Source organism: Eptesicus fuscus, chromosome 8 (genome assembly GCF_027574615.1).
Source record: "Eptesicus fuscus isolate TK198812 chromosome 8, DD_ASM_mEF_20220401, whole genome shotgun sequence".
Lineage (NCBI taxonomy): Eukaryota > Metazoa > Chordata > Mammalia > Chiroptera > Vespertilionidae > Eptesicus > Eptesicus fuscus.
The window spans coordinates 41,861,713-41,933,801 of record NC_072480.1 but is presented as its reverse complement, the minus strand read 5'-3'; the positions used below and the strand labels follow the sequence as shown (position 1 = coordinate 41,933,801).

The 72,089-nt window shown below is 43.1% G+C and overlaps 1 pseudogene; it reads left to right on the top strand.

Moving 5' to 3' along the window:
- The first annotated feature begins 53,863 nt into the window (after window positions 1-53,863).
- Window positions 53,864-71,787, top strand: LOC103288397 (elongation factor 1-alpha 1-like; annotated as a pseudogene).
- The last annotated feature ends 302 nt before the right edge of the window (window positions 71,788-72,089 follow it).

Below are 72,089 nucleotides of genomic sequence, written 5' to 3'. Positions count from 1 at the left end.
GTGCAAAATTGAGAGCATCCTTTAAGTGTCTTATCAGGAAGAGGTCACCTCCCAAGAATGTTATTTACATCTAGTCAAGTTGTTCTTCAATCAAAACTCTTTGATAATCCTTAATACATATATGTCTGCCTATGTGTTATATAGAAATGCATGTACCTATGTCTATATGTCACATAGAAATACATGTATGTCATGTAGATAACCAACTCAATTCCTCTCAATTTTGAAATTCCATGTATAGTATTCTCTATCATTGTTCATCATAGAACTGCCATTGATTGGGTAATTTGTATTAAAGAAATCCCAGGGAAGTGCTGCTGGCTGTCCTATGGTAACAGAGAATTTATCAAGCCCTTTCTAGTCCAGTCACCATAACATTCTTTGCATCCATATGGACAGAAGTCACACAGAAATCTTTACAGTCACAGAGTTCATAATGAAAGTTAAGCATTCAGACTCTGGAGTTAGGTTGCCGGGGTTTGAATCTCGGCTCTACTATTTCCTAACTGTGTAGTTTTGGGCAAGTGCCTCAATTTCTCTAAGACTCAATTTTGTCTTCTGCCTACCTCATAGGACTGTTGTATAAATAAAATGAGATAATGCACATAAAAATGCATAAGACAGTTCGGGCTCTTGATAAGCCCTTAGTACACATAAGCTATTTTTGCTATCCTGAAGGAGCAAGAAAGAGGGCTAGTGCTTAGGTAGTGTTCTTAACTGAGAGGAGTGGGGAGAAAAGCCATCACAGAAACAGGTGCATTGTGGAAATGAACATATGTCTCTTCAAGTAGTATCCAGCAGAACACTTAAAATTCCTTAGTGATGGTATGATCTTTAAGGATAAAGGCCTCTTGAGCAAAGATGGTCTCCATCTCAAGGAGAAAAGGAAGATTGTCTCACATGGAGGCTGGCTAAACTTAGGGAAGAAAGTACTTACCTAGACTTACTTGGGACTGATTCACAAGTTATATAGTTGGTATATAAAATGCCTTACTAGTTTTTCTTTTTAAATATATTTCTATTGATTTCAGAGAGGGAGAGAGAGATAGAAACATCAGTGATGAGAGAGAATCATTGTCCGGCTGCCACCTGCATGCCCTCTACTGGGGATCAAGCCCAAAACCTGGGCATGTGCCCTGACCAGGAATCGAACCATGACCTCCTGGTTCACAGGTCAATGCTCAACCGCTGAGCCACACCAGCCAGGCGCCTTACTTCTTTTAATCCTACGAAATAGTGTGCATTGCCAACCAATCCCAAGAAGTTTTGGGATTTTTATGCTTCCCTGGTGAGCCAAGAAGGTTATGTCAGTTTCTGTGCCACGTCAGTGTTTCTTGCAGTGGATTGATCCATGAGAGATTAGGTCGGATTTATGACCCATTCAACAAAATAATAGATTTGCATGAAAATTCGTCTCTTTCAAGGCAACAATCACCCAGTTCTGGACCTTGGTACTAACTACAAACTCCTCATTATTGTCATTGTGTTCACACTTATTTTTTTCCCACAGGCATACTTACCCTTCTTTTATAGGTCCCTCCCAAGGCCCTGGAGAGTACCCAGCAATGGGTTTGCATGTTTCAGTAAAATCTGCAAGTATTTTAACTGCAATTGGGAAAGACTATTGTCACCTTCCCACTGAAACTTCTGCTTTGACAAGGTCCTCTCTTGTAGTGTCGGAATGGCCATGGTGCATTTGGGGGAATCTGTCCAAGGCAGTATTTCTCAATGGCAAGGCTGGTTGTTATCACTGGCTGCATAGTTTTGGCATCGAGGGAAATAGGGGCAGGCATGTTGCTGAACATCCTACAATGCACAGGACAGGCACCGACCTCAAAGAATTCCCTAGTCCAAAAAGTCAGCCGTGCCGTGGCAGAGAAACTCTGGGCTAAGGGGAGATTGAATAGAGCATATACTATTTAGTTTGATTTGGTGCATATATTTATTTGGTTTGCAGTCACTTCCCTTCTTGTGTAAAAATAATGCTCCTAAAATTCACTGCACATATTCACCCTGTGTTGTGACACAAAGGGGCAAAACAATGAGAAAGGTTGTTTTGCTGTACAAAAGTGGGACTGTGTCTGAAAATGTTCTAAGTTTGTGGGTAGTAGAGAAGGAGCAAAGTTTAGAATAAACCAAAGCGAGCCTGTGAAATTCCTCTGGTCACCAGACACCTAAAATTATAAATGGAGGATTTGATTCTTATTCACATTGAGTGCAAAAGGGACAGCTCTTTCCAGAGTATGCTCAAAAAAGGAGCAAGTATAACTATGCACTTGCCATACATTTTTCTTTGTTCTTGGAAATTGAACAAAAGAACTTAGAATTCCTGTGTTTGTAGGGGATAGTTTTGTAGCAGTAATGTTGGGGATTTTATGCATCCCATCAATAAAACAACAAAAAACACATTTTGATGAACCATGCTAGAGGAAAGACTGATTTATTTTTTCAGGCTCTCCACAGATAATAATATTACAAAAATATTGTTATATGTAGAGGTAATAAAAATACGAAGCAAAAAATGTAGTAACGAAAGCATTCTAGAAGTGTGTCAGACAGTTGGTGAATAAAAATGATGTCATATTTCTAAATTTTGTGATGTTTGTGATATTTGTCAAATTTAAAACATTTTTTCTCATTCACAATACTCACTTTTGCAACTGATTTTCCTTTTCCTAAAAAAGAATCCAAAGTTGCATGAGCTTTAGACTCTACAAAACCATTTTGGGCTCTATAGTTTATATTTCAAAAACTTCATGTTTGTGAGCATATCGTGTGTGTGTGTGTATGTGTGTGTTTGTGTGAAATATGTATCTAACGTTTTCCACCAAGCTCACCGAGACCAAGTCCTCATCGACTCTCAGACTCTTATAATTAGCCTCGGCTGGCCTTCCTGATCCCAGACCCTACAACCTCATGTCTAGTCCATCCTGCAATCTCAGTCACTGACCTTTCGGAAAGTGCTACTGTGAACATACCACACACCCCTGAACATAGAGAAAGAGCTGGAGACTTGGGATGCTTCCTTGGCAGCCTGTACTGCCCTCTATTTTAGCCTCACCGCATGGCCTTGCAATCGTCCTCCCTTCTAGTCTGAATCCTAGAATGACAGAAGATTGATTTTTATCTTAAGTACCTAGTACAGTGCCTGTCCCAAAGCTCTGGCAACAGTCGGGTATATCTACTTCATGCATTCTACAGACATGGAAAATCATCAATGCATATATATTTTTTTAAACCAGGTGTGGAAAACATCTGGCACATGGGCCACATAAGGCCCACAAAATCATTTTGTCTGGCCCTGCCAAGGCATTAGGGGTGAGTTAATTAAATGTTTGACCAAATATAGCAGGCTAATTTTTTAAAAATATATTTGTATTGGTTTGAGAGAGAAAGGGAGAGGAAGGGAAAGATAGAAACATCAATGATGAGAGATAATCATTGATCAGCTGCCTCCTACATGCCCCACACTGGGGATCAAGCCACATCCCAGGTATGTGCCCTGACCAGGAATTGAAACATGACCTCCTGGTTCATAGGTTGACGCTCAACCACTGACAGGCACAGGTTAATTTTTTTTTTATAATAAAAGCATAATATGCTAATTAGACTGGACAGCCAAACGACCTTCTGGATGTCATTCCAGACGTCCTTCTGGATGAAGCCACAGCAGCGGGGGCCAAGGCAGAGGTGGTTAGGGGCAATCAGGCAGGCAGACAAGCAGTTAGAGGTAATCAGGCAGGCAGGAAGAGGGGTTAGGGGCAATCAGGCAGGCAGGCAAGTGGTTAGGGGCAATCAGGCAGGCAGGCAGAGCGGTTAGAGGCAATCAGGCAGACAGGCAGATGAGTGGTTAGGAGCCAGCAGTCCGGGATTGCAAGAGGGATGTCTGACTGCTGGTTTAGGCCCAATCCCATAGGAATCCCTGCAGGATTTGGCCTAAACCGGCAGTTGGTCATCCCCTGAGGGGTCCCAGATTGCAAGAGGGTGCAGGCTGGACTGAGGGACCCCCCTCCCTCGCCACCGTGAATGAATTTTGTGCACCAGGCCTCTAGTGATGTTATAAATATCCAAATGGCCCTTGGCAGAAAAATGGTTCCCCACCCCTGTAAACAATCCACATTGCTATCCACAGTGTCCTGCAACTTCATGGCTACTCTTTGAAGAGTCTGCTGCATTTTGCAATTTAGCCTTTTATAGGTACAGCTGGCTTAAGTATCTGATCAAAAAGAAGGGAAACACAGGGTCTCCTTGCTGGCTGGCTGGCAGGGGCAATTGCTTCTCGGTCACCAACAGGACATCCCTAAAGCAGTTCTGTCCTCCCTGCTAGTAATGATCCCCCCACCACCACCACTGATCATTGAGCAAACTGTCTGGCCCCTTGATTCTTACCCAGACTCAGCCCTTGTCAGGATGTGCAGGGACTTGCTTGGAAGAGACCAGCTCCCATGTGGGCAGATGGGCAATGTGGGCAAATGCTTGAATGTTCAGGGTCGAGTCAGACAGAAGAGGAGGAAATGACTAAGAAGGAATAAGGAAAAGGGCTTTTCAAATAACAGTGGGAAAAGGACTGTGCCTATGCAAATATTGTAGGTAAAGTAAAACTGTTAACACATCATTCTTTTCCAGAACTACTGAAAAGGCTGAATTCCCCATAGAGGTAATAACTTTGCATGTGTGTGTGTGTGCACTTGTGCATGCCACACTCACAGTTCTCTTGCTGGGAAAGAGAAACTTTGCTGGGGGCCAAATTTGAGCTAACAACTGGAACATGAAGAAGCAATTAGTATATTCATGAATTCTTATATTTACCTTTTAATTCCAAGGGCTGCTTATTTGTTTTGCTAATAGATTCAGGCCTTGATTACAGCTTATTGATGGCCATTAATTGATACCTGGAGTTTACAAGTATGTTTAAGTTTCACAAGTCTTGAGAAAGAAATTCAGGCAGCCAAGGCCCAAGGCTTTACTTCGATTAACCAACAGCAATTAACAATTATAATCAAGGGTAAACAGAAAGTGAGTTCATTAATTTGTTAATTGTGTAGCTAAACTATGCATATTACCTTTTCAAACAAACCTTTAACAGGTATATTATTTTAAATGTTTGGAAATCATCAAACAAAAATCTGTGAGAAAACACAAGCCCAGCTTTTTCTTTTTCTTTTTTTCTTTCTTTCTTTTTTTTTTCAGGAATAGCCAGCTCTTGACCTTGCCAGCAAAATCCTCTTTTTAGTGATACATTTATTCCTAAAATTGATTCTCTTAAAATCTTCTTGAGTTTCTGAAACTTACAGTCACGTGCATTTATTATCCTGAATCAATGAAACTGATAAAAATTGCAATAACTTGGAGAGAGTATAGTTCACTCTCTTTGTACTTTATTGTTGCTTGACTTGACCCTCTTTCAATTTGACATTTTAACAACTTGGAGAAATATAGATTATAGGGGCTTGGCCGAAACAGCAAATGTTTTCTCAACTAATCCCCTAAGAATTCAGCCATTTAATTTTAGTGTACAGAAAAAGTAATAAATTACTTGGGATTATACCTCAAAGGTGAAAACTCTATGCAGATGGGTTGCAAAATGATTGTGAGAGAGTAAATCTGAACTGCAAATATGAAAGACTATTTGGACATTGACCTTCCCTTACAGGTTAGGAAAGCCATGTATGCCTCAATGCCCATTTCAAACCTTTAGTTGGAAGTCATGCATCAATTCACGTCAAAGCAGGATGAAATCTGATTTTTAAAATCAAATTATTCCAGTGACTTGGTCAAAGGTTATTGGTTAGATACGTTGAATAGCTATGTTAAATATTATTCATCTCATGATAGGAACAACTTTAATCTCTTTTTATTATGTATGAACTATTGTAGCCAAGGACCAAAGGTATAAAAATCCCAAGGCCAAAAGCACCTCTAGGGAACAGGAATGGTAAGTTATTTCTTTGATAGATGCAGTAGCAAATACAATAAAACTTGACTATCCGTTTGTATTCGACTTACTCCGTGCAGCTCTCAGGAGCCGCAGGGAAATTCTATGGATAGAACAAACATCCAGTGTTTTGTAATCCCTGACAAAGTGTACACCACACAGTATTGCCTTTAGTAAACCCACTTCAAAGCACAACTTTATATCATCTCATTATTTCAATATATAGTTTGTTTGTTAAAAAGATACCCATATAATTTCAACTGTGCTCAGAGTTTGAAGACAGGCTCTGAAATTTCACTCATGTGGACAGTCACGTCTCAAAAGCACAAGTCTTCTCCTGTGTGTACTATTTCATCAGCTCTGCCATCTCTAGTGCCAACCTGGCCCATAACATTTGTTGTTTCTTTAAAAGATTATTCTTACAGAATATAAAATGCAATTCACTTTAAGTTAATTATCTGCATAATCAAAATCATTTGTATCTCTAAGAACACTCTCTCCTGTTTTAAAAATGCTGAGTAGTTTGATTGAAGGTTTAACATTCACAGAATGTGGCAGAAAGCTCCAAACTTTCCTTTTTATCTCCTTTATAACACACCGTCTGATAAATTTTTGAATTCGTTGAGCCACTCTATTCCTTTCATTTTCCCACAATTAAGTTGTAAAATAATTGCCATGATCATTAAGGGTCCATATAATACTTTATACATTCAAAGTGTTTTGCAATTATTTATTTTACAAAGTACATTGTTCTGTAAGTCAAGTTTTATCATGTCTTATGTTAATCTAAGAACCATGTTCAACATGACCAGATTAACAGGTGGGATATCAATTCTAGAGGCAAAGGTTGCTCTTTATTCAGTATGCACACCCGTTATTTATTTGTGTCCCTTTGACCTTTGTGCAGCCTAAACAAGTCTTTGCTTTCTCAAGAGCCAGAAGAATCGTAGAGTAGACCAAGAGAAGTAGAAGTGTCTTGGGTGCCACAGAGACAGCTTGTGAAGTACCCTTAATGGGGTCTGAGAACTATTGCCATTCAGGGCACCCAACTTTCAGTATTTGCCCCCCCTAGTTCCGCTCTATTAGAAACTGGTCAATTGTTATAAAATCATGAAAGAAACCCAAGTGACTCTAAATGTTCTCTGTGCAGAACAAGTATCTACAGGGAAGATGTTGGCATTTCCAGGTAACATATATCTCTCTATATAAAAAGCCAGACCGGAACACCATAATGACCAGAACAACCTGTCACTATGATGCCAACTGCAGCCAGCAAACTGGCCCGATGAGGGGAGTTGGGGAGGGCCGGCCAGCAAACCTCCCGTGGCCCCTCCCCCCAGACAGCCCCGCCCCTGATCACCCCCCCCCACCCCAATAGGGGGCAGGGCCAGCCAACCAACCTCCTTCAGCCCCTCCCCCTGGCCGGTCCCACCCCCGATGGTTTCCCACCACCCCAATCTGCCTGCGGCCCCTCCCCCCAACCAACTCCACCCCTAATCAGCCCCCCCATGCCAATCAGGGGTGGGCTGGTCAGCCAACCTCCCACAGCCCCTCCCTCACCCGCTGACTCCCAATCCGTCCCCCCACCCCATTTGGGGCAGGGCTGCCCGGCCCACTGCCCACAGCCCACCCCACGGCCAGCCCCACACCCAATCGGCCTCCCACCCCAATCAGGGGCAGAGCCCACCAGCCAATTCCCCTTGGCCCCTCCCCACAGCCAGCCCAGCCTTGATCAGGCCCCAATCAGGGCAGGCGGCTGGCCAACCTCCTGCCATCTCCTCCTCCTGACAGGCCCAGCCCTGATCTGCCCTGATTAGGGCTAGGCCGACCGGACCCCACCCATGCACAAATTTGTGCACTGGGCCTCTAGTTTATATATATAAATGTCAGACCTCTCTTTTTTTGGCCCAAAGGTAGTATGTCTCACATTCTTTTTTAGCAGAAAATGGGTGCAGATCTACGAATTTATTTTTATTCTCATACTTAGAGGGCCTTTTTTGCCATTGCTGCCACATTGGTCCTTAAACTTTCTTCCTTTAGTACTGACATCCATTCCCCATCAGATCCCTCCTCCCAGTAGAATGAAGGCCGATATGTCCCTTCCCTTTTCCAGACCCTGACTTGCCAGGTAAGATTGTAGTTATTGCAGGGTCAGGGCCATCTTGAAATCATAGTATGAGGAACAAAGCAAGAATGTTATCTAATGTCATTGTTCCAATATAACACAACAGAAAGTCCTGACTGCCTTAGATGTCTGCAACAAGAGTGCCCCCTGAAAAGGCTCTCTTTTTCATGGCTGGTCTCTTCAGATGCCCCCACCCCCCCCACACCCCCCACCCCTGCCACACACACACACACACACACACACACACACACACACTCAATTGTGGCTTTTTTCTTCAATCTGTCAGTCCTGTTCCCTCATCCCAACCCCTCCCTTAAGAAATGCAACACTCCCTTTTTCCAACAAGAAGAGATTCTACTCCTAAGTCCTTCCTGCATCCAGCCAAGTCAAGCAACACCTCCAGGCCTGGCTAACACGTCAGGTATGTCTCTTTTGTAGATGGGGGGTTGGGGTGGGAATGAATCCTCCTATTCTGAGCAAAAGTGAACATATAGGCTCTAAGTCCAGTTCAATCTTGCTACCAGAGACAGCTGCAACTGATTCCTTTACTAGAAATGTCAACTAAGAATAGGTAAGCACACCTCACCAAGGAGAACAATAATATTTTTCTTGGACAAAGCACAGTCTAATGTCACATTGAGTTAAAAATAGTTCTCCTGCAGGTTTAACCTGGCTTTAGTCTTGCCCTTTTCAGTAAAATTAGCCTGCATTATTAAGTAAACAAATATAAAGTACTTCCCTACCTCCATCATCCCCCTACTACTTTATTATGCCAAATAAACAAATAGGTTGGTAAGTAGGTGGACTGGAGTAGACAGACAAACATCTTTTTTTTTCTGCCTCTTTGTCTGTGGGGTAACATTCTTTTCCTATTTTCAATTCAGGGTTTTGTTGGTTAGTCCAATTAGATTAATCTTTCTTGAACACAGAGATTGATCCCATGGTTTATTTTCTATCTATATCTATATCTATATCTATATCTATATCTCCTCTACTAAAATTTCAGGCACAAAGGATTATGTAAGCCTGAACTCCAGGGTCCAATCTTCCAGAATAAGCAAAAATTTTGCCTGAGAATAAAGCCAGCAAGATAAAAGCACAATGAAAGATGGAGCGAGAGGTATAGACATATATACAGTTGATAATTGTTCAAATCTCTGAGAAGCCACAACTTCCCTTTCTGCTATGCCTAATCTGAGTTTGAGTCTAACACTTGAGAGATTTTTGACTGGGAAAGATCATACCCAGATGCTAACAGTGGCACCCATGAAGTTTGTGTTTTCTGCTTTATCTGTATTTCCTTCTCTTTTTTTTTCTTTTTTCTTTCCTTTTTTACAATGACTTTCTCTTACCTGTGTGATAAAATCAACTCATATATAAATAGAATATATTATATATAAAATTGAGTAGAGGTGGGGAGTGTATAGAAATAGGTGATCCAGAGGAACACCCCATTTTTTGAATCCCTATTCTCATGATGGAAAGGCAGCAACCTCCTGTGCCAGATTCCTCCACAGCACCTCTCCAGTTTGATTCTAGCAGCTGTGTACTTACCTGCTTATCTCTGGACAGCTGGTCCCTAGGGCAGCGGCCAGGTCTTATTAATGTTGCAATCCTAAAACCCATACCTAACACAAGTCATCACTCGTTATGGTTTTGTTGACACTCTGACAAGAAGCCACTCAAAATATTTATAATCTAACAAGAAGCACATGGAGAAGGGCATGTGCACCTTTCAAAGAATCTTTGCCAAAGTTGACCATTTCAGTACTTACAAGAAATAGAGTGAATGAGACAATCTAGTGAGGAGAAATACTCCCATTCCTTTCCAGTGCTATGTCTAAAGCAATGCCATCCAATTGAAATATAATTTGAGCTACATATGTATTTTCAAATGTTCCAGTAGCCATATTTTTAAAATAGTTAAAATTTAATAGTATATTTTATGTAACCCAATATATCCAAAAATATAATTCTGACATATATTGATGAGACATAGCTATTTTACATTATTTATTTGTACTCAGTCTTTGAAATTGTGATGTGTATTTTATACTCACAGAGCATCACAGTTCAGACTAGCCCCATTTTTTAAAAAAACATATTTTTATTGATTTCAGAGAAGAAGGGAGAGGAGAGAGAGATAGAAACATCAATGAGAGAGAATCATTGATCGGCTGCCTCCTGCATGCCCCCCACTGGGGATCAAGCCCACAATATGGACATGTGCCCATGGGAATCATCCCAGGACCCTTCACTCCATAGGCTGCTGCCTTATCCACTGAGCCATACCAGCTAAGGCAATCTAGCCCCATTTAAGTGCTCAGTAGTCACATGGGATTAGTGACTCCATACTGCAGAGCAGCATTTTATACAATTAAAATTCCCACACTATGTGTAGTCGAGTAATCTGTCCTTCCATGACCCAATATTACAGTCTCTGAGCAGTTTATTGCAATCTGGAGGCCTACCTCCAAAGGCAGCAATGCCTTTTCCCCGGTGGAGACCTGGAGTGAAAAGGTAAGCAGTGATGCCATCTCCAGCTTCCAACAACCCAGATTGAAGGCTCAAGACAATTCAGTTCAATGTTGAACCACTATTCTCTTTTCTTTCCCAAAGAACCCAGACTCATCAAACCACCACCAGTTCTCCAGCCTTTACTATCATTTTTTTTTCCCAAAAGGAAATTCTAGGACATATAAGCAAATGTGGAATCTCTGAAGCCCACGTGAAATGAGAAATCAAAAATAGAAAGATGCACCTTCAATGGTCCTTGAACATCTCATTCCAGAGCGTTCTAAAAATTAGACTTTGGAGGCAAAGTTTCTTTCAAATAGAGAAATGTGATTTCACTGTCAAATGGAAGAATGAAGTTTTCTTGTCAGAAATCCCTATATTTTCTCTATGTGTGAAAGGTTCAGAGCAAGAAGTGGGAAAAGTTTTCCTGGCCTCCATTTATGATTGCTGACATATAGGGCTACCTCTGAGGACAACCAGAGAAATCTTAGATGCCTTAAGGAAATCTTCATGCCTAGGTTAGAGTCCCTATTTGTAAGATTTCCAGAAAACCATGTAGCTGAAGACATTCACGTCATTAACCGCCTCAATGTTTTCCAGGCCAGGTGAGGGGGCAGCCCCACCATTCGATTTCCTCCTAAGTGCACAGTCATCAGAGCAGCAGAAAGACAGACCTGCCAGCCTCAGATAAGGACTGGACCTTGTTCGGGTGAATAATCCCAAATCCAGATATCTCTTTTAGGTAAGAGGAGGTTTTCATGAAGACACCTCATGCATAATGCTACCATTAATTTATGGCTCTCAGGTGGGTTTAAGTATTTTCTCACTAAGAGGTGGGAGAAGAGAGAGAATGAAAGAGTGAGAAGTTCAAGCTGGTCTTTTCCATCACAGTTCTGGAAGGAATCTGGACAGCTCAGCCACTCTCTGCCTCTGGCACACTCAATACCATATTTAAATCATTTCAAATTGATGAGAATATGTTATTTTTTGTAAAGACCTCTAGAGGAGATAACATTCCCTCAGTAAATTATCCTCCGATCCAACAGCCCTCAAGAAACATTTCCTTCACTCAGTGTGACTTAAATACCAACCACTGCTATGAACAGCCTCTCTGTGCCTTTAACACACAGTCACTGGGTTCCTATTAAGTGCAAGGCCCACGCTGAGGGGATCTGAAGGGGAAGGAGGCAAGAGCTGGGCTCCACACACCAGCAGTTCAGTAAGGAAGATAAAGCCTCCTACATAAATAATCACAATCCAAGGTAGAAAGTGCTAAGTGCAATAAGATAACGTGCTGGAACAGATCAGAGGACAGAACTCTTTGTCCCCGGGAAGAATGGAGAACAGCTGGCCTCCATTCTTCTTGTTTGTCCTGGGTAATCTCTCTTCCTCACTTTTTATTTGCTCTTTTACATCATCTCCTAAGGCGGTCAGTATTTTGAGACATATGGAAGACACTGTACAAGTTGGGAACATATCCTATCTGATAGTAGAATGTTCTCTCTGGGGATGAGTGTGGCTACTAGACACTGGCCAGCTGCCCACATGGCCACTCCACCTGTCCCAGAATTTTCCTTTCTCTCGCCAATTTTGTGACCCACCTGCTATATTAAACCTGAGATGATAGATCACAATTACTAAACAGTGTCTTTTTTAGCTAATTTGATGTTACATAACATCTCTTTTCTCTCCCACTATCTTGTGTCTTTCTCTGATCCCGTAGGAGCACCAAGGAGGGTATTCGTCACAGAGGACACCGATGTTCTCACATTACTTGGTGTGCTTGTCTTGCCTCCCTCGTGGGGTATAGTCTTGAAAATAGAGAGACTTCATTGTTTATCCTTTTCTGTTTTTCTTTCTGCTAAACTCTGTGGCTCTTAATGAAAATATCTGTTTTTGTCAGAAGAAATCAGAACTACGGCTCTGAGAATTTAAGAGACTTATTCATATTCATACGACTACTAGTGATGACGTGGGGATTTGAACTCAGATTTTCCATATCTGTTCTTTCCATCATGTAATGCTTTCTCTGCACTATCAGATCTCCCCACGATGCTGTGTGCTCCTGCAGAATACAGACCATGACCAATTTAGCACAGGAAATAAGAAAAGTTATACCTGCTAAGTGGTGTTTTCTCTGCCCTGATACAGATTCCTGGAGACTAGTCTTTATATTATTTGATTTACCCCACAATGTGCTTTCCCCTCTGGTTGAGTGTGGGAATGTGTGTGCCTATGTGTATGCTTTAAACTACATGAAGAACAAAATCAAGCCGATATGGGAGGTGGTGAAGAGAAAAACAGAAAGGTAAGTACAAACACCTCTCCAAGGTACAAACCCAGAACTATTAGATGTCCTGAACACATGAATGTTACTTTCTATTTCTCCTGATATAATACTATAGAACCAGAGTTTCATCAAGAAACAGCACAGGTGAGGGGAGTGTTAGCACCTCAAACAGCCAGCGGAGGAGAAGCCCACCAGGTCTGCAATCCACCCAGATCCTGACTCAGACCCTGCAGATCAGAACAGGCTGTACACAAGGACAGGCCACAAAAGTTCATGGAACAAATTCAGGACCTGCTTACGAGGTGTACCAGTTAATAATGCAGATTTTTTTCAATAGATGGAGTTACACATATGTTGATATATGTGCGATTTGATATGTATGCTATTTTGTTGTATTCTGATCGATGGCACACGCACTTTCTGAGCAGCACTTCAAAACATACGAAGAAGTGGAAAATTGGGTCTCTGAATGGTCTGCCTCAAAACAAGCAAAGTTCTATTGGGACGGTATCCACAAATTACCTGAAAGATGGGGAAATGTGTAGCTAGCGATGGACATTACTTTGAGCAAAGCACTTTTGATGTTTCTCTTGAAATTATCATGTTTTCTTTGATTACAAAATCCACATTATTATGGTTAATAATGTGGATTAACTGTTAACTGGTTAATAATGTGGGTTAATTATTAACCCATTAATAGTGCTAACCAGCTAAAAATGTGGATTAATTATTAACCGGTTAATAGTGTGGATTAAATATTAACCGGTTAATAATGCGGATTAACTGTTAAACAGTTAAAATTCGGATTAACTGTTCACTGGTTAATAATACAGATTTTGTAATCCAAAGAAAACACGATAATTTCAAGAGAAACATCAAAAGTGCTTTATTCAAAGTAATGTCCATCACTAGCTACACATTTCCCCCATCTTTCAGGTAATTTGTGGATACAGTCCCAATAGAAATTTTCTTGTTTTAAGGCAGACCATTCAGAGACCAAATTTTCCACTTCTTTGTATGTTTTGAAGTGCTGCTCAGAAAGTGCGTGTGCCATCCCTCGGAACAAGTGGTAATCTGAAGGATCAAGGTCTGGTGAATACAGCGGGTGAGTTAATACTTCCCAGGCAAGATCTTTTAACGTGTCTTTAACTGGTTTTGAAGTGTGTGATGGTGCGTTATCATGAAGCAAAATTACTTTGCCTTGTCTTCTGGCACAGTCTGGTCATTTTACGATCAAAGCATGGTTCAAATTGATTATTTGTTGTCAGTAGCGATCAGTATTAACGGTTTCACCTGGTTTTAGAAGCTCATAATACACCACACCTTCCTGATCCCACCAAACACAGAGCATTGTCTTCTTTCCAAGGCGATTTGGCCTTGCAGTCCATGTTGATGGTTGACCTGGATCAACCCATGATTTTGTGCATTTGGGATTCTCAAAATAAATCCACTTTTCATCGCCAGTCACAATTCGATGCAAAAAAGACTTTCTTTCATGCCATTGAAGCAACATTTTACTGATACTTTTCGGTTTTCCATTTGTCTTTTGTTCAGTTGATGTGGCACCCATTTTCCTTCCTTTAAAATCGTTCTCATTGCTTGTAAATGATCAGAAATTGCTTGCTGAGCAATGTTTAATCTTTCTGCAGGTTGTTTTTGAGTTTGACATGCATCTTCATCCAATAATGCTTGTAATTGTTGGTCTTCAAACTTTTTCAGTTTACCTGGACATTCTTTGTCTTTCACATCAAAATCATCACTTTTAAAGCATTTAAACCAGCGTTAAAAAGTATCTTGAGATGGAGCATGTTCACCATAAGCTTCCCGAAGTATACGATAACTTTCAGCAGCATTTTTCTTCAAAATAAAGTAACGAATTAAAACTTCCCACAAATGCTCTTTTTTTAGCATGAAATTCAACATTTTTAAGCATAAAAATATCTATGATGTTAACACCTTCAGAAAATTTGACATGAAGTTTTGAAGTTTGTTATCAATACAACAAAATAGCATACATGTCAAATCACATATATATCAACATATGTGTAACTCCATCTATTGAAAAAAATCTGCATTATTAACTGGTACACCTAGTAAGCTTCAGAACCAGGGTCAAAGTTCATGAGGAGTAGGGAAGATTTGATCTCATTCATGGTTTTTAATTTTCAAGGGCAGGGCTGGCCAAAGCAAGGGAAGCTGCCTGCCCTGCTGTGCTTTAAGTGCCCAAGGCTGACAAAAACTGGAGGGGTTTTTCTTTTTAAAATAAAGAATTCAAGAAAAGGAAAAGATATCTCATAACAAAAGAATAGTGACCAATAGAGTTGGTAAAATTTACAGTTAAGGCTAAACAACTGTTGTTAATGAAATGGTGACACTTGACACATTTGTTTGAAAAGATGAGGAGAGTTCTTAAAAGTGTATAATATAAAATAATAATGCTCTGAAACAAAAAGTTCAGATTATTTCAACAATTTCTGGGTATTGGGATGGTGTGTTAAATTCCTCATTAAATTTCCCCAGAGAGTATCCATACTTTTACATTATTTTTAAAAATATATATTATTATTGATTTCAGAGAGGAAGAGAGAGGGAGGGAGAGAGAGAGAGAGAGAGAGAGAGAGAGAGAGAGAGAGAGAGAAACTCATTGATCAGCTGCCTCCTGCACACCCCACACTGGGGATCAAGCCCACAACCCAGGCATGTGCTCTGACCAGGATTGAACCGTGACCTCCTGGTTCATAGGTCAATGCTCAACTACTGAGCCATGCTGCCCAGGGCCATACTTTTTTATTCTTGATGTTGGTAGAGAACTACATATGTATATTAAGTGGACCTTAACCATAAAAAATAGAAATGGAATGTATAATTTTGAATCACTAGAGAGGAAAAGAAACTAAGTTAAATGCAATGGTAAGGTAAAATTGTTTGAAATAATGCATGCTAAACAATTTTTGTCAAAGCTGACCTGGTATTTTCATTCTCACTTTTATTCACTTGTATTAAGTTTGACACTTTATATAGCTCTCAAAAATTTTATAGGATTTTTAAAATGTAAGATAAAGTATAATATTAAAAATATTTTTAATGAAATAAGACCAGACATTTAAAATAAGGAGAATACCAAAAGGTTTAGTCCATAGAGAAAATGACTTACTCTGGTTTAAATTTATCTTTTTGAAAGGAGGGATGAGAGATTTGCTGCCATGGAGTTTGACAACACATGCCAGGTTTCATCACAGGAAAAAATATATAGTCTTGGTTGGGAATATTCCTAGATGAAAAGTTAGGTGTAAATTGAGATTCTGAAGACACGCCCCCGTCCTTAACATGATAATTAAACTCTCAGTGTAAGAAATAACAAGACTTGAAAGGCTGGAATTGAGACCAGAGGGAAGAAGGGGAATAAAGAGGAAGATTACAAACCAGGCAGCCTGCTTAAAACAAGTAGAGTATGAAGTTCTCAAGGACCTTCAATAATATGTACTTCATTTTTATGACCTATAACTCAAACTTCTTTTAATGAAACAACTGTATTGCCCTAAACGTCAGCGAACGTCTGCTATACATCCTTGGAATATGGAGAAGAAGGACCTGGGCAGCACGCTGTGTGGGGGACAGCGTGTGTAGAGGGAGGTGGGTGAGCCATGAACTGAGCTAATCAGCAGAAGCAGGCACCCAGCCAGATGAGGCCCGGAGCAAGGAGGTGCCCTGTTCCCTTGATTCCCTAAGACATTCGGAAGGACTGTCTTTCACTGAATATGGAACACAAGATTTGAGCCAAATTTCAAAGGACGGTTTGAATATAGAATGTATATTCTCTCATCAGGCAAACTGAAGATCAAAATTTGGACATTAGAGGTTTTCTATAATAATACCAAAATTAACGTTACCAAATAAAATATAAAGCCTCAAGCACAGTTTTTAACTAAAAAGAGAAACGATAAGAAATGTTTTATATTAGTTCAGGTAACAAAATAAGTTTATAAAGAAAGGTAAGGAATTCTAGATTTCTAGATAACTATAAAATACTGAGTCCTCATCCAGAAAAGTAAAAGGATAATAATGCTTAAAATGTTCAAGTTATGATATGGAATAAAAGGTCTTACTAATAACAGATAAAATATCATCTTCTATTGGAAATAAATTTAAAACAAGCATTGTAAATCTAAAACATAGTTGATAGTAATTTAAGGATTGGATGAAAAGGAAACAGTCAATCCTGTAAGGATTAGCCCTGATATTATAGTGGTTCATTTTGATATTTCCTGATAAAGGAAATGAATGAGTCAAAAGAATAGGTATTTCTGGTTGATGAGAGAGCAAGGCTGAATGTGCTCCAACCAGCAAAAACAGAAAAGAAGCAAGAGAACAATAAGAAGAGTCCCTCCGATGATTCAAGTAACGATTAACAAATACCTCAAGATTTCCAAGCCTGCTGAGCAATAGGCTGTCCAGAATGGCTGAAGGGAGGAAATTCTGCCACCTCCACAAACCAAAACAATTCTAAGGCCCTCCCTTTCCAAGGGTATGGGATAGGCCAAACTTGCATCATGGAAAATGGCTTGACATGATCCCTGTATGAATTCCATCGAACCTGTTGGACCTAGAAGGCCAGAGGAAAGTTCCTTTCCTTCCTTTAAATCTTAAACTCTCACCTTCAGAGCGTGGTCACCTGTGTTTTCACTTGCTTATCACGCCACTGAATGCCTGCTTTATAGGCATCGAATTTACCTGTGTAGAGTCCATGCTTTTCTCTTCCCACTGCACCAGGTTCAGTATGGAACATACCGTACATGTTCAGTAAACACTAAGAGACAACTTATTAAATGGTCTGAATATTTTCAATAATTATTTCCTCCTACTTAAGATAAGAAAATCAATCAAAGGCATTTTTTGTCAATTGCATCTCAATTATAAAAAACAAATATTCTTCCCTTGTTTAGCTTACATTCTAGTGAGGGGAGACCGACAATAAAATAATAAGCATTAGTGAGCAAAAATAAAGACATTTGTTTGCTCTAGGTCACGCTTAGAGATATCCACTCATCCCTTCACCTTTCTGGACCTTGATTCCTTATCTACATAAGGAAGTTTGACCAGAGATTTCTAACTCTGCCTTTCACCTCCAGCATTTTGGAACTGCCTGGTTTTAAGTATGCAATGGCATTTACCCCAAGACATATTTCTTCAGCTCCCTAATTCCAGACAGAAGCGAGACAGGAGGAGGAGTGAGGTCTGGATGTGCAGCACACTCGAGAAATTGAACATCGAAGAATGAGGATCAAGCCTAGTTCTGCATCTGCTTCCCCGCTTTCTCTTCTTCCTTTGCTCTTCTCTCTGAACTGGCATTTTCACATTCGATTTTCTCCCAGTCCTGCTCCTTCCTATCCTTTGATTTGTACCTCCAATAGAGGCCTGGAACAGTCCAAGGAAAGGTTTATCGAAAGAGAAATGTACAATAAGCAATGTTTGTCTTCTGGGCCCGGCAAATGATCCACCCAGACCTCCTGACAAAGTGTCTAAGGAAGTGGTCCTACCAGTTCACCCTTTAGCTGTCACTGTCCATGACCATTTCCAAAGGTTTGTCATTAAAGGCACTGGAAACTCCTCAACAATCTTTCCCCTCACCCCTACTTTGACTGAATAACCTGTATCACTTGCTGTGAACAGGGGAAAGGGGGGATGGATCAAAACGCACGCCAATCTACTGTTGTCATTACTTTGGTTAGAAGAAATTGGTGAAGTTTCGCTTAAATGAAAGGCTTGTGTTATTCGTGGAATTCACCATCACTCCTATCTTCCATCGTCAAAACATCTATTAAAGGTCAATTAATCAAGACTTAGACACTAAGGATTAACTAGAAATATTCCAAATTAGCTTTGTGACTCACACATTCATGAAATCTAAGGCTTGAAAATGACGGGACTATAGGTGATGCTAGAAGTGGTAATATTTTAAAAATCATTGAGTCAATGTTGGACAATACTATGATGACACCCAAATGAGTTCCAATGAAATCATTCCCAGAGGCCATTAATTGATCCCAATAGACACCTATTCGCCTATTAAAGTAGAAGACTACACTGAAATGGAGATAAGACATTGCTAATGACATAGCTATTTTATGCAAGGTGAGGTATTTGGAATTTGACCTCCTAATTTTGATTCCTTCTCTGCCATCTCTACCAAAAAGGTGTAGGAATTACACCTTTATTATACATTATAAATTGACTGTAGGTTCATATTTGAGACATTTTATCATTTATCTCTGGCTTTGATATACATTTGGTGTTTTGCTTTGTGAATATTCAATAAAATGATATCTAAAGACAAGGGAATGTCAGCACAACAGATAAGTTTGTTTCTAAGATATATCAGATGTTCTATAATTATGATCATTTCCTTCCAAAATGGAATGCAAAATTGCCTGTAAAGACTGCTAAAGCCATATGTCATTTTTAAATGTCAATCTGCTGTGCAATCTCACTCCATCTAGTAAAATTGTATCTCCAAAAGGAGAGAATTTTAAGGTTTGCTGTGACAGGAAAACAAAGGACCAACACTACTCTGAGAACTCCAGAGCCTTCTTCACAAAACTAATCAAATCATATTGTGTGCTTAATTCTTTACATTGTACCTTTAGACTAAAGAATTATCTATTGGAGGGTTTTGCCTTGTTTTTACCAATTTGTATTAGGATTTTGATGTATGGGCTTCTGTTTATTTTAATAAAATCGTGCTACTCCATTTAAGAAGTATTTGCCATGAAATAAGTGTTTTATCATGCTTTGGTTTTTTAAAATCTTAAAGGTCTACTCCATGATTCCCATTATTCATACTCTTGGAATAAATTACTACAATTAGACCACATAGGGAGAAAAGTTAACTCCTGATTACAAAAGGAATCCATCCAAGAGGTCAAGTATTAATCAATGTTACTTCTTCACAATCCCACTTCCCTTGTTAGAATGTGTATTCCCATCAGGCCATGTTAAAACAGCATTTTCATCAGTCACTCCTTTACTATTTGTTTTCTACTAAAATTAGGATCCCCTATGGTTACTGTGAATGGCTAACCTTACACCCATCTCCAGTGTCGCCTTGATGGCTTTATCTGACTATTACAATTTGTCATTGTCAAGCCATCACGCCTTTGGCTTTGGTCTTATTTTTCCTGCAGGTGTCAAAAATGCAAAACCACAATTTACAAAACACAAGATGACAGGATCCATTTGCACTGGTTTTGAAATGCCAGAAGGTAACTTTATTTAAAATATTACAACCTTCTCTCCCAACTAGTTTGCATGAGTTCCAGGGTGGTCTGCAGAGTTGATTCAAAAAATAAATGCCACTACAGCAACTTACAATTCCTAAAGCCAAACAACCAGATGTGTCAATAATCTGTGTAAATTAGAAACAGATGTAAGCCCTTGTTGAAAAATAAATATAATAGAATTATTTCCTTTTGCCTCCTCATGCTTTCGCACACTTGAATTTATTTCTTCCACATTTTTTTAAGTTGGTTCATTTGGTTCATATTTTAAAACAAAAGCATTTCTATTTTTTACATGGGGAGTGGAGCTATGTACAAAGTTCTCTAGAAAAAGAAAAGAACGGTCAATTTTGTGCCTTGTTTCATGCCCAGTGGAGGGAATCCAAGCACAGAGGCTTTCTGGAGTCAGTGGGATCCACAATTCAGCCCAATCTCCGGGGGTATATTCTAGCTTACTATCGCCACGTAAAGCAATTGCCATAATGAAACCCACTCTTTATTCCCAGAAGGTTACTCCCGTTAGAAGACAAAATAAACCTTTCAAATGGGGTAGAACTACATTACCGGCAACTTCTACTTACCTTCATTTGATGTAATGATAGGATTTTGTCAAAGTTAAGAAAAGTTTTTTGTTGTTTTAGGATTTTTTTAGGCATGAATGCCCTACTTAACTTCCATTAGTGTATGCTGAGTGGGGGTGAAGGACACGTGGAGTTTTGTGATGGTTACTGGTGGACAGAGGGTTGCAAGATAAATATCAGAGGTTTGTATTTCTTTAGAGTATAAATACCACAACCAACTACACAAAGTTGTTTATTACACCATTGACATCAGTTAGAAAAGTTCTAGTGATCAAAGAGTTCCCTTCTGAAACCCCTGGGGCCATTTTGTTTCTATCATATGGCATCCTGGGAAACAAATTCAGCTGCTTATGGGTTCTCTGAAAAATAAGTTTAAACAAAATGAGCCAGTTCCACATTCACCTCCTCAGTCTCAAACACCATTCAAAATAGTAATAATAATAATTATTATTATTAAAATTACTACAACCTTCTTGTTTTACTGATTTCAAAGGGGAAAGGAAAGGGAGAGAAAATAGAAACATCAATGAGAGAGAAACATCATCGATTGGCTGCCTCCTGCACAACTCCCACTGGGGATTGAGCCCCAAACAGGGCATGTGCCCTGACTGGGAATCAAATTGTGACCTCCTGGTTCATAGGTCAACACTCAACCACTGAGCCACACTGGCAAGGCCCATAGTAACCTTCTTAAAGGAAGGACAGCCCTATAGAAGTATGTGATCAGTCAGTATCAATATTCAATTCTTCCATAATCTCCGAATTTCCTGTAATTGTTTGCCCTAGTTACTCAGCCATACCTGGACATAGTGCAATCTATACTAATAAAAGGGTAATATGCTAATTAGACCGGGAGAACTTCCAGACGTCCTTCTGGACAAAGCCATGGTGGTGGGGCTGAGGCAGAGGCAGTTAGGGGCGATCAGGCCAGGAGGGGAGGGCAGTTGGGGGCAAGCAGGCCAGCGGGGGGGGGGGGGGAGTTGGGGGTGAGCAGGCCAGCAGGCAGAGTCATTAGGGGCGATCAGGCAGGCAGTCAGGTGAGTGGCAGTTGGACATTCTCTGAGGGGTCCCAGATTGGAGAGGGTGCAGGCCAGGCTGAGGGACACACACACACACACACACACACAACACACACACAAAACACATCCGTGCACGAATTTCTTGCACCGGGCCACTAGTGTTATAATATTGATTGTTTAATGTCCAGGGCTAAACTGTATTAAATAAAAAGGCAACATTTGCATTCTGAAAAAAAAACTTGACCCTAGCTAAAATAATAAACCAGCATGGTTTGCCTTCAATGCCATTAATCTATTGCTTTCCTTCCCACTTCACTATGTCAAAGACAACTAGATTGCCTGGCCGGCACAGCTCAGTGGTTGAATGTCGACCTATGAACCAGGAGGTCATGGTTCGATTCCCTGTCAGGGCACATGCCCAGGTTGCAGGCTCCATCCCCACTGTGTGGCATACAGGAGGCAGCCAATCAATGATTCTGTCTCATCATTGATGTTTCTACTCTCTCTCCCTCTTTCTTCCTATCTGAAATCAATAAAAATACATATTAAAAAGAAAAAAATAAAGACAACTAGATTCTACCCAATGATCATTCTCCCCTACTTCCTTATTAGCAGAAATATTATGGGAGGGAGATGGGTGCCCAGTTCAGAAAACTATCTTTCTTAGGCCCTTTGCAGATAGGCATGTTATCAAGTACAGCTTCAAGGAAAACTCTTTAAAGAAGACTGTCTCGGGTAGCAGATCCCCAGGTCCCCTCTGCTCATTCTCTTTCTCTTTCTTTTTTTGTCATCCCGAGTCATGGATGTGATTGCTGGAGCTCCAACAACTATTTTGTAAGTTTGAGGATGAGAGTAGATAGCCTGATCCCTGATGATGTCAGGGAGCTTCCATATACCAGACCAGCTGGCCTACCCCTGGATTTGTGATTAAAGGAGATAAAGGTAAATGTCCTCATCTTATGGAGGACACCATTTCACAGTCCTCATTAGCAGCTGCAGAATGTAATTTTTTACATATTCTCTGAGAAGTTCCCACCCCAACTCCTGCCTGGGTTCCACCTTCCTAGACACTCACCAAAGAGTCTATCACCCACTTCTACCGCTCATAAATTATTATATTTTCTCTCCATGTCTCAGGTCTTATCTCTACCAAATTCTTCTCTAGTGAAAAAAAAAAAAAAAGAAAGAAAGAAAGGAAGGAAGGAAGGAAGGAAGGAAGGAAGGAAGGAAGGAAGAAAGAAAGAAAGAAAGAAAGAAAGAAAGAAAGAAAGAAAGAAAGAAAGAAAGAAAGAAAGAAAGAAAGAAAGGAATTGTTTCCATCCTCTCAAAAATGACTTTGGTGCTTGCACTATTTTGTATTTTAGTTGGAATGTATTTATAAGCCACCTCCTTTTCAAAAGACTTACATAAGGCAGTTTATCACCTAGATAATCCCATTACTTAATATGGGTTGTTGGACTGATAGAAGAAGTCATGCTAGAAAATAAATAAAAAGTAAAAATATAGAGACAGTTGTTTTATGCCAATGATAGCTAAAGAGATATAAATAGAATGCTTCCTATCCAAGTACCCTTCTAAAAACAAAGAAGCAATATTTTAAAGTTTAAAAAAAAAACATCTGGTGAGAATGATTTAACTAGAGTGAGATTAAATAAGCATAGCAAATTAAAGAAATTATTGATTTCTTCAGGGGCCAAAATACAGCAAATTAAAAGTTTAGAATTATTCTTCAAAACATGGCTTTCTTCTTTCGAAAACCCATTCCTTGCTGAAGTGGCTTCTTCATTGGCTCTGTTTATTGTCATTACACTCTCAACAAGTTAGATGAAAGGCACTTACAAACATGTGCAATTGTGTGGGCTAAGCCACAGCTGCTCATCAGCAGTTCATACTGACCCCATCTGGAAGGCTGGCTACTGGAGCAGCCCTCTTTCCCAAACCCTTCTCCTGTTTTCTTTTCAGAGACAATTAATACCTACCTTCTGCACCTGATCCTGCTGAGAGGCCACGGAGATGCTGATTTTCCTCTACCCTCCTCCTCGGAGCTGTTCTCCATTTATCCCCTTGGCCTGATTAAAGCTTAAACCAAATTGAGGACTGGACTCCAAATGTTTCTTTGGATTTCCCTTGCAGCTCTGTAATTGGGTCTCTGCCTTTAACAACCTATATATTCACCCTCTGCTTCCCCCATTGGGAAATGAGAATCCAGGGAGAAATGGGAGGAAAGAAGAGTGGTGGGATAAAGGAAGGAAAAATACTGTGCCTAAAATGACAAATTTGTTACTATTGGGTTAGAAGGACTGCATCCAAAATATTGTGACTCACTGTGCTGAATGGCATTGCCCTCTTACTAATAAATAAAGGCAATTGGCCAAATACACACTGCCCACAGGTAAGGAATTTATTCCCAGGAGTAGAGATATCATGAACTTAACATTCAAACCCACAGACGTGATTTTGATTTTGCACTCTTGTATGGGAATGTTCTCAAGGAGATTTCTTTCCATCCTGCTCAACCTCTCAGCTGTTATTTCACAAGACGTATGAGGAAATGCAATACACTCAGGAAAGTCTGGGCAATTCTGATCTACCACTCTCTCAATAGTGCATCTTTCGTTTCTCTTGTAGAACATTTGCCTAAAATAGGTGGACTTGGGTGTTTTGAGACATGTTAATGTATCAAAATAAGCATTAGAGGTAATCATCAATGTTTTATTTCCATTCTAACTTAAATGATTTTATCACAAATTTATGAATCATGTACCATACACAGCATCTCCACATTCGCCATGTAATAGAGTTTTATACTGATAACTCTCAGATCCCGATCTCCCTCCAGATCACTCTCTCCTGAGATTCATGTGTACCAAGAGGTAACATAGCACAATGATAAAGTGAACAATTTCTGGAGCCAAAGTGCTTAGTTGAATCTCAGCTCCTCTACTCACTAATAATGTGACTTTGCATAAGTTACCTAATTTCTCTGCCTCAGTTTCTTTATCTGTAAAATGGGAATAATACCATATTTTATCAGTTCTAGGAAGGACAATTTTAACATCTTCAATATCAGGATGTGTTTTACAATTGATAAATTTATTAAATTTGATGAAGTTAACTAGCATAGCTATCATAGTGGTGTGAGGATTAAATCAGCTACAACATACAATTTATAATATTTAGCACATACTGAGCTTTCAATAAATGCTGACCAATAGATTAACAGATTTATCCTTTTCAGTTTTTAAGCATCTCAAACACATTCCCTTCAAATGTGCTTTTTCCCTTATATTTCAGTAACACAAGCCACAAATATGATAATTATCACTGATTCTTCTTAACTCTCTGCATCCAATCACTTAAGTTCTCTTAATGTTACAGTGTAAATATCCCTTACCTTTCCTCTTCTTGCCATGCCCCTGCCACTCCAGTCATCTCTTGCACCTGGATGAAGACAGCCTCCAATCAAAACTCTGCTTTGCCTTTAGAGTCATCTTTCTAACATGAAAATCAGATCATAGCCCTCCCTGTTTTCAGTCTTTCAGTGGCTCCCCACCACCTATGGGATGAAGTCCAAACTCCTTGATATGGCTCTGAAGTCCTGAGTTATGATGCTGGCTTCCAGATTTTGATCAGCCTCATCTGCCACAATCCCTCCCTCACCTAAGCTCCATCATCACAGGTCACCTGCCACTCCCTGACCTGCCACTAATTAATGTCTCTGGGCTCTTCCCTCTGCTGGAACAGTCTCCCCACTTTGATTTACTTACCCTTGCGCTTGGAGACTCAGAAGGCTGTGATAATCGTTCTCCTGTCTCCCCTTCCTCTTAGATACTTATATATATATATATATACCCTTCTTTGTGGCCCCATAACACCTTGTTTTTCTCTAATTATTCATCTATTTATCTCCCCCTGTTGACAGAAAATAGTTTTAAGACATATGCCTCTATCCCTAATACTTAGCCTTTTCCTGTCACATAGTAGTTAATCAATAATGATTGTTAAATGAATGAAGGAATAAATGTAACAACATACATGGCATTGTATCTGACAATATATTGGGGGGAAATCAAGAGAGATTTAAGATATAAGAAAAAATCTAATTAAATCTTCCTCATTAGTTGCAAAGATCAGCTTCTTTCCCAAAATATGCCTTCTTCTCATTTTCTTTTCCTAGAAAGAGCCATCTCTGGTAAACAATGTTCTCATGCCCTCAGGCCAGGGTACTAATGCTCCTTTTTCAAATATTGACACCAGTACTCTGTATGGTCACCTGATAAATGGAAATTTCTTTTATTTCTATTGCAAGACAGCATCCTTTAATGCACTGCCCTGTTTTTAATTGAAAAGGTGACAAACTATCAAAGTGCTTTTAGGAATAAAAATTGCATGTGGTAATAATAAAAGAATGAAAAATGTGGACAAACACCAAAATCCAGTGCATTCTCTGATTTAGATTACTTCTTAAGTGCCTGGCACTTACTGGGAAAGGCCCATTGCACAAGCACTTCCACAGACTCTCAACACAATGTCAACCCCACCCACGGCCCCGTGTATGCTCACCAGTAAAATCCTGGCTTAATATGACAAAAACAGTGTACCAGGAAAGTTCACTTGTTAGGTACACTTAGGGATTGTTTTGTGTTATGGAAATAATGCAAAGTACAATAAAAGTCACCTCTTAACCCAGATTTCGCCATGATTGAAATAATTAAAAGGTTGGTCCAGGAATGCACCACCAACACACTGGACTAAAGTCTCCTCATCAAAGGCTAGCTTAGCACTTATTGGCCAAAGGCCACTAAAGAAAGTGCCAAGAGGTTCAAATTACTGGCACTTTCCTAGCATAAGCCATGAACCCATATGCAGCAGTAGAAAATCATGACAGGAAATCATATCCAGCCTTTAAAAAGTGGCAAGTGCATAAAAACCCTCGCTGGTTTAGAGGGGTGAAAAAAAAAGATTACAACTAACACATCTTGCCAACTGGGTCTTATCAGACTTTCACTATGTATATACTAATATACAGGGTGGGGCAAAAGTAAGTTTACAGTTGTGAGTACGTGAAACACGGAGGTTATTTTTGTATATTATATATTAACTATTGTATTATTTTCCATACAAACAACTGTAAACATATTTTTGCTCACCCTGTATTCTTTTAATGAGAATAGGACAATGACTGGTAGAGAATAGAAGTAGTTGTACATTGATTTTTAGGAAAAGAAGATATTTAAATCCATAGAGTAACCATCTGAAATGTAATAATATTCTACAGTAGCTGCCAATGATTGCTTTTCAAACTGTGTTTTATCTCAGGGCCCACACCAGGGGGGAGATAATTAAATGAGAGCCTCCCTATGGTATCGTCTTCTAGATTTAGGCCTCAGAACTACATTATCAGCAAAGCAATGCTGTAACCAAGTCCCTCTGGCAGCTTCAGCACTAAGTATCCCCACTCCTTGGAAAGAATCCAAGACAGAACCATGTCCTATCAAATCCATTCTGCAGCAAATTGTACCATATTTTATTATACTTTAGGTTTTGCTGATTATATTAGAAAAGCAAGATTTCATTTTTACTCAAGTCAAAGTTCATCAAGTGAAGAAAAGAAAGATTTCCCCTAAAAAGATGTTGAACCAGATTCTTTCAACCACTGTGTTACTCCCTGGAACATTACCAAGGCTCACCAGTGTTTCCCATTCTCTTCCCATCCCTAGACATATAGCAGAAAGACTCCTGGTGAAATTGAAGATGGCCATTTGACTTATTTGGCCTAATGAAGTGTGAAGTGAAAGTGATACACATCACTTCTGAGCAGAAGGATCCACTCCTCAGCCACATTGATCGCAGACACAAATAGTAAGATGCAGGGACCTCAAGATCAAATGTATGGCAAGTCACCGGAACCTCAAGTGGATTTGATGTGACAAGGAAATTTTGTATTGTTTGTCACCGTAGCATAACCTAAACTCTGTGGATAATATAACTCTGGATCTTGGAAAGCAAAATTTTCTTTTGTAGTCTGTCTGCTAGTCATCAATAAAATGCCAAAGCTTTCAAGATTATTCAACTCCCAGAGAGAAGCTTGAATCTGTTTCATCTAATAAAAATCAGATTCCAGTGTTTCCATTAAAATTGGGTTGCTAGACTATATCAAAATCCCTTGCCATAGATCGTAATCTGCACTCTAATTAAGGTTCTGTGTGTTGTACTGAAAAAATTGACCCCTTGCCTAGAGTGATTGCAATTATGAAGCAAGTTTAAGGTTATAATTAATTTAAATCAGAGTATTTCCTCAACATTATCAATTTGGCCTCTGAATCATAAAAACCAAAACTATAAGCATTTATGCAAAAATGCCTGGGGCTAATTACTGAACAAATTATTTCATATCCATCATAATAGTCTAAGAATATGAAGAAAATATTTTGAGTTAATATTTTGTGTGCTTCTGTGGGCCTAAATAAAATTAAATAATCTGAAAATAGTTGTAATGGATAATTAAATTTTAGGCTTCTGAATAATTTTTTTCCAGAAAATTCCTCTTTATCTTTGACAATTCTGAAAATAAGCAGATGATGAGGTGAATCCATCTTCAGTGTTGTACAAAAGCTACACAAACAGAATTTAGGTTGATTCATACAAACAGTATTGATTGAGCATTTTCTCTGTGTTCAGTTATGCATGCTCTGGAGATACAGTGATGATAGAGATGTGGTCCCTGGCCTCCTCACACTTATAATCTAGCAGTCTCTGCTTCTGAGTGTATATATTGCTATTTTCTCTCCAGGTTTCGAGTAGTGAAAATGACATTGCCAAATCTTAATAGTAATATAGTAGAACATAATTTATCTGAACAATTTAATTATCTTGAACACAGCTGAAAATCAGGAAGGCACGAATAGGATTCTTTGAGAATTCAAACTTATTTCACACAAAAAAAATAGCTAAAAGTTACAGAGTACTTATTCTGTTCTGAATGCTTTATATCAAATACTTTATCATAAAATCCCATGATGGGATACTAGCATGGTCCCCATTTTATAGATTAGGAATGAAACTCAAAGAATTTCTAGAACTTGCCTGGGGTGCAGCAGACGGAACCAGGATTTGAATTCAGACCTGTCCAACTCCAGCGCTCAGTATCTTAACCACTCCCTCACACAATGTTTTACAGCGTGGGCACTAAAGCTCTCGGTCTCCACTTGCAGAGGACTCCCTGGGGCTTTGGTACAGTTACCATTGCTGCATAGCAAACCATTCCAGATTCTGTGCTCCTCAAATTTGGAAAGGGCACAGCAGGAACTCTTTGTCTCTGTTTCATGATATCTGAGCCCTCAGTTGGTAAGACTCAACAGCTGGAAGAAGCGGGGCTCAGGGAAAAGATTCAGCAGATGAAGGCTGGGATCATCTGGAGGTGTCTTCACCCAGGTGTTTGGGGTTGATGCTTGTCCGCTAGGATCTCAGCTGGAGCTGATGGCTGTACCACCTCACTATGTGCCTTGGGCTTTCCTGTAGCATGGAAGTCAGATCTCTTACATGATGGCTCAGGACTCCAAAAATAAGTGGCAACACAGGAGCTTCATCGCCTTGTCTGACTCAGCCTCAGAAGACACACAGTGTCGCTTCTGCCACACTCACCATAAACCTGCCCCGATGTAGACCCCCATCTCTCAAAGGGGGTCAAGGTCACAGTATAGAAGGGGATGTGGTATGGGAGATTTTGGGGAGGGCAATCTGCCACAAGCCCTCACCTGAAGTGTAATTGCTCCTGTGTCCCATCCAATCCACTTTGGGAATATCCAAGTATAGCCCCAGCAGAGAGAAAGGAATAAGCATTGTGTAAACATTGCCCAGCTTCAGTAATGACCAACAATTTGTCGATTCAAACAATCAATGTCAAGGATAGCTAATAGGGCAGAATTAAAAACAGGAATGTCAGTTTTACCATCAGACAGAAATAGAATAAGTATGGACAGCAAATAAGTAAATAAACTCAATAACTACACCCTGCAGGGCATTTAAGTCAGGTCTACATCTCCACATAGCTCAATAACCCACCAGCATCCTGTATTCTTGCACTGAAAAAAATCCAGTTTCCTAATCATGACTCTACTCATTTGGATGAGGTTAAACTCTATCTAGTATATTCCACAAAAATAGGCTGCAAAGATTTTATAAAGATTTGCATTTGAAAGAAGTGCTTTAGGAGGGCAATCACAATTATCTCACGTGGAACTACTCACTTCTCAGTGCTCAATTCTGGATTAGGAAATGGACACAGCAAGAACTCTGTCTCTGCTCACATGGGAAAGATAAAATCTTGGTTGCTTTTTTTTTTTTTTTTTGGATGAGAAAAAATAAATAAATAAAACACCCCAGGCTGCATTCTCAAGCTAATGCCCAAATTCCACCCACAATTTCCAAGCTGGCACACACTGCACATTCAAGTAGTGAGGTGCCAATGCATGCGCACATTTGTAGACATGCACCTGTTCTGGATATTTAATTTTGATTCTTATCTCCTAAACTATTAAAAAAAAAAAAAAAACACCCTATGACTTTGAGTTCCAAAACCAGCAAAAACCAATGGAGTAATTGGAGACAGTTCCAACATCCATATGCTATTCACCATAAGGAAGGCCAGTAGTCATCCCTATTGGATTTTCCCCCAGAAAATTTGCCTGCCTTAAATAATCTGCTTAGATGCATATAAAATGTCACTTTCCATTGCTTGATCGCATGCCAGCTGACAGCCGAAAAGAGCCAACTGCAGGTAAAGAGTCTGGACAGACCATGTGCAGCATTGACACCAAAGTTTACCAAGAAAGGACAACATCATATCATGTGATCATTAACTTACAAAGAGACATTTGGTGGTATTAAGTTTGGAGCTGATCTTTTTTAACCTCTCAATACTGTAAAGAATACATAAAAAGTAGTCTCTTTCCCCATGGTTCCTGTCCATCCACAACTTTAATTTTTTTTCCACAATTTAATTGTTTATTCTCTCAGTGGCTTTCAGAAAATGTTTCTCATTGAGCAATGGAAAATGTGACGTTATTTTATAAAGTCACTGAACAGCATAGGTTCTTGAATAAGCTGCAAAATAGAATTCTTTAGACCAGGGATAACTGATTGGAAGTGAAAAACCTGGAATGGAAGCGCACAGGGACATGTGGCAAAACAAACAAAACGGATTGGTATCTTTGAGTGTTTAAGAAAAATTCCATGAGCTTTAAAAATCTCTGTTTCTCTCGCCCTCCACCTCTATCCAAATCTGTAAGCTTCATTGTTTGTTTGTTTATTATATATCTCTAATATGAAAGTGTAATTGTTTCTTTGTGTGAGTTGCTAGAGTGGGCAGGTGTGAATGGCCGTGGGCTACTGTGTTGCTGCTGGTAAAAAAAAAAAAGAATGAGTAATGGTTTAGTAAGAGAATGGAAGGTGGGCAGCAAGCTTTATGCAAAAGACCCAGGATCTGCAGAAACTAGGCAGCCAGAAAAAATCCGGACATGGTGAAAAGGAAATACAAACAGGGAAAAAAAGAAGAGAAGAAAGTCATTATTAAATCAGTTTATGAGAAAAAGTTGTAGCGTTTTCATGCATGTCTCAAGACAAAAACTTGTGCTTTATGCAAAAGTTCAGATTTTTTTCAGCCCTCAGACAATTATTGGCATCAAATGGTTGACATATTTTATTAGTTTTGGGAGTCATAAACCTAGCTTCTACGTATGCTTTTAATTGTTAAATCCACAGCCACACTTCAGCTTTGTGAACAGAGTGGAACATTACATTTTTATTAAAATATAAAGATCTTCTGAAAAGATAGTAAATTTCAAGTATTTTCACTAAAGAATAAAAAAGAGTATAAAAAAAGACAAGTTGAAAGTTAAAGACGATAGAAGCAAGTCAAAATACATCCTTACTTCCTTATTTCTTTTAAAGAGATACTTCACAAGAGACACTCTACAAAATGTGCACATAAGAAAAGGTCAAAGGTAGAAAGAAAGAAAAACTATGTTAACAAATACTAATCAAAATTATGACAACTAGGGCCATAAAATTAACATAATACAAAATGGACTTTAAAGCTGAAAGCATTATTAAAGATAAAGTAAATCTCTATTACAGAATGAATTTTTCAAAACATAATTAAATCAGTATGGTATAATAATTCTACATTTATATGTACCTAATAAAATAACTTGGAAATTTTTAAAACAAAAATTAACATATTGCAAAAATAAACACATCTATCATCACAGTACGAGCTTTCAACATAGCTGTCTCATTTATTGACAAATCAAGCAGATGAAAATTTTAAAAGAAATATATTTCAACAACAAAATCTATGTGCTTGAACTAATAGACAATATAGAACTCTGGATCACCCCATTAGAGAATAAATACTTTCCTGAAACACACATGAGAAATTTACAAACATTGACCAAAAGTTGTTATAAAACCAGTTTCAGCATACTAGTATTTCAGAGAATGGATATATAAAGGCCATTTTCTCGGACCATGCTATAATCAAGTTAGACACTAAACACAAAAATAAATGTTAACCCATGCAATTGGAAAGTCAGAAACATACCCTCAAATAATTCATGGGATGCAAAAGAAATCATATTGGAGAATTTTTAAATACTTCGAATGAAGAAGAATGGAAGTATTGTTAACAAGACCAAATCTCAAGGAGAAATACATAGCGTTAATATACTTTCAATATACAGGAAGAAAGGCAAAAAATAAATGAATTTTAAGAAGTGTTGTACCACCCTAACTGGATTTACTAAGTGGATAGAGCATTGGCCTGCAAACTAAAGGGCCCTGGGTTCGATTCCGATCAAGGGCATGTACCTGGCTTGCAGGCTCAGTCCCTGGTCCCGGTTGGGACACATGTGGGAGGCAACCATTCGATGTGTCTCTCTCACATTGATGTTTCTTCTCTCTCTCTCTCTCTACCCCTCCCTTCCGCTCTCTCTACAAATCAATGGAAAAATATCCTCGGGTGAGGATTAATAAAAATAAAAATAATAATAATAATAATAATAATAAAGAGGTATTGTACCAATTTGTTAGCTTTGTCCATGCGCTAACCTCCTTTCCCCCGATAACAGACTTCCAGTAAGAGCTCCATCATCCAAGGCGTCTTGGAAACAGCAATTAATGGCATATCGTGTCATGTGGTACTGAGGCACAGCCTGGACCTGAAGTCACACTCTAAGGGTTTCTTGGCTTGCACTTACTCTGGGAAGGAAGGAACAGTAGGAAGGATTTTTTCTTTTTTCAAGAAAGAAAAAAACAATGTGAATGGGTAGAGAACTGGAAAAATGATTTTTCTTTGATCTCTAACTGAACTACCATCAATCTCTACCATAGTCAACCATGCACAACCATCCAGTTTATAATTTTGGATCTAGTAAAAAGTAATAAATTATAGGTCACATCAGCCATAACTAAACTATTAACATTGCTTCTATGGCCTCATCAATTTAAAGTCTGGATTTACTAAACGGTGTGTATTTGGGAAAATCATTTAAATTATTCAATTCTCCTTATTTAATTTCCTCAAAATTAAAATTGCAATGCATTTTTCAAATGTCTTCTGGTGAGATGAGGTGATAAAAATATAGCACAGAGACTTGTGGCTAGTGCTGGTAGTCATTATTTCATAGTTAGTATTTGTCTCAGAGAGCCACCTTGTAAAGGAAATATCTGGAAAACACTTGACATCAACCTGGATTGAAGGTTTTACCTTATCAGCCTTGAAATTAGAGGGGGAAAATGAGAGTCGTCAAGGCACACAACAGAACCCCTAAGAGGACACTGCCCAGGATTCCTCTTGTCTGGTAGAAATAGCTACAAAACTCTCTCATGAATGAGAAATCAGGCTAACAAACCACAGGCCTCCCCATCTGGGTGATATTTTTGGTAGAGTTAAAAGACTCCACCTTCCCCTCAACATTTGCCACAGTGTGGGAAAATCTAACAATAACAAAAGTCCTTGCATTCAGGCATTTTGTCCAAGAAGACATAAGATATAAATGCCATTGGTGAAACTATGTTAAATAGTTGTGTTGCTGCCAATCTGAAAGAATGGGAAATATCACAATTATGTTTTCTACTTCTAATTCTGGTTGTGTGACCTTGGGCAAGTTATTTATGCTGTTTGAGGCTGTTCCCTTATATATAAAACAGGGGTAAAAAATATCTACCTCACAAGCTGAGGTGGAGTTTAATGAGCGCTTGTGCAGTGTGGGACATGCTCAGCATTAGATGAGTGATAGTAATTACACCTGAAAGGAAAAAGTAAGCCTGGAGCCTACGCCTGGCTGAGGAAGATAGGCCTGAATAGGAAGCCATTGCAGGAGAGATGGCGTCCACTAAAAACATTGTACGTGTTCGGGGTATTCCCTCAGAAGTAGTGAGAAAGTTGGGTTTTACCAAGAAAGGAGTGGACACAGGACTGATTCTGCCTCCTTCCTGGTAGAGCTTCAGACCAGACTCAGGAGAGAGAGAATGCTCTCAATTCAGAGTGAAGGCAGTTCAGACATGGAAGATCCAGCCAGGTAGGGCTGCTGGTTAAACCCCTGGTCAAAGAGCCCTGGCCTGTCTTGAGTCTTGGCTGCCAGTGAAAAGCAAATTGTTTCCCATTATACACCTCATATTTCCCAGGCAGGATCGACCTACTGAACACTACACATAAATTCCAGATGAAAGCAGGGCATCTGTTTCCAGTAATGTAACTTTCCCAAACACTGCACCTACAGATTTATAGCAACATTGGGCAGCCATGCAAAAGGTTGCATTGTGTTCAGTAGTATTGCTTCTAATTTCAGGAGGATTTCGGTTGAGCACCTTTGAAGTGGGAGCTTGAATCATGAATCTGTAAATTCCTCATTTTCCACAGTTATTAAAACACCCGCCAGTGCCAGGGTGTCCCATTGTTCATTCACTCCTTTGGCACGCCAGTGTGGGGGTGGATGCCAACCACACAACAGCCACAGAGTCACAGACAAATAGTAGGTGAGGCGGCAGGCGTCTGGAGACGAGAGACTGCATGCCAAAGGGACACATGCTTGGGACCAGCCACAGTGTCATCACTCAGAAGTCCTTTAACTCCTGTGTTGAAAATCCTTCTGAGCCATGTGAGAAAACATGGAAACGCGCTGACTTCATCAAGGGATGACTTATACATTTAGCAAGGTTTCAACCTTAAATAATAATAAAAGCATTCATGTATGCCAAGATTGGCAAACATTTTCTTATTGTCCCTCATCCACTATTTTTTGGCCTGGCCACACTTCATGGGTCCAGGACAGAGTATCCAGTAGGGTCTCCCAAGGTCATAGTCAGAAGGCATATTTATAGTTTAGGAGATCAACCCTGGTCACAGAAATACAAGTTAGATGCAGAACAACACGTTTGCCTTAATTAGTTCTTTTCTTTGGAGTATATAAAACGTGTTCCTCCATACCTGAGATTACCACTACTAATTATCATTATTAATGCTTTAATAGTAATTTTCCCACTCAAAGAGTTCAAAACTCTTCACATACATTATCTCCTTTTTCTTCAAAATTATCTCTATGAAATAGCTGGAGGAAAGCTATTATTATGTCACTTTAACATACAAATAAACTGAGGCAAAAACCTAGATACTTAAACAGAGCATAGCCAGAAACTAATAAAACTAATCTTTAGGTGTAGCTTATGGAATCAGTTTCATTCCGCCTGTAGAGATACTTGTTGACTTGCCTACTATCATCTCTTTTCAGTAATGTAACCAGGACTAATTACTGGGGCCTGAGCTCCAGAGGTAACTATGTGGACACAGCATTCATTCTAGGCAGGTTCAGCAAACATGCTACCTGCCACCAAAGTGTACCTATTATCAGGTAGAAGGGGCAGCCTTTAAAAATCAAAACACACCTGAATTGTCTATTACAGAGTTACTCAACATAAGCTCCATTGTTATTGTGACTAACTCTGGTGTGGAGGGGGCTGTCTAGTGCATTTTACTATGTTTGGAAGAATTCTTGGCTTCTACCCACTGGAAGCCAGTAGCACTGTTCCCAGTTGGGACAACCAAAAATGTCTCCAGACATTGCCAAATGTGCCCAAGGGTGGTTAGGAGGAGGTGGACAAAACCATCTGCCATTGAGAACTGCTGGCCTAACCAGTTAAAGGCAAGTAACAATGAACACTGCTCTCTGCCTAGCACTGTCAAAGCTTGATGCTAGAGGCTAATAAATAATGTGGTTCTTGCCTTCATGAGACAGGAGGTAAATATGCAGTTTACATTCACAGAAAATCACAAGAATTAAACTATGCAAAGGCAATTCTGAAATTGGAGAATCCCAATGAATCAGGGCAGACTTCATGTAGTGGGTGGGCTTTGAATGAGACCTTGAAAAATGTGTAGACCTTCAAACATGAAGTGATGAAAGACTTTAGGGCATTGCTGAAGGGAAAACATGAAGAAGGATCCAAATGCCAAAAGGAGCACAAGAAGAATAGAGGGCCGAACTGGCAGGTGCTGGGGAGTGGTCTCCTTGGGATGGACCGATGTCAAGCAGAGAGGAGTGCCAACACTGGTCAAACCTCTGCTCTGTTTATTAGTTGTATTTGCTTAGAAAATATGGAGGGCAGGCTGTCAAATGAGCTGGGGAAGTGAAGCCAGAAGAAATAGTGAGTACAGTGGTTGGCAAAATCAATCTTCAAAAAGATCTTTAGCAACTGAAGCAATGGACTGAATTCAATAAAATGCTATTTAACTGCAACAAATTAAAGATCTGTGTTTGCATCCAAAAACAATCAAACAAACAAACAAACAAAAAAACCCAACTGCAGAAGCAGAGTATGAAGGTAACAAGCTATAGCAAAAGCAAATGTGAAAAGATTTATGGATTTTTGTCACTAGTACGTTTAATAGAAATAACTATAAAATACTATTGCCCCCTCCCTAACATCCTAAAAAATGCAATGAGATGAGGAACCAAGATGGCGCCATAGGTTAAACACCTAACCTGCAGCCGGGCACAACAATTTCAAAAATACAACTAGAGGTCAGAACGGACATCGTCCAGAACCACAGGAAAGTTGGTGGACTGAAATGCCCACAGCTGGGGGGAAGGAGAAGGCCACGGGGACAGTCGGGGAAGCCGTAAAAGCCTGAGGTATGGAGAAACGGGCGGAGACACGAGCACACGCGCCTGCGGGGAGGATGGAACCGGAGAGGAAGGGGCGGCTGATGACCTGGCCGGAGTTCACTGGCAGGAAGGAGATAAAGGCTCCGGAGTGCGCTGAGCGCCGGCTCCGATTGCACTGAACCCCATTCCGGGCGAAACCCTGGGAAACTCACTCACTTTCGCAACTCCGCCGCCCCCGCAGGCTGCCAGGCCCGGGACGCTGGGGACGCCGCCGCAGCGGCGGCGCCCCGGCGGCCTCCCAGCACCCGTCCCCGCCGCGCAGCCCCCGCGCGCCTGGTGCCGCGGGCCGCGCGCCCCGCCCACCGGACGGAGGCCCGGGCGCCCTCTCCGTGCACCTCCCGGCGGCGCTAGACTTCAGTAGAGTTGACTGAATTCAAGGGATTAAGAAGTACAAATTGGGGGGACGCCGCGGCGGCGACGTCCGGAACGCGGCGATGGCGGTGCCTGGAGCTCGGCGGCCGCCCAGCGCCCGTCCCAGCCGCGCGGCCCTCGCGCGCCTGGTTCCGCGGGACGTGCGCACCGCGCACCGGACGGAGGCCCGGGCGCCCTTTCCGTGCACCTCCCGGCGGCGCTAGACTTCAGTAGAGATGACTGAAATGAAGGGATTAAGAAGTACAAATTGGGAAGTTTGAAAAAGATGGCGGTGGAGGTTAAAGGCTGTTCTGTTGCATCGCACCCAGCGAAATCGGAGGGGATGAGGTGTGGAGGCGCGTGGGTCTGGCTGGTGGCAGGGGAAAGGGGCTTTTGTTCCAAACCTAGGGGAGATTAGCTCTCCATCACCCTGAAATCCATCTTCTGGCGAACCCCGGGAGACCCAGATGCCTGCGGGGAGAGGCGGGACTCTTGCGGAGGTGCGCCCAGCAATCAGTGTTTGCTGCGCTGGAGTGCGGAACGAGGGGACTTAGATACGTGGAAGGCAGAAGGACCAGACTCACAGCCATCGCGGCTCGCCGCACCATGGCCTGTTGGCGCCCTGAGACCCCGCCCCGCCCTGGGACCCGCCCCGCACGTTTTGAAGACCTGCCCCGCAAGTCTTGCAGGCACACCTGCGCCCCAAGCAACGGCTTATGCTTGTGGGTGGCCTGCCCTCTGGCAGCGGACCAGATGAACTGCTGTTCTAGTCGGACTGCTCCAGGGCCACTCAGACAGGAGGAAGAAACTACAGTTTTTGCTGTAATCCTTGCTGAGTGCCTAAGGCAGTAGCTGATCTACACCCCATTGGAGACCCAGAAACGAGGGCATCTAGTGGTCTGTGGGAGATGACACCAGATTTCAACCACGTGCATAAGGGACACATTCAACAGGAATATTCAGTGAGCGCCAAAGCTTTGCTGCACCAAGACCCGGCCCATAGAAGAGTCTCCTGCACAGCAACTCTTCCTTTATAGACAAAGAGAGCCCCCCCAGTGACACCAACAACAATCAAGACTTAACTATACAAAGGAGGACCAAGATGGAGGCATAGGGCGGAAGCCTGATCGTTGCCTACCACAACAACTTTGAGACTACGACAAGAGAGCAGAGCAGACACCATCCAAGACCACCATAGGGCTGGCTGAGTAGATGCTCTACAACTAGAATAAAAGAGGGGTATGTGGGATGATGCTGATGCCGGTGACCCAAAGACCACACTTTAAGAACTACGGCTCAGGCGACACAAAAGAACTATGGCTCAGGCGATACAACAGCGGCCTGGAACGTGCTCGGCGCAGTTCCCCCGGCGGTCTCCGGCTGAGGGGATGGCTCCACTGGCAGCCAAGCACGGACAGACGAGCCCCTATGAGACATGGGGTGGGAGACTCCGCGCTTGCTGACCTCCGAGTCCGTCAAGAATCTCAACGCCCCGGAAGCGGCCAGGTGCGCATGCTCGGCGACCGGCCACCGATGCAGACCCAAGGGCCGACGCAGCGACGCCAGACCGGCCCACCGCCATGCACCGGGTGCACCGGAGCTTCGCCGAGCCGCCGCCCGACGAGTTCTGCAGCAGCCATACTGGAGCTCTGGAAGGATGGCCAGGGGAATTGCTGAGGGGGGATTGACCGGCAGGAATTGGGATCGGGAAGACGGGGCCCCGCTGAGACCCGGGTGCGGGCGGGGTTGCGCGCCTCTGGGCTCGGGTGTGGTCACACGCCTCTGGGTATAAGTGAGGCCTCACGTCCCTGGGTCTAGGTGAGGCCACATGCCCCTGGGTCCAGGTGAGGCCGGACTCCGGGTCCGGGTGAGGCCATGTGCCCCTGGACCCGGATGACGCTGGATCCCGTGCCCGGGCGAGGCCAAGCGCCCCTGGGTCTGGGAGAGCCCACACACCCCTGGGTCCAGGCGAGACCATGTGTCCCTGGATTCGGGTGAGGCTGCGTGCACCTAGGCCCGGGTGAGCCCAAGTGGCCCTGGGTCTGGGAGAGGCCAAGCGTCCCTGGGTCCGGGTGAGACCATGCGTCCCTGGATCCGGGTGAGGCCTCGTGCACCTAGGCCCGGGTGAGCCCAAGTGGCCCTGGGTCTGGGAGAGGCCAAGCATCCCTGGGTCCGGGTGAGACCATGCGTCCCTGGATCCAGGTGAGGCCTCGTGCACCTAGGCCCGGGTGAGGCCACGTGCCCCTGGGTCTGGGAGAGGCCAAGCGTCCCTGGGTCCGGGTGAGACCATGCGTCCCTGGATCCGGATGAGGCCTCGTGCACCTAGGCCCGGGTGAGCCCAAGTGGCCCTGGGTCTGGGAGAGGCCAAGCGTCCCTGGGTCCGGGTGAGACCATGTGTCCCAGGATCCGGGTGAGGCCTCGTGAACCTAGGCCCAGGTGAGCCCAAGTGGCCCTGGGTCTGGGAGAGGCCAAGCGTCCCTGGGTCCGGGTGAGACCATGTGTCCCAGGATCCGGGTGAGGCCTCGTGCACCTAGGCCCGGGTGAGCCCAAGTGGCCCTGGGTCTGGGAGAGGCCAAGCATCCCTGGGTCCGGGTGAGACCATGTGTCCCTGGATCCGGGTGAGGCCTCGTGCACCTAGGCCCGGGTGAGGCCACGTGCCCCTGGGTCTGGGAGAGGCCAAGCGTCCCTGGGTCCGGGTGAGACCATGCGTCCCTGGATCCGGATGAGGCCTCGTGCACCTAGGCCCGGGTGAGCCCAAGTGGCCCTGGGTCTGGGAGAGGCCAAGCGTCCCTGGGTCCGGGTGAGACCATGTGTCCCTGGATCCGGGTGAGGCCTCGTATATTAGGCCCGGGTGAGCCCAAGTGGCCCTGGGTCTGGGAGAGGCCAAGCGTCCCTGGGTCCGGGAGAGACCATGTGTCCCTGGATCCAGGTGAGGCCTTGTGCAACTAAGCCCGGGTGAGGCCACGTGCCCCTGGGTCTGGGAGAGGCCAAGCGTCCCTGGGTACGGGTGAAGCCAGATCCTGGGTCCGGGTGAGGCCGTGCGCCCCTGGATCCATCCGGGTGAGGCTGGGTCCCAGGCCCGGGTGAGACCACGCGCCCCTTGGGTATGGGTGAGGCCACGTGCCCCTTAGTCCGGGTGACGCCGTGCCCCTGGGTTCGGCCGAGACCAAACCAGAGGGAGTCGGACCTCCATTACCACCATTTGTCCACCATCCAGAGCTGAGGGGTCAGTGCTGACATGTACACATAAGGAACTACTGGACATCGAAATTGGGTCTCAAAAGAACTGTTGGTCCAGGGGGAAGCTCGCTACAGATTGATTCATTTGCCTGTCAGCATAACTATTATTGCTCGTCTCACATTCAGTTCTTATTAGTATATATCTAGTGACATATGATCTCGCTCATCTAGGGGAAATGATGAACAACATAGACTGAGGAACAAGAACAGAACCAGAAGCAAGGAGGCATCGATCGGACTATCCGGCCTCAGAGGGAGGATAGGGGAGGGTAGGGGGAGGGTGGGGGGAGGGGGAGAGTTCAACCAAAGGACCTGTATGCATGCATATAAGCCTATCCAATGGTTAAGTTCAACGGGGGATTGGGGCATGCGTGGGGAGAGGGGTGGAATGGGAATGGGGGGATGAGGACAAATATGTGACACCTTAATCAATAAAGAAATTTAAAACAAATAAAAAAAATGCAATGAGAGGAAACCAAGATGGCGGCATAGGTTAAACACCTAACCTGCAGCCGGGCACAACAATTTCAAAAATACAACTAGAGGTCAGAACGGACATCGTCCAAAACCACAGGAGAGCTGGCGGACTGAAATGCCCACAGCTGGGGGGAAGGAGAAGGCCACGGGGACAGTCGGGGAAGCCGTAAAAGCCTGAGGTATGGAGAAACGGGCAGAGACACGAGCACACGCGCCTGCGGGGAGGATGGAACCGGAGAGGAGGGGGCGGCTGATGACCTGGCCGGAGTTCACTGGCAGGAAGGAGATAAAGGCTCCGGAGTGCGCTGAGCACCGGCTCCGATTGCACTGAACCCCATTCCGGGCGAAACCCTGGGAAACTCACTCACTTTCGCAACTCCGCCGCCCCCGCAGGCCGCCCGGCCCGGGACGCGGGGGACGCCACTGCAGTGGCGGCGCCCGGAGCCCGGCGGCCTCCCAGCACCCGTCCCCGCCGCACAGCCCCCGCGCGCCTGGTCCCGCGGGCCGCGCGCCCCGCACACCGGACGGAGGCCCAGGCGCCCTCTCCGTGCACCTCCCAGCGGCGCTAGACTTCAGTAGAGTTGACTGAATTCAAGGGATTAAAAAGTATAAATTGGGGGGACGCCGCGGCGGCGACGTCCGGAACACGGTGATGGCGGTGCCTGGAGCTCGGCGGCCGCCCAGCGCCCGTCCCAGCCGCGCAGCCCTCGCGCGCCTGGTTCCGCGGGACGCGCGCACCGCGCACCGGACGGAGGCCCGGGCGCCCTTTCCGTGCACCTCCCGGCGGCGCTAGACTTCAGTAGAGTTGACTGAATTCAAGGGATTAAAAAGTATAAATTGGGGGGACGCCGCGGCGGCGACGTCCGGAACACGGTGATGGCGGTGCCTGGAGCTCGGCGGCCGCCCAGCGCCCGTCCCAGCCGCGCAGCCCTCGCGCGCCTGGTTCCGCGGGACGCGCGCACCGCGCACCGGACGGAGGCCCGGGCGCCCTTTCCGTGCACCTCCCGGCAGCGCTAGACTTCAGTAGAGTTTACTGAATTCAAGGGATTAAAAAGTATAAATTGGGGGGACGCCGCGGCGGCGACGTCCGGAACACGGTGATGGTGGTGCCTGGAGCTCGGCGGCCGCCCAGCGCCCGTCCCAGCCGCGCAGCCCTCGCGCGCCTGGTTCCGCGGGACGCGCGCACCGCGCACCGGACGGAGGCCCGGGCGCCCTTTCCCTGCACCTCCCGGCGGCGCTAGACTTCAGTAGAGTTGACTGAAATGAAGGGATTAAGAAGTACAAATTGAGAAGTTTGAAAAAGATGGCGGCGGAGGTTAAAGGCTGTTCTGTTGCCTCGCACCCAGCGAAATCGGAGGGGATGAGGTGTGGAGGTGCGTGGGTCTGGCTGGTGGCGGGGGAAAGGGGCTTTTGTTCCAAACCTAAGGGAGATTAGCTCTCCATCACCCTGAAACCCATCTTCTGGCGAACCCCGGGAGACCCAGATGCCTGCGGGGAGAGGCGGGACTCTTGCAGAGGTGCGCCCAGCAATCAGTGTTTGCTGCGCTGGAGTGCGGAACGAGGGGACTTAGATACATGGAAGGCAGAAGGACCAGACTCACAGCCATCGAGGCTCGCCGCACCATGGCCTGTTGGCGCCCTGAGACCCCGCCCCGCCCTGGGACCCGCCCCGCATGTTTTGAAGACCTGCCCCGCAAGTCTTGCAGGCACACCTGCGCCCCAAGCAACGGCTTATGCATGTGGGTGGCCTGCCCTCTGGCAGCGGACCAGATGATCTGCTGTTCTAGTCGGACTGCTCCAGGGCCACTCAGACAGGAGGAAGAAACTACAGTTTTTGCTGTAATCCTTGCTGAGTGCCTAAGGCAGTAGCTGATCTACACCCCATTGGAGACCCAGAAACGAGGGCATCTAGTGGTCTGTGGGAGATGACACCAGATTTCAACCACGTGCATAAGGGACACATTCAACGGGAATATTCAGTGAGCGCCAAAGCTTTGCTGCACCAAGACCCGGCCCATAAACGTGTCTCCTGCACAGCAACTCTTCCTTTATAGACAAAGAGAGCCCCCCCAGTGACACCAACAACAATCAAGACTTAACTATACAAAGGAGGACCAAGATGGAGGCATAGGGCGGAAGCCTGATTGTTGCCTACCACAACAACTTTGAGACTACGACAAGAGAGCAGAGCAGACACCATCCAAGACCACCATAGGGCTGGCTGAGTAGATGCTCTACAACTAGAATAAAAGAGGGGTATGTGGGATGATGCTGATGCCGGTGACCCAAAGACCACACTTTAAGAACTACAGCTCAGGCGACACAAAAGAACTATGGCTCAGGCGATACAACAGCGGCCTGGAACGTGCTCGGCGCAGTTCCCCCGGCGGTCTCCGGCTGAGGGGACGGCTCCACTGGCAGCCAAGCACGGACAGACGAACCCCTATGAGACATGGGGTGGGAGACTCCGCGCTTGCTGACCTCTGAGTCCGTCAAGAATCTCAACGCCCCGGAAGCGGCCAGGTGCGCATGCTCGGCGACCGGCCACCTATGCAGACCCAAGGGCCGACGCAGCGACGCCAGACTGGCCCACCGCCATGCACCGGGTGCACCGGAACTTCGCCGAGCCGCCGCCCGACGAGTTCTGCAGCAGCCATACTGGAGCTCTGGAAGGATGGCCAGGGGAATTGCTGAGGGGGGATTGACCGGCAGGAATTGGGATCGGGAAGACGGGGCCCCGCTGAGACCCAGGTGCGGGCGGGGTTGCGCGCCTCTGGACTCGGGTCTGGTCACACGCCTCTGGGTATAAGTGAGGCCTCACGTCCCTGGGTCTAGGTGAGGCCACATGCCCCTGGGTCCAGGTGAGGCCGGACTCCGGGTCCGGGTGAGGCCATGTGCCCCTGGACCCGGATGACGCTGGACCCCATGCCCGGGCGAGGCCAAGCGCCCCTGGGTCTGGGAGAGCCCACACAACCCTGGGTCCAGGCGAGACCATGTGTCCCTGGATCCGGGTGAGGCTGCGTGCACCTAGGCCCGGGTGAGCCCAAGTGGCCCTGGGTCTGGGAGAGGCCAAGCGTCCCTGGGTGCGGGTGAGACCATGTGTCCCTGGATCCGGGTGAGGCCTCGTGCACCTAGGCCCGGGTGAGGCCACGTGCCCCTGGGTCTGGGAGAGGCCAAGCGTCCCTGGGTCCGGGCGAGACCATGCGTCCCTGGATCCGGATGAGGCCTCGTGCACCTAGGCCCGGGTGAGCCCAAGTGGCCCTGGGTCTGGGAGAGGCCAAGCGTCCCTGGGTCCGGGTGAGACCATGTGTCCCTGGATCCGGGTGATGCCTTGTGCACCTAGGCCCGGGTGAGCCCAAGTGGCCCTGGGTCTGGGAGAGGCCAAGCGTCCCTGGGTACGGGTGAGACCATGTGTCCCTGGATCCGGATGAGGCCTCGTGCACCTAGGCCCGGGTGAGCCCAAGGGGCCCTGGGTCTGGGAGAGGCCAAGCGTCCCTGGGTCCGGGTGAGACCATGCGTCCCTGGATCCGGATGAGGCCTAGTGCACCTAGGCCCGGGTGAGCCCAAGTGGCCCTGGGTCGGGGAGAGGCCAAGCGTCCCTGGGTCCGGGTGAGACCATGTGTCCCTGGATCCGGGTGAGGCCTCGTGCACCTAGGCCCGGGTGAGCCCAAGTGGCCCTGGGTCGGGGAGAGGCCAAGCGTCCCTGGGTCCGGGTGAGACCATGTGTCCCTGGATCCGGATGAGGCCTCGTGCACCTAGGCCCGGGTGAGCCCAAGTGGCCCTGGGTCTGGGAGTGGCCAAGCGTCCCTGGGTCCGGGTGAGACCATGAGTCCCTGGATCCGGATGAGGCCTCATGCGCCTAGGCCCGGGTGAGCCCAAGAGGCCCTGGGTCTGGGAGAGGCCAAGCGTCCCTGGGTCCGGGTGAGACCATGTGTCCCTGGATCCGGGTGAGGCCTCGTGCACCTAGGCCCGGGTGAGCCCAAGTGGCCCTGGGTCTGGGAGAGGCCAAGCGTCCCTGGGTCCGGGTGAGACCATGTGTCCCTGGATCCGGGTGAGGCCGCGTGCACCTAGGCCCGGGTGAGCCCAAGTGGCCCTGGGTCTGGGAGAGGCCAAGCGTCCCTGGGTCCGGGTGAGACCATGTATCCCTGGATCCGGGTGAGGCCTCGTGCACCTAGGCCCGGGTGAGCCCAAGTGGCCCTGGGTCTGGGAGAAGCCAAGCGTCCCTGGGTCCGGGTGAGACCATGTGTCCCTGGATCCGGGTGAGGCCTCGTGCACCTAGGCCCGGGTGAGCCCAAGTGGCCCTGGGTCTGGGAGAGGCCAAGCGTCCCTGGGTCCGGGTGAGACCATGTGTCCCAGGATCCGGGTGAGGCCTCGTGCACCTAGGCCCGGGTGAGCCCAAGTGGCCCTGGGTCTGGGAGAGGCCAAGCGTCCCTGGGTCCGGGTGAGACCATGCGTCCCTGGATCCGGGTGAGGCCTCGTGCACCTAGGCCCGGGTGAGCCCAAGTGGCCCTGGGTCTGGGAGAGGCCAAGCGTCCCTGGGTCCGGGTGAGACCATGTGTCCCTGGATCCGGATGAGGCCTCGTGCACCTAGGCCCGGGTGAGCCCAAGAGGCCCTGGGTCTGGGAGAGGCCAAGCGTCCCTGGGTCCGGGTGAGACCATGTGTCCCTGGATCCGGATGAGGCCTCGTGCACCTAGGCCTGGGTGAGCCCAAGAGGCCCTGGGTCTGGGAGAGGCCAAGCGTCCCTGGGTCCGGGTGAGACCATGTGTCCCTGGATCCGGATGAGGCCTCGTGCACCTAGGCCCGGGTGAGGCCACGTGCCCCTGGGTCTGGGAGAGGCCAAGCGTCCCTGGGTCCGGGTGAGACCATGCGTCCCTGGATCCGGATGAGGCCTCGTGCACCTAGGCCCGGGTGAGCCCAAGTGGCCCTGGGTCTGGGAGAGGCCAAGCGTCCCTGGGTCCGGGAGAGACCATGTGTCCCTGGATCCAGGTGAGGCCTTGTGCAACTAAGCCCGGGTGAGGCCACGTGCCCCTGGGTCTGGGAGAGGCCAAGTGTCCTTGGGTACGGGTGAAGCCAGATCCTGGGTCCCGGTGAGGCCGTGCGCCCCTGGATCCATCCGGGTGAGGCTGGGTCCCAGGCCCGGGTGAGACCACGCGCCCCTTGGATATGGGTGAGGCCACGTGCCCCTTAGTCCAGGTGACGCCGTGCCCCTGGGATCGGCCGAGACCAAACCAGAGGGAGTCAGACCTCCATTACCACCATTTGTCCACCATCCAGAGCTGAGGGGTCAGTGCTGACATGTACACATAAGGAACTACTGGACATCGAAATTGGGTCTCAAAAGAACTGTTGGTCCAGGGGGAAGCTCGCTACAGATTGATTCATTTGCCTGTCAGCATAAATATTATTGCTCGTCTCACATTCAGTTCTTATTAGTATATATCTAGTGACATTTGATCTCGTTCATCTAGAGGAAATGATGAACAACATAGACTGAGGAACAAGAACAGAACCAGAAGCAAGGAGGCATCGATCGGACTATCGGGCCTCAGAGGGAGGATACGGGAGGGTAGGGGGAGGGTGGGGGGGAGGGGGAGAGTTCAACCAAAGGACCTGTATGCATGCATATAAGCCTATCCAACGGTTAAGTTCAACAGGGGATTGGGGCATGCGTGGGGAGAGGGGTGGGATGGGAATGGGGGGATGAGGACAAATATGTGACACCTTAATCAATAAAGAAATTAAAAAAAAAAAAAAAAAAAATGCAATGAAATCCTAAGTTCCATTAATAGAACTATAATATCTAGAATGAGGGAGGTGACAGTCCCTTTTGAATATGCATTTAGCAACACACAGGCAGATTACTGTGTTCAGTTCTTTAAAGTTTATCAACAATATGGAATATATTCAAAGAATAGCAAGTCCAATGAGGAAAAAGTTTGAAATCAGACCGTGTGAGGAATTTGAATTTTTAATCAGGAGACAAGAATATAATCTGCAAACAAGAAAGCTATTTTTGCATATTTTGAACCCTTTCGTGGCAGGGGTAGAATTAGGACCAGTAAGCAGAAGTTGCAAGGAATTAACTTGTGGATCAAACATAAAAAATAACTTTTCTTAGCTCGGATTACCCAAATATATTCTTCTCAAGAGGAAGTGGGTGACCATCTGAGAACATTCTCCAATATAAGCAAGATGACCACTGAACAAGAAACTTAATATCTCTATAAACCTCCATTTCTTCTATCTATAATTAGAGGTAAGAACAAAGAGGCTTATGAGGTAATGTATGACAAGAAGTTGGCATCTAGAGACTACAATAAACTGTATCCATCCCTTCTCATTTGTTGCCTATAACCAACTCCCCACCCTCTACCACAGAGCTGAAGGCAGGCCAACTAATGCATGGGGTTTCCAGTATCTTCATCTACCGATATCTTCATTATCTTTAATTATTGGAAAGAAAATCAGTATCTAAGTGTGGTTATAGGAATTATAAGTCTAGAACTCCAATTTCTTAAAGAAGTTATTAAAGAGGTGATGTGGCATTTACTGATATTATAACCAAGCAGTATAACCAAAGTCTTGCATTTCCCAGTTTACTTTTTTTATTAAAGGCTTTTGTAACCACTCATCTTCATACCCGATACATGTGAACCATGTTACTCTCAGACTAAAAACACGACACTCCCCTCCCCCTGCATCCTCCCTCCAGTGTTACAGGGGAAAAGCATGAAGTGCTCATGTCCGCTGACTGTGTGAGCATGCGCATTGCCCACACAAGGAAGATGCCGCACGCACACACAAACAGGTGTCAGCTACATTAACATCATAGCAAATGTCCTGAATGTTTCTTCATGTCGGGATCTGAGGTGATTAAAATACTACTCAGAATCTCAGAATATCCATGGCAAAATGAATGTAAGTTGTCTTTGGTGAATGGTCTATGAGAAATTACTCTGCTAGTTAGCAGCAAACTTCTTCCTTTCTTTGAAGGATTGCCAGATTGTTATGTGGAACTAACCTACCATGCTGGGCTTTCTTCTTGACATGCGTGGGAGCAGTCTTCTGTTTCTTTGCTTGAAATTTGTAAGGGCCAACATCCCACTCTTGCCTGCCACCAGTCTCCTTAACATATCATTTATTCAAGTCTAAGGCTGCAACTAGAGTTAGACAACTGAGGCAACAAGGGCCCAAAATTTCTGCACTCATCTAACATGGGCAAGACCCAGAGACTGAGTGCCTCGGGCTCTCCAGCTTCAATATCCCACTTTTCTCCTACTCGAAGAATGATTTTGAGTGTTGCCTTCTTCTGAAAGCCTTCCATAGCCCATCCAGCTGGGCCTCCAAAGAAATCAACCTGAAGCTCCTTTAAGGCATATAAATCTCTTTACCTTATTCTACAATTTCTTACAGATTTACCTGTGACAGAGGATCATTTCCTACCTCAATGCCTACCTTCCTCTTTGCTTTAGTAATAGAACCCTGATAAACAGCTGGATACATCGATCCAGCTGTTTATCAAGCTAAAAATCTATATTTCCCAGCCTCACTTGAAGCTAGGTGACTAAACCTTGACCATTCAGATACAATGTAGTATAGAAAGCCCAGAAAAAAAAATCTCAATGAAAGAGAAAGGGTACACCCGTCTTCTCTCCCTTCCTATATCTCTGTGTGTGGAGAATGGAGGTGATGGCTGGAATTCCAACAGCCATTTTGAAACACAAGGTCAATGCCCTCACTCCAGGCAGGTGGAGAGGAAAGCTAGAAGATCATGAACATTCATGACACTGCAGAGCCTTTATACTGGCTCTAGACTGCCTCCTTCAAAATTATTTTACAAGGGCCCTACCTGGTTTGGCTCAGTGGATAGAGCATCAGCCTGCAGACTGAGGGGTCTCGAGTTAGATCCCGGTCAAGGGCACATGCCTGGGTTGCGGGCTCCATCCCCAGGGGAGGGGTGTGCAGGAGCCAGCCGATCAATGATTCTCTCTCATCATTGATATTTCTATCTGTCTCTCCCTCTCCCTTCCTCTCTGAATCAATAAAAATATATTTTAAAACATTATTTTACAAGGGAGAGAAATAAATTTACATAGCATTAAGCCACTGACATATGCACCCAAACTTAATTCTAAGTAACATAGGTTTTGAAACCAAAAGAGAGCTACTGCATTCGCTAAAATGTAAGATTAGTTTAAAGGAGATGGATAAGTGACATCAACAAGGACAAAACCATTGCAGAATGGTGAATTGGCAATCCTGGTAAAACAGTGGCTAGCAGAACCTTGGAAGGTACAAAGGACTGTTGCATTAATGAAAATGGTAGGAAAGTTTTAGAATGTTTGTGTTGACTGATTCTTGACACTGTCAACAACACTACACGAAAGAGATGGGCCCAGGCTAGAGCAGCCAGCAGAGTGGAGGGGAGTACAGTTTTGCTAAGCACCTATAGGCCACAAACTAAGTTAACAGAGAGTCTGATTTGGAGCTTTTTTAGATCAAGAAAAGCTGAATACTTTCTAAGTGAAACTACAGGCCATGGCCAGAAGCAGGAGCAATGCTCAGCTTTCGCAGGAGATAAGAACAATGGCCCCATGCCTTTTTCAAACTGTGGAGACAATTACCAAAGATCACCATGGCTGTTTTTTAAACAGTCTCATGTTCATTTGGGGGAGAGGGAGCTGGCAAAGCACAGAGGCCTGTATGTAATTATATAATAAACCAGAGTCTTTAGTCTGAGAAACTATGTCAAGACAAGACCTCTGATTCTGGTTATTCACATATGGACTGGAATAGCAGCAAGTAGATTGGAAACCCGCTCGGGCTTTTAGAGAATTTGTACTAGTGAAATCCCAAGCATAGCCAGCAGCATCATGACAGTCCAATCCCTAAAACAATCCCCGAGTCCTCAAATTTATCCCAAGAAAGAGGTGGGGTGTGAATGCAGCCCCCAAGAAGAGTCTACTCTCTAATGTCCACCTTGGAAAGAGCACAGAGGAAAGCGGACCATGGAGAGCACCCCAGAGGGCAAAGCCATGGCACACTGAGGACAGTAACTATGGAAAGCACTCCGCTGCCAGTGCTGTCGTCTTCACTGTTCTGACCCAATATGATTTAAAAATTGCCATGGCCTAATGTCTACGGGTTTCCCCTTTTCTACAAGGAAGTTATAGTGCTGTCATATGTTTCTACTCTACCATCGAATACTGGGTACGATGGGCAGTAACGTTTTGCTAGACCATGATGATCTGAAGAAGCCCACTGCACATAGGCAGAGATCCTTAACCTTGAGCTGGAGGCTGTAACGGTGTTGTACTTTGTGGTGTCTGCACCTGGGAAAGATCTTACAGATGAAAGAAAAGGTGTGCATGCACATTTGGGGAGTCAGTGGAGCAGCCTAGCAGAGACTGATAGATTTTTTACTCACCCCTTTCTTTTTGTATCAGAACCCTGAATTTTATTTAGCAGGGCATGAACATGTGGTAGGAAAAACACTTGATGTTTTTTATTAGAATTATGCTTTAGGAAGATTACTCTAAAACAGTCAATAGTATTCATTAAAGAAGGGAGACACTGAAAGAAATGATTCTGGCAAGAAGGCTATGGCAGTATACAAAGGAGAATTAATGAGACCTAAATAAAGCTGGATGCAAGGGAAATAAAAGAAGAGATGGGAATATTGAAATGCATAGGTAGTTGCTGTTCAATTTGGCTATGAGGCATAGGGAGCAAGGGAAAGAAAAATAGACTCCATGGGCCCATTTAAATGTATAGTGAGTAGTCGTGCCAGGAATAGAAACAGGGAAAACAGGAGGAAGAGCAGGACTGCAACAACCCAGATAAGTGCTGGTCTGAATATATAAACACCTATATATAAGCGTTGCTGGCAAGACACCGAGGTTGGTATCTGACACAGAGTTGAAGTCACTGAGGACAGAAGGAGCTAAACTGAAGCCTGGAAAATCATCTGCCAAGGAAAATAATTAAAACAGAGAAGTAGGAAGGATCATCAAGAGAAAGTTGGTAGAAAGAAGGAAAGCCAAGGATTGTCTCACACAATTGGGGAATGTCTTCTCAGAAGTCATTTCCCTATCTCACCAGTTAAGTCCAGACAGTGGTTCTCAAAGTGTGGTCCCTGGACCTACAGCCTCAGCATCATATGGTGTTATGAACTGAATTGTGTCTCCCCAAAATTCATATGTTGGAGCCTGAACTCCCAGCTTTTCAGACTGTGACTATATTTGGAAGTAAGGCCTCTAAAGAGATAATTAAGTTAAAATGAGGCCATTAGGATGGGTCCTGATCCAATCTGACTGGTATCCTTATAAGAGGAAACTTGAATACAAAAAGAGTCACCAGGACCCAGCTGGCATGGATCAATGTTTGAGCATCAACCTATGAACCAGGAGGCCACGGTTCCATTCCCCGTCAGGGCACATGCCTGGATTGCAGGCTTGATCCCCAGTGTGGGGCATGCAGGAGGTAGCTGATCAATGATTCTCTGTCAACATTGATATTTCTCTCTTCTTTCTCTCTCTCTCTCTCTCTCTCTCTCTCTCTCTCTCTCTCTCTCTCTCTCCCCCCTCCTCCCGCCCCCCCCCCACTTTCCTCTCTGAAATCACTGAGGAAAAACCATGTGAAAGAAGAGGCAGTTAGAGAGCGGCTATCTGTAAGGAAGGAGAACAGCACCAGAGAAACCAACTCTGCCAGCACCTCAATCTTGGGCTCCCATCTTTTAGAACTGTGAAAAATAAATTTCTGTTGTTTGCAATCGCAACCCTGGTGGACTAATACATGTGAGAACTTGTAACAGATATAAACTCTCAGGGCCCATCCTAGATCTATGGAACCAGAAACTCTGGGGATAGGGCCCAGCAATCTGTTTTTAACAAAACCTCCCAGTGAGTCTGATGCACTGTTAGGTTTGAAAACCACGGGTCTAGAATATTCTAGCTCAAGATCAGAGGAGGCTAAAATAAATTATATGTTCTCTTTTACCCTGAGTTGTCATATTCTTTATAGAGAATTCTTTAAGCAGAAATAGGCAATAACAGTGTCTTAAATAATCAGCTTTAGTTTTCATGAAAATAAATTCAGGTCATAGTATTATTATCAACTAAAGCATTCATTATGTGTGGCTATTTGTTCCTATACCACAAACTAATGATTCCAAAATTTTAGGATGCCAAAGTATCACTTAGAGAGCTTATTAAAAACACAGTTTCCAAAACTTGAATTCTATTGGTCAGTGAGGAGTCCAGACTTGTATCTTTAAGAAACATCAAACAATTTTTTAAATTTATTTTTCAATTACAGTTTACATTCAATATTATTATGTATTAGTTTTCAGGCTATACAGCACAGGGGTTAGACAATCATATACTTTACAAAGTGTCGCCCCCCCTCCCCCCAATACTTCCAACATAAGATAATCTTGATGCAAGTGTCAATAAAACAAAAACTGTTTTTTCTCTTATTCAGTCAATGAATAGAAAGACAAAAACTGCTATCTAGAGGAGCTGAGGTAGCTATGGCGATTAAGTAAAGAAATTTGAATGGCTTAGAAAGAATACTCAGAATGCTATTTCAATTCATCTTGGTCTTCTCAAACAACTATTTTCTCCAGGAAATAGTAACTGCGGAAATTCTGTAAGACTATACATGCACCCTGGGAATTGTAACCTCCAAGGCTGAAATTCCAGGTAACAGGTTCTGACTAATGTTTCTCAAACTCTTCCACCACTTGTAGATGTCACAATTTTTAGTTCTAGTTGCATCTGAAGAAGCCACATCAAGGCAGGTTACTACTGGCAACATCAAACAAATTTGATTTTTTTGGATCTTAATCCTAGACCACTTCCTGTTCTCCAAATAAGGAGAGTTAGTCATCTTTCTTAGTCCTCTGTTGCAATAAAATACAGAATTTCATTTTTTTGTGCAACTCTACTATGTCAAATAACACTGGGGGAAAATGCTACATTTTACCACAAACCAAGTTTTAAACATGTGCTCAAATACTGAAATAAGGTATACAATACTTTTGGTTAAATAAAAGTCCCTTATATTAAAGATATTTTAAAATAATTATCCACTTCCCACATGGCTATAAGTAAGTAAATAAGTAAAAAAAAAAAAAAAAAAAAAACACCAAAAACTTACATAAGTAGTTAGATTAGAACCTTTCACTGGTAACAGTTCTATTCTATTTTTTTCTCCTAAACAGTAAATGTATTAGCTGTCCTATCTTCAGTTTTTCCAATCTAGCAGTAAAAACACTTCAGTTAGAACATTTAATCATTGTAAGGCAGTGATTTTCAACCGGTGTGCTGAAGAGTTTTCATTTTTTATTGTATTTTATTTTTTTAAATATATTTTTACTGATTTTTTACAGAGAGGAAGGGAGAGGGATAGAGAGCCAGAAACATCGATGAGAGAGAAACATCGACCATCTGCCTCCTGCACACCCCACACCGGGGATGTGCCCGCAACCAATGTACATGCCCTTGACCAGAATCGAACCCAGTCTGCAGGCCGACGCTCCATCCTCTGAGCCAAACCAGTTTCGGCAAGTTTTTAAAGCATGCAATACCTGACTATTTAGTCAGGGCACTGACCTCTTTTCTCTTAGATTGTCAAATAATAAAATGACAACAGCCAATGCAACAATAGCCATCTGGTGTGAATGCATCCAAATTATAACCTTTTTTTTGGTCAGATCAACAAAAAAATATATGTTTTGGTGTGTCACAGAATTTTGGTAATTAGGTTATGTGTACCATGAGATGAAAAAGATTGAAAATCGCTGTTTTAAGGGTTTCTTTCTAGAACCATGTCCCCAGTGACAAAGTTTCTGTTCAAAACTTCAGATGTTACAATGGAGAAGCCCCGAAGACTTAAGAATGACCCACTGATCTCCAGGGAAGTCCACCCAAGAACCTTCCTTCCTGAGAAGAAGACTCTGAGGACTCACACCGTCAGCTATGCTGATGTCTGTGGCATGCCTGCATCCAGTATGGAAACCTGGCATGAAATATTAAGTAGTAACAAAAAACTAACTTGAAATTTTAAGGGGTTTGGGTTAATTTGGACAAATAGCTGAAATGATGAGATTAGCTCAGAAACATACAAGAAGATTAAAATTACACAAGAGAAAAGAATAGCTGGGGCGAGCCATGATTCACCCCGTTTGTGGCTTTGTTGAAAAGCTCTGCGCTGAAAACTGCGGCCAGCCCTTTCTGCCGCACAGGTTTCATGTTTAATCGTGCTCGGTGGATAAAGGCAGAATTACGTAAAACTGTATTCTAAGCTCCATCCGGAGCTGGGTGGGAGTTGTGAAGCCAAGTCTCCCAGCTGACAGCTGAGCCTCATGTAACTGACTTGACTAAGCCACACTAGGCAAACTCCTTTTCTAGCTGCCTGTGCCCCCTACAGTCCTCTCTCTGTTGGCCCTCCCAGCCGTTGCTGAAGGATGTCACTTCTCTCCACCGCCCTGATCTGGTTTTGGTCAGCCAATTCTTTCACTTCAGCTGGGTGCCAATGGACTTCCTAGGGACTCCTTGTGAGGGGACTTGTAGGTCCAGGCCCCACTAAAGAGAAAGGAACCTGGCTGGTGCTTCAACCTCTGTTCACCTGGGTTGTTCCTCCTGTTAAAATGACCTTGACTTTTCTCCTTGAGAAAGAGTAACCATGGCCTTAGCATGCTACCCTGTGCTTATCTCTTTTTTGGCTAGCTTTTTTTATTTGTTTGTTTGTTTTTTTCATTGAAGAGGGTCTCACACCCTCTCAGAGACATCCTCTGGCCCAGCCATCCCAGTGAGTGGCATATGGTCACACAGTACTTCCCTACTGTCAAGTTTTGCTCCTCTTGACTGGAGGGGTATTTATTAAAAACCAAGAATTCTAGAGGAGGCACTTTTCTTAGCATTGTAAAGCCTCAATTGAGTCTGGAAGAGAAGCCATGCAATCCTGTGTAGAGGAATTGGCCCAGACCAGGTGAATGATCCTGTGCCCAATGCATAGAAGTAGGAGAGACAGTTGCACTGCTCCTGCTTGTGGACACAGGTGGCCCAAGAACTCCTAACATGGGACATGCTCTTGTCAAAGACAATGGATGAAGAAGGGCTGCTAGACCAGGCTGAAGAAGAAAAATACAGTCGACCCTTGAATAACCTGGGTTTGAACTTTGTGGGTCCACTTATACGTGGAGTGTTTTTTTACAATAAATACAGTCATCCCTTCCTTTGAGGGTTTCCGAATCAGAGGATGAGGCAACCACAAATAGAAAACAGTATTTTCCCATTCCCAATCACAGATTCCCAACCACGAATGAAAAGGATGTTTTCAGTCTGCAGTGGGTTGAATCTGCAGATGTGAAAGGCTGACTGTAGAATCAAAACTAAATTGGGTTGTCACCCTTAACCCCCATGTTGCTCAAGGGTCAACTGTACATTAAAACTGAAAGTAAAGCCCTGGCTGGGAGGCTCAGTTAGTTGGAGCATCATCCCACACAACAAAGGGTTGTGGTTGGGTTCCTAGTCAGGGCACATACTCAGGTTACAGGTTCAGTCCTTGGTCAGGGTATGTACAGGAGGCAACTGATCGATGTTTCTCTCACATCAATGTTTCTCTCTCTCTCTCTCTCTCTCTCTCTCTCTCTCTCTCTCTCTCTCTCTCCTCCCTCTCTAAAAATCAATAAAAACATATTCTTGGATGAGGATTTAAAAAAAAAAAAAACAGAAAGTAAAGATGTTAAAGGAAAAGGGGCAGAAAGAAATTAAATGGGTGTGACTATAAAAGGTCTATAAATGAATAATAAATTAACTAAAAGGCAAGTCTAATTGTGCTTTGTTTAATCTATTCTATTTAATTCATTTTATCAATAAATATGTATTAAACTCCAACCATGAGGTTCTGTGCTAGACAGCGAATAAGATAAACACAGTCCCAGCCCACATGGGAATTATAGTCTTGAGAGAAAAAGACATTAAAAAATAATTATCCTACCCTGGCTGGTGTTGCTTAGTGGTTAGGGCATTGGCCCACACACCAAAGTGTCTTGGGTTCGATTCCTGGTCAAGGGCATGTACCTAGGTTGCAAAGTTCAATCCCCTGCACCCAGTCGGGGCACATGTGGAAGGCAACCAATCAATGTGTCTCTCTCACATCATTGTCTCTCCTTTCTCTCACTCTCTCTCTTCCTCCCTCCCACTCTCTCTAAAACTCAATAAAAAAATATATCAAATAAATTAAATAATTATGCAAGTATTTATATGTTATTGAGGGAAAGTACAAGATTTAATGAGAGTGTATAACTAGAGTAATAGGTTGGACAATGGGCATGGTAGATCTCCCTGAGGAAGTGACATTTAGACAAATGGCTAAAAGGGGTGAAGAAGAAATAACCAGGTATGGAGGGGATGGGAGAGAAGCCTGGGGGAAGCTCTAAGAAGGAAGCAGCTTGATATGTTTTAGAAACTACACCAAGGCCAATGTGGCTGTGGAGGAATGAACAAGAGAGAGGGAATTAGGGGCAAGAAGAGAGGGAGAGGCAGATAATCAGGGCCTTTAGGACTCAAGAAGACTTGAGGCCAAATTTCAGACCAAATCTCATATCCTCAGAGCCATTACTTTCCCCTATCTTCTCTGCTATTCTTTTTATTTTTAATAAATATTTATTGTTCAGATTATTACAGTTGTTCCTCTTTTTCCCCCTAACTCCCCTCCACCTGGTTCCCGCCCCACCCTCTGCCCTTACCCGCCCTCGACTGTCCTCATCCACAGGTGTACGATTTTTGTCCAGTCTCTTCCCGCACCCCCCACACCCTTTTCCCTCTGAGAATTGTCAGTCCACTTCCTTTCTATGCCCCTGATTCTATTCTATTCACCAGTTTATTCTGTTCATCAGATTTTTTTATTCACTTGATTTTTAGATTCACTTGTTGATAGATATGTATTTGTTGTTCATAATTTTTATCTTTACCCTTTTCTTCTTCTTCCTCTTCTTAAAGAATACCTCTCAGCATTTCATATAATACTGGTTTGGCGGTGATGAACTCCTTTAGCTTTTTCTTATCTGTGAAGCTCTTTATCTGACCTTCAATTCTGAATGATAGCTTTGCTGGGTAGAGTAATCTTGGTTGTAGGTTCTTGCTATTCATCACTTTGAATATTTCTTGCCACTCCCATCTGGCCTGCATAGTTTCTGTTGAGAAATCAGCTGACAATTCTATCGGTGCTCCCTTGTAGGTAACTAACTGTTTTTCTCTTGCTGTTTTTAATATTCTCTCTTTGTCTTTTGCTCTTGGCATTTTAATTATGATGTGTCTTGGTGTGGTCCTCTTTGGATTCCTTTTGTTTGGGGTTCTCTGCGTTTCCTGGATTTGTAAGTCTATTTCTTTCACCAGGTGTGGGAAGTTTTCTGTCATTATTTCTTCAAATAGGTTTTCAATATCTTGCTCTCTCTCTCTTCTGGCACACCCATAATTCAGATGTTGGTACACTTGAAGTTGTCCCAGAGGCTCCTTACACTATCTTCATATTTTTGGATTCTTTTTTCTTTTTGCTTTTCTGGTTGGGTGTTTTTTGCTTCTTTGTATTTCAAATCTTTGACTTGATTCTTGTGATCCTCTAGTCTGCTGTTGGATCTCTGTATATTAGTCTTTATTTCAGTCAGTGTATGCTTAATTTCTAGTTGGTCCTTTTTCATATCCTCGAGGGTCTCACTAAATTTATCGGCAATTTCTAGAAAATTCTTGAAAAACCTTATAACTGTGGTTTTGAACTCTATATCCAGTCGTTTGCTTTCCTCCATTTCCGTCATTTGTGACCTGTTTCTTTGTCTCCACATTTTGGCTGCTTCCCTGTGTTGATAGAGTGGCTTTGTGTGCTAGGTGTCCTATAGGGCCCCGTGACTCAGCCTCCCCAGTTACCTGAGGTGGACACTCTTGGTGCTCCCCTTTGTGGGCTGTGTGCACACTCTTGTTGTAGTTAAGCCTTGATTGTTGTTAGTATCACTAGGAGGAATTGACCTCCAGGCCAATTGGCTGTGAGAATCAGCTGTGTCTAAGCTGGGAGAACTTCTGTGCTGGAGACACCCTTATGGGGCAAAACTTGCCTCAGTGGGGCTTTGGTGCTCACTGAATCTGCCCCCTGAGTGTGTCCCTTATGGATCTGAGAAGTTGTAATCTGGATGGTCCCACTCTGACCACTGGGTACACTGGCTCTTGGATCTCCAAGGAGGTGCTAATTTAGCCTCTGCCTGAAGCCACCCAGCAGTAGCTATGGAGAGATCTGCAGATTCCTCTACTTTGTTTGAGGTTTGGAGGTTTTCAAATGAGGCCTAGCTATGAAGCAATGCAAGCTGCTGTAGGGCCTTGGGCCTTCTTTTGGATGTTCTGGGTCTCTCTGACCCAGCTGCAGTTTGTTAGGTAATTTTAGATTGCAAAGGGCCAGGCCATTCATATGCAAAGGCCTCTGCGTACAGCTTGGGTGAGGCAGGGTCTCAGGGAATTAACAGGGCAGAGCTAACAGCAATGGCTGATCCTCAGCCCTTCCCTAAGAGGCCCTGGATCTCAATGTCCCACGGTAGTTGCTGCAAGCACCTCTGAGAGAAAGCCGCCCTCGAGTTCTGCCCACTGCCAGACAGTCCAGTTTCTCCCCATATGAGTCTGGATCCCCAGAGTCTCGCCCAGAACTGGAGTTCAGAGCAGTTTGGAGCTTGTGTCTCCCTCCCAATTGAGAAAGACAACCACATACTCAATTGTCAGCTCTTTCCTCTCGTGCGCTTCCGTACCTCTGCACTTTACTTCCACAGCTCCTCTGAGTCTCAGTGTGCTTTTCTCTTTCCTTCTAGTTGTAGAATTTCCACTCAGCCAGCCTTCCTGTGGTTCTGGATGATGTCCATTTTGTCTTTTAGTTGTAGTTTTGAAGTGGTTGTGCAAGGCAGCAATTTCAGGTGTTTACCTACGCCGCCATCTTGGTTTCTTCTTCTCTGCTATTCTTTATCTCAACTATTTACTATGCTTGAAGCATTGGAAGATACACTTGTAGGGGGAAAAAAACATAAAAATACCTGTCTTTAGGGAGGATTCTAGTGGACATGTATCATAAATGATAACAAAATATAAAAACGTAATATTTAAGTCACAAGTGAATATAGAGTAAGTTATAAAGTCAGATCATGTTAGATTGTCAGAGGGGCTATGAAAAAAAAAAGGAAGAAAAATTGGAATAGAACAAGGAAGGGTGGAGGGAGTATTATTTTATTTTTTCCAATTACAGTTTACATGCAATATTATTTTGTATTAGTTTCAGGTGTATAGCATAATGGTTAGAATCATATACTTTACAAATGTTCCCCCTGATATTTCCAGTACTCCCCTGGCACTGTACATAGTTATTACAATATTATTGACTGTAATTTCTATGCTGTACTTTACATTCCCATGACTATTTTGTAGCTACCAATTTGTGCATTATTAATCCCTTTACCTTTTTCACCCAGTCCCCAAACTTTACCCCTCTGGCAACCATCAGTCTATTCTCAGTATCTATGAGTCTGTTTCAATTTTGTTTGTTTACTTTGTTCTTTAGATTCCACATGTAAGTGAAATCACATGGTATTTGTCTTTCTCTGCTGACTTATTTCACTTAGCATAATACCCTCTAGTTTCATCCATGTTGTCAAAAATGGTAAGATTTCATTCTTTATTATGGCTGAGCAATATTCCATTGAATATATGTACCACACCTTTTTTATTTACTTGTTTATTGATGGGTACTTGGGTTGCTTCCATATCTTGGCTATTGTAAATAATGCTGCAATGAACATACAAATGGACACCAAAGAAACAAACAACCCAATTAAAAAATGGGCAGACACTTCTCCAAAGAAGACATACAAATGGCCAATAGATATATGAAAAAATGTTCAACATCACTAGTCATCAGAGAAAGGCAAATTAAAACCAATGAAATATCACCTCAAACTTGTCAGTGATGAGGAAATTGGTCTTGCAGAACTTGTTATCTAAATGCAGAGGCCAAGGAACTGTGAACAATGCACTGCCCTGGGGACGTAGGGGAGAGGGTTGTTATGCTGGTGCCAGGACAGATCATCGGATATGGCCTGGGGACCCCAACACCTGGGGGCCTTCCTGTAAGCCCAGGAAAGGGGTGGAACCATATCTGCAAGACAAAGACCCCAGAAGGTTATAAAAAGTGAAGCCCTCTGCATGTTTCTTCACTCTGATTTGGAAATTATTCCCAGAGTCCACTAGTGTTAATAAATGGGGTCCCTCCCTTTCTCTAGGAAGCGTGATTGGTATTTCTTTGGTCTTCTGTAACATTAAAATGGCTATCATTAATAAATCAACAAACAAGTATTGGCAAGGATGTGAAGAAAAAGGAATGCTTGTGCACTGTTGGTGGGAATGCAGACTGGTGCAGCCACTGTGCAAAATAACATGGAGGTTCTTCAAAAAAATTAAAAGTGGAACTGACCCAGCAATTTCACTTCTGGGTATATATCCAAAGAAATCTGAAACACTCATTCAGAGGGAGTATAATTTTAAGTAGGAGGATCAGGGTAGGCCTCATTAAAACTGATGACACTCAGAAAAGACCAAGAAAATTAGTTACTCCATGGAAACTTCCAAGTTTGTTTCCCTTATAGCCTTTATTATAATTTTTAATGATCATATTTGTTTCTTTTCTGGGAATATAAGTTCCATCAGGGCAAGAACTATTGTCAGTCATCTTCATTCTTGTATCCCTAGACATATATTGTGTCAATACATGAAAGGAAGCAAATAATCAAAGTGCTCTCCCATCAGCTTCCATATCAATCAAATAAAAGCAAGATGCCTGATCTGAGCCAATGTAAATGACTTTCCAGAATACTCAGTATTTACTTGGCAGAAAGCCATGCTAGCTAAGGTGTTTGTCTGATCACCACACACTCTCTTTCCCCATTTTTTTGGTAACAAACTCTTCTTTATTGTGAGAATCTTCCCCCTATAGACACTGGATAAGCACCTTCTTAGATGGCAAAGTTCCAACTACTGTGGTTACATCATGGATCATGGGATGGATGTGTAACCTAACCTAAGTGCTAGTCAGGACCTTTAAGAGTTGTTGATATTGTTGCCATATATAAGCAACATCAGCTGCCTGTGGCCTACTTGTCCTCTATGTAGGGAGATCCTGCCTAAGAATGAAGTCAACTCAAAGCCATCATTGATAAAAGAGAAGAAAGAAACATGGCTTTATAACTGCATACCATTCATTCCCAAAGTCAAGTTTACTCTTTGAACTTTGCAGTTAAATAGGGCAAAAAACAATTTTAATTTCAAGATATGTTTTGTCATTGCTTTCAACTCACTTATAGCCTTTATTAAATATATCCACCAAACAAAATTTAAGGAGATATAATAATTAAACTGAAAATGGGATTTTTTTTTCTTCTTTAAACTATCCATCTTCCAATTTAACAAGTAAGTATTGAGATAATAACAACTAATAGCCTAGTGACAGAAGGACCATAATTAATTCTATACAAAGGACCATAATTAATTCTATACAAATTAAGATCTGCTCATTCAATTCATGAAACATACAGTGAGCATCACTATACCTGAAGTTCTGTGCCAGGAGCTGGGTATTTAGAATGTTGGCATGACAGCTAAATCTTTGACCTTGTTTAGAGAATATAAGCAGCAATAAATTTCATGGGAGGTCATACAAATGGAGAAGCTTAGGGTGTGATAAAAGTTCAAAGTAGGGAGACCAACCTAGTCACCAGAAGTGGGAGGAATGGGGTCCTCAGGGCAGCCCTCAGAAGAAGGGATGTCTAAGGTAAGACCCAAACTAATCCTAAGATTTTGTCAGAGGGAGGTAGAGGAAAGGGAGGGAAAAGAATTTTAGTCAGAGGGAAGGACATGTTAAAGACTTAGAGGCAGGAGGATGTGGGGTCAGGAATGCTCATGTGTGATAACATCAGCAGAGTCTGTGAAGAATATCTCCATGGAATGACCTGCCACACCTGTTCAGCATTTGCACCTCACTGACACTTTCCCTTTTCAAAGCTCACACCCATCATTTTATCCCACATTTTATATTTTCCCTTTTTTAAATTTCTTTATTAAACAGAAGCAATTAGGATGGATTGCTTATTAATAATATTATTTAGTACTCTCATTATGGAGTAATACAAATGATCGCATTTCTATTAAATGCTGTCAATGTTTTAATATTGAACTGCGCTTATAACTTTATTGAAGTAATTTCTATATAACGCTCCTAAAGATGAGGTTTCAGCTGCACAGCATATAGTCTAAACTTGATGAGGGCTATGCCTTACACCCTCTGTAAAACATTATAATCATATATTCCAATAATAAGTTTCTGTAGAGATGAAGTGGTTGTTTTGTGTAATAAGATCATATATCTTCCAGCTAGAATAAAATGAGATTTTGAAAACAAAGTTATTGTGTTGTTAAATGGGACATAGGAAAAACATTTCTCCTCCTCAGAACGTTTGTTATAAATTTAAACAGAAAATATTTTTATGGGAACAGCAATCACAACTTATGAACAATTCTATTTCACTGAGGGGTTTTTTTTTTTCAATGAATCAATATTTTTGGTTGGAAAGAACATTCTTCTAACTTGATATGTTAATGTTCCATAAAATATCTTTGAGTTGAAATACTGCATCACTCATGACTTTCATTTTGCCTAGTGAAAGCCAAATCATGTTAATTTTGTGCAAACCACCATCTGTTTTATTATGAAAGAGCACTATTTCTCACTTGCTAAAAATATATACAAGGGGTGGGGGGCGGGAAGCCTCCAAAGGCTACACTAGTACACATTTAGCCCTGCTACAAACATTCTCTGGTCCCTGAATTGAGCAGATCACCAACCAAATTGGCAAACGTTAATATTGCTGCCTGCTTTTCATAGAGAGAAGTGTTTTGTTTCTGTTGGACACATTTTCAGGAAGTGAGGTAATGCTCAGTTTTCCCCTAGGAAAGTAATCCTGGGGCCTGCTCAGAACTGGCTTGATGGGGCCATTGTTTGAAGGTGGAGGGAGGCGGTGGGTGGTATGATGAAACCAAGATAAGACTTAAATCAAAGGCAATGAGTGTGACTGTTCAGTCATTGACGTCAATTAGACTTTTATAGAAGAAGTGGCTATAGTGCGCAGCTTCATGATTAATAAATCCTATTGAACACAGAGGTCTTCCTTCCCCTTCTCTACATCTGGCCCTTCCCATAAAATATACCCTTTCCTGAGTAACTTGGAGTTGCCTTTCCCTCCATAAAAGGGGGGTGAGGAGACCAAAGAGTTTTCAAGTATTTCTCTATATTGGTTGTAAAAGGAACCGAATATTTTTCAATATTTACTGCTTATAGCCCTAGCTGGTTTGGCTCAGTGGATAGAGCATCGGCCTGTGGATTAAAGGGTTCTGGGTTCGATTTCAGTCAAGGGCACATGTTGGGGTTGTGGGCTCAATCCCCAGTAGAAGGCATGCAGGAGGCAGTCAATGAATGATTCTCTCTCATCATTGATGTTTCTATCTCTCTCTCCTTCTCTCTTCCTCTCTAAAATCAATAAAAATATTTTTAAAAAAGAAATAGGGCTTTCTATCTATTAAAAATGGAAGATGTAACAACTTTGTATTGATCATGTGACCAAAATTCCACAGTGACAACTCTTCCACAGGTCATTATCAGAGATAGATCATATTTATTAAATACTGTGTGAAATTTAACTTGTGAACTTTTTTAAAATAAGTAATTTGTAGGAGAATTTGGATTTTCTAAATTCAGTAGTTGCCCTAACCAGTTTGGTTCAGTGGATAGCGTGTTGGCCTGTTTGCTTCTGGTCATGGGCACGTACCTCGGTTGCAGGCTTGAGGCCAATCCTCAGCCTTGGTTGAGGCTCCTGTGGGAGGCAACCAATCAATGTGCCTATCTCACATCGACGTTTCTCTCTCTCTCTATCTCTCCCCCTTCCACTCTCTCTAAAAATCAATGGGAAAATATCCTCAGGTGAGGATTAGTAAAAATAAAATTTTTTTAACAAATAAATTCAATAGTCTACTGTCATTATGCTGCTCAGCCATCCCTTAATATTTAAATCACTTGGAAAGACCTTTAATTTGTAAATCTGATTTTTCCTGCTATTATATTTAGCTTCCAAACCGACTAAAAAAGAAAAGAAAAAAGAAGAATTAACAAAATTGACTCATTATTTTGCCCAATTAATTCTTCTTGTCTTGCAGCTGAGAAGAAGGCCTCAAGGACTTTGTCAATCAGGTTTAAAGCTCTCAGGTAAATCCAAATTCTCACTTAAAGTATTCAAAAGAAAATTAAGTCTCAATATGGCCTCATGCTTGTCCTACTGGGAGAGCAGGCACTCTCAGATTTTAATTTCTTAGTCTTTTTTCATGAAAAGTGTTTTTAAATCTCAGAGTAATATAATCCTTTGTGATTAGATTGATCTCACTTGAAGACAATTCTCTATAACTTTGCTGAGGTTTCCCGCTGGTACAAAAATGACTATTGCAACACCTTATCTCTTCCTCCCCATAATGCAGCCCACTTCTGATCATGCGTTTGGCACACAAATGGATGAACAACACCATGTTGAGTTGGCATTTGTGATATAAATGTATTGTTCACAATGTAAATTTGTAGTTAACCAACATTACAATCATCTGATTGCTCCTCCACAGAGGATAGAAAAGAAAAGAAAAACCAAGGTTTCAATGCTCAATATTTGGTTCCTATCTGAGATAGATTTTTTTATATTAATTTTTTTAATTTTCTTAAAAATTACTTTTACTCACAAATGACTTAGTTATAAAACGCAAGTTCCCATTACTAATAAGTAATCTATTCTTTTCATCTTCCTTTGGCATACAAGAGCCAAAAATGTGTTTGGTTTATTTATTTGTTGTTGTTTTTCTCAATTTTTACATTCTGTGATAGAAGTAGCCACCAGCCCGGCAGGCGTGGCTCAGTAGTTGAGCATCGACCTATGAACCAGGAGGTCAAGGTTTGATTCCCAGTCAGGGCACATGCCCAGGTAGCAGGCTTGATCCCTAGTGGGGCACCTGCAGGAGGCAGCCAATCAATGAAACTCTCTCACCATTGATATTTCTATCTCTCTCCCCCTCTCCCTTCCTCTCTGAAATCAATAAAAATATTTTTTAAAAAGAAAAAAAGAGAGAAGTAGCCACCAAATTAAAATGATTCTAAATTGTTTTGGTCTTTCATGATCATATGCTTTGAATCTCTACTGTTGAATGAAAATGAAAATGGAAGTAAATTACAAGTCACTCCAAAACTGCCCCATAGACAGGAAGGTTCACACTGGGGCAATTCCAATAGTCCAGAACTATGCCGTGTTTAAAGACTTCCTAAAAGGATGCTGGCAATTTGCCATCTGGAAAAGATGTGAGCTGAATTTCCTGTTGTGTTTAAGACTAGTTGGTCATTTCAGAACAAAATAAAAATTAAAAGAATGGGGGCCTTAGAATATAAAAATACCATCCTCTCTTTTTAAGAAAACCAAGAATTTGACTTTTTCTCTGTCATTATAATTCTGACTGAGCTTAGAAAATGATCCCTACTCAGGGTCTAGAAAAGTTCTAGTTAATTTTTTTATTGTATCCCTGATGCATGAAAAATTTTTTTCTTTCATTTTGAAACCTTCTAAGAATTGTTGGTGCATTCATCATGAAGGTGGACCAGATGCCTCTAAGATTCTTTCTTGCTCTAATCTTATTGATGTGAGTTCATGTTCTTCCACTATGCATTTGCAGACATTTACCATGGACAAACAACATACAAGGTATCTGGATGTATTTAAAAAGAGAAGGTTTTTCAGAAGCTTATCCTACCTTTTCTCAGGAGAACTTTACTCACATAGATATTACATGAGTACGTGATCCTTAAATTTGCTCAACTTTATCAGCTTTCCACGTTTCACCTAAAAGTTATCAAATACTTTTTCATTTTCCGGTACCCAAAAGCCCTGATATCACTGAGTTCTAAGTCTTTGCTAACTGCCAGTATTATACCAGAGAGCCTTGACTCTTTCACTATTCTACTTTTTGTTGTTGTTGTTAATCCTCACCCAGGGATATTTTTCCATTGATTTTTAGAGAGAGTGGAAGGGAGGGAGAGAGACAGAGACAGAGAAACATCAATGTGAGAGAGACAAGGCAATTGGTTGCAGGGATCGAGCCAGCAACCGAGGTACATTCCCTCAGGACCAGACCCAGGACCCTTTAGTCCTCAGGCCGATGCTCTATCCCCTGAGCCAAACTGACTAGGGCTATTTCACTATTCTTTAGACACTTCGGGTAGGAAAATTACTGAGACCTTGCCATTTGATCTTCAAACCAACACTGTGATCCTGGAGACACTAACCCAATGACATATTTATTTATTTACTTATTTGACACCTTCAGGAGCGTCTTTTCTGAGCCTATGGTGCTCACAGGACTCTAATGAGAGAGACAGGATGCTCCAATCAAGCGGGAACAGTAGGAGCCACGGCACAATCTCTATGTCAGGCGTCCTCAAACTACGGCCAGTGGGCCACATGCGGCCCGCCGAGGACAGTTAACCAGCCCTCCGGGTGTTTTTGCCGTTTTGTTTTTTTTTACTTTAAAATAAGATATGTGCAGTGTGCATAGGAATTTGTTCATAGTTTGTTTGTTTTTTTAAACTATAGTCCGGCCCTCCAACGGTCTGAGGGACAGGAAACTGGCCCCTGTTTGAAAAGTCTGAGGACCCCTGCTCTATGTCAAAGGAAAGTGTCATGAGCAGAAAAGGCTTTCGGTGGAACTGGACCTGAGCTGAGATGAGAACGAGGAGCACGCATTAACTACATGGAGGAGGGTGAAGAAAGAGGGAAGGTGAATTCCAGACAAAGGAAACAATCATTATTCAACAAGTATTTCTATTAGATGCTCGAAACCCAGCAATGCCAATATAATGCATTAGTTGTATTTGTGTCTGGGGTTACAAAGGCGAAGAACACAGTACAGCATAACGACAGCTATTTCTGAACCTGTCTGCTTCCAGGCGATGTTTTAGGCACTTAGGACTATTTAATTCTCAGAACAACTTTTAAGAAAACAGACTCAAAGAGATCAGGTTGCTTGCCTGTGATCACATACATGTTAAAAGGTAGATCCAGCCCAGCAGGTTTGGCTCAGTGGTTGAGTGTCGACCTATGAACCAGGAGGTCATCATGGTTCAGCTCAGGGTCAGGGCACATGCCCAGATTGCAGGCTTGATCCCCAGTGTCCCAGTGTGGGGCATGCAGGAGGCAGCCAATCAATGATTCTCTCTCATCATTGATGTTTCTATTTCTCTCTCCCTCTCCCTTCCTCTCTGAAATCAAGTGTGTGTGTGTGTGTGTGTGTGTGTGTGTGTGTGTGTGTGTGTGTGTGTGTTTAAAGGTAGAGCCAAATTCAAACTCAGGCCAAATATCTCTTAACCATGAAAAGATAGTAGCCTCTCCTCTCCTCAGACAGAAACCAAGGGTATGTGTGAGAGTTGACAAGGACAGGGAGATACAACAGGGAAAGTTTTTATAAAATGGTTACTGAGTAATTAGTTTGGACTTAACCAGATGAGGAGATGGGACAAGTGCAACCAACAAAAGGATAGCTATGGAGAGAAAACCCCTTCTCTGACCACTGTGCCTCATCATCAAACCTATGATAGAAATGCTGCCCCTGAACTTTCACAGCAATAGGCTGCAAAGATTTTTGGATTTTTATTCTAAGAACAAAAGGAACCCAGTGAAAAGTTTAAGAAGAACACAATTAAATTTGTACTTTAAGAAATCACAGTAATTGATGAATAGAGAATACATTGGATGGGAACAAAAGTGGGTGCAAGGAAACTAGTTGGAAAACTATTTTAGTAATCCCAATAAGATGTGATGGTGGCTTCCATCAGGATGGTAGTATGGAAAGGCAGTAGACAGATTTGAAAAAGTATATAGGAGCGGAAAAAAAAATTAGAAGGTGACACTAAAAAAGAAGTAAACACAGCAGGAAAACCTGCCATGGTTATGTGGTTCCAACATGTAGTTCCAGTGAAGGGGGTATAATAACGTGGGTAGGTTTATGGGAGATGGGACTAGAGAGAAGGCAGGCCCTAACCCATAAATGGCCTTGTCTGTTTAGCCAAGCAGTATAAAGCTAAGAGCTGCCATTAAAGATGTTTTTTTCTGTGTAATGTTTTTTCATATAATTTTTTAAAATTCTGGGATAGCCCTGGCTGGATGGCTCAGTTGGTTAGAGCATTATCCCATATACCAAAAAATTTTCAGGTTCAAATCCACGTCAGGGCACATACTTAGCTTTCGGGTTCGACTCTCGATCAGGATGCATAAGGGATGCAACTGATAGATGTTTCTCTCTCACCCGATGTTTTTTTGTTTTGTTTTGTTTTGTTTTTCTATCTCCCTCCTCTTTCTCTCTCTAAAATCAATAATAAAAAGCAAACATATCCTCAGGTGAGGGGAGGGAGAGAGAGAGAGAGAAATTTAGAGAGAAATTTAGACTTACAACAAAGTTGCAAAGATAATACAGAGAGTTCTTATCTATCCCTCACCTAGTTTCCCCTAATGTCAACATCTTACACAATCATGATGCATTTGTCAAAACTCAGAACTCAATAATAGTACAATACTACCCATTAAACTCCAGATTTTATAAGGTTTCACCTGGTTTTCCACTAATGTCCCTATTCTGTTCCAGGATCCCATGCAGGATAGCACACTACATTTGAGGAATCCTGTCTCCTTTTGTACCTTTTGGCTGGGACAATTTTTCAGTGTTTCTTATTTTTATGACCTTGACAGTTTTGAGGAGTATTGGTCAGATGTTTTACAAACTATCTTTAAATTCGGTTTCACCTGCTGTTTTTCTCATAATTAGATTGGAAGGTTAAAGGATTTTAAGAATGGGAATGATGCTGATTGAGTTTTAACTTAGAAAGATGACTGTGTATTGAGAGAGAACTAGAATGTTGTCTACTAATTTAGCGATGATAATTCCTGCAATATGAGACTAGAGGTGATTTCTAAACTTTCATCTTTGTAATTCTTTTATCTTGTTTCAATACTTTATATGGAATGCAAGCCCTTTTATTTTTAAAAAACAAAAGGGTGATTTTTCTGTCAGAAGTAAAACTGGCACTAAGTAAATAATATGTCAACAGTGATTAATTCTGAGTGATTAGAATATGAATTATTCTCTTCTCTTGGATTTTTCTCAATCTTAAAAAATTCCAAAAGAAAAGTAAAAAAAAAAAGAAGAAGAAGAAGGGAAAAATGCTGCTAGAAAATGAGAAGATGGGCAACAGGGGCAATAGACAGGAGACTATTGCAGTAAATATTTGATGTAAGAGAGATGCTGGAGGCCTGAACTCAGTGATGAAGAAATGAGATACTCAGTAATGGAGGCCATGGTGACTGACTGGATGGAGGGCTCAGGAAGAAGGAAGAGTCTTTGGTTTCTGGCTTAGCAACTTGTGGTAATGTCATTCATATAACCAGTTTGAATGGTACAGCAGGTTTGAGGAGGAAGGAATTAAGTTAGTTGTAGATGCACAGGCAATGGGATGTTGCATCTGACACTATTTCCATTTAGTTCTTTCTAGCCTTATGTTTTTAGATGTTATTCTTCCTTTTTTAAAATATAATTCTCTGGCATGTTATTCAGCATCTTTTTATAAAATTATTATCCTATCTAATAAAGAAGGAATATGCTAATTGACCCTCATGCTGCCGAAAAGATGGTGGCGCCCACAGCCAATAAGGAGGGACTATGCTAATTGGCTGCCCCACCCTCAAAGATGGAGGCCCCCACAGCCACAAGATGGCAGCGCCCAGTCCCCTCAGCCCCGCCGGGGTGGCAGGCACATGGCAAGGCCAGGCCCATCCCTAGGCAGGCCCAGCTGCTCCGCGCACCTGCCTTCTGAGTCCCCCGGTCCCCTCAGCCCCCCAGCCACCCAGGGCCGCCCAAGGCTCAGGTAACCAGGGCAGGCCAAGGCTTGTGCTGCTGACAGTGGCAGCAACAGAGGTGTGATGGGACATTGCCTTCCCCTGATCGCTGGGTCGTCTCCCACCCCTGAGGGCTCCCGGACTGTGAGAGGGGGCAGGCCAGGCTGAGGGACACCCCCTCCAGTGCATGAATTTTCATGCACCAGGCCTCTAGTTTATAAATAAGAATACAGGTGTTATAAAATAAAAATTGTTCAGGTTTTTCACAACAGGTTTGCTGCCAGAACACAGGTGTTGTGAAAACTACCAAACCCAAAATGGGAAAGGAAGACCCATATCAATATCGTCATCATTGGACACATAGATTCTAGCAAGTCTACCACTACTGGCCAACTGATCTATAAATATGGTGGGATCAACAAAAGAACCTTGGAGAAATTTGAGAAGGAGGCTGCTGAGATGGGGAAGGCTCCTTCAAGTATTGCGTGGGTCTTGGTTAAACTGAAAGCTGAACATGAGTGTAGTATCACCATTGATATCTCCCTGTGGAAACTTGAGACCATCAGTGATGCCCCAGGACACACAGACTCCATCAAAAACACAATTCCAGGCATCTCAGGCTGACTGTGCTGTCCTGATTGTAGCTGCTGGTGTTGGTGAATTTGAAGCAGATATCTCCAAGAATGGACAAACTGTGAGCATGCCCTTCTGGCCTACACACTGAGTCTGAAACAGCTGATTGTTGGTGTTAACAAAATGGATTCCACTGAGCCACCCTATGGCCAAAAAATACAAGGAAATTGTTAAAGAAGTCAGCACCTACATTAAGAAAATTGGCTACAACCCTGACACAGCAGCATTTATACCAATTTCTGATTGGCATGGTGTCAACATGATGGAGCCAAGTGCTAATATGCCTTGGTTCAAGGGATGGAAGGTCATCTGTAAAGATGGCAATGCCAGTGGAACCACACTGCTTGAAGCTCTGGATGTTAGCCTGCCACCAACTCATCCAACTGACACGCCCCTGCATCTGCCCCTCCAGGATATCTACAAAATTGGTGATATTAGTTCTGTCCCTGTGGGCCGAGTGGAGACTGATGCTTTCAAACCCGGCATGGGGGTCACCTTTACTCCAGTCAACATTACAAATGAAGTAAAGTCTGTTGAAATGCACCATGAAGCTTTGAGTGAAGTTCTTCCTGAGGACAATGTGAGCTTCAATGTCAAGAACATGTCTGTCAAAGATGTTCGCCGTGGCAATGTGGCTGGTGACAGCAAATATGACCCACCAATGGAAGCAGCTGGTTTCCAGCTCAGGTGATTATTCTGACCCATCCGGACTAAATCAGTGCTGGCTAAGCACCTGTGCTGGTTGTCACTCTGCTCCTATTGCTTATAAATTTGCTGAGCTGAAAGAGAAGATTGATCGTCATTCTGGGAAAAAGCTAGAAGATGGCCCCAAGTTTTTGGAATCTGATGATGCCACCATCGTTGGTATGATTCCTGGCAAACCCACATGTGTTGAGAGCTTCTCTGACTACCCTCCTTTGGGCCATGTTGCTGTTCATGACAGGAGACAGACAGTTGCTGTGGGTGTCATCCAAGCAGTGGACAAGAAGGCAGCTGGAGTTGGCAAAGTCACCAAGGCTGTCCAGAAATCTCAGAGGCTAAATGGATATTTCCCCCAACACCTGCCACCCCAGTCTTAATCAGTGGTGGAAGAACAGTCTCAGAACTGTTTGTCTCAATTGGCCACCTAAGTTTAATAGTAAAAGACTGATTAATGATTATAAAACATTATAAAACCTTCAGAAGGAAAGAATATTTTGTGGACCATTTGTTTTTTTCTCTCTGTGTGTGTGGCAGTTTTTAAATTATTAGTTTTTAAAATCAGTATTTTTCAATGGAGACAACTTGACCAAAAATCTGTCACAGAATTTTGAGACTCATTAAGACAAAATTTAATGAGGGGGGAAAAGTAATTACTCAGATTGTCCGCCTCACTTTCTAG